Genomic DNA, 68,494 nt, shown 5'->3' on the forward strand with positions numbered 1-68,494 from the left:
AAGACACAACACAGACAGATAGGAAAAACAAAATTGATCCACCGCAATTCTCATAACTCCCTAATGAACAAGGACAAAATTATTCCTACAGTTGCAGGAGGCATCGAGGGAGTCACAATGATGGGGGCAGCGAGGAGAATTCTCTCGTGCCTAGACACTCAGAATCTCGCAGAATTAGGGATTTTGATAGCACGGTTGATTTAGAGGGCCTTTATTTGATCAAGATTTCGATTCTAAGGTAATTAATATAATTTTTTCTGATATTCGTTCCTCAACTAAGAGGGCTTACACATCGGGGTTTTAAACATTCTTATAAGTTTTATTTAGGGGAGGGTTTATCTCCCTTTAACGTGTCAGAGAATGTGGTAATTAATGACTTAGCATCACATTCCACGTCTTCCAATAGCGCCCTTGCAACAAGACAAGCGGCTTTAGTAAGGAATCAATAAAGGCCGGAGGTGTTATCACCAGACTAGTTGTTGACCAGATTCTTAAAAGGTTAATTCAGATTAAATCATCCTTTACTTAAATATCGAGATACGTGGAATGTTAAAATGATCTTTAATAAATACAGAGATTCAGGGTATCTGGATAGTTTTATCATATGAACCACTGGCACAAAAAAAAAAAACCCTTACTTTAAAGGATTTGGCAAGTATAGCTAGAACTATTTCTTTAACTTTATTAAGTTCGAGGTATAGAATAGATAGCGATTTTCTATTTTTCTTGCCTTTTTTGGTCTAGAAAAATTCAAGTATAGGCCATATTAGAAGTGGAATTAATTTAGCAAGTTTTTCTCAGACGAGAGACTGGATCCAGTCAGACATATGTAAATAAGACAAGAATTAAAAGATCAATTGTTTGTGGCTTTGAGGGAAATTGTCACCCCTTTGCAACTAGGACTGCTAATAAATGGTTAAGAGATCATGCAAATGACATTTATAAATATTGAAGTTTTTTAAAGCTCATAGCTTAAGAGGGGCTGTTGTAGGTTTAAAAAGAGCTAATGACAGTTCAGTTAAGGAAGTTATTAAACAAGGTTTTTGGGGTGAGGAATCACAAGCTTTTCATAAGTTTTATAATATTTCTATAAGGAAATAGTTAATTTATAACTGGTAAAATATTATTTTATTCGTTACAGGCCGGTATAAAATTCAAAGTTTATGAAGTATCGCAAATGGATATTTAGTAAATTATATGATAAATGATTTTGAATTTGTGTTCCTTCATTCCAACTGGTTTGGAGTAAAACAACTTTGTAGGATTACAAATGTATAGCTACGCTATGACATAAAGTAGTGGACATTAACTAAGTCTACTGTATTAATGTCATATTTTATTAAATGCGTATCTATACATTTGTTAATAGTCCCTCCCGTAATCCCTTTTACTTAGTTGAAGTTATGGATATCAGCCGAAAGAGGATGATGTAAGAGAAGTAACACATATCCCAGAGGGGTGAGGATTCATGGTGACTAGATTTTTATTATAAAGTTTCTAAAATAGCTAGGTTAGAACGGAATTACAAATGTAATAAAACGCTACGCTTTTAATAAAAATATGACATTAATACAGTAGACTTAGTTAATGTCTACTATTTACATCATAATATTTAATAGGGAATTATGAGTATGGTAATGACCGTTGGTGTACTTTGAACGATCCAGATTATCATGGTGATGTATTTATGTATTGTATGATGCATATTAATATATTAGGTTGCTGTAGGATTAATATCTAGGTGAGTATAGTTAAAAAAAATTCTTGGTATAGAAAGAGAGAGAGAAAAGAAGAGGAAGAATAATTAGAAGGAGAAAGTGGTGATGGAAGATTTTAGTAAACGTACCCTCAATTCTATCTTTTCTTCTCCTTTTTTTAATTTCTCCCTTTTACTTTATGTAGTTGCTCACGGGAGTCTTCCCTTCCTTATTGTTATTTATTGAATAGTTAAAACATTGGAATAATCATTTTTGGGATATATTAAATTTTAAATATAATTTAAGATCTTTAGTTTTAATTTAATCTTGTAGCATATTTCGTTTCATTTTTTAAAAATAAATAATATATATAAGTTTCAGGAAATTAATTGCAATCATAAAGAGTTTTTAAATTCAAATACTCCTATACGAGCAAAAAAAAAATGAGCGGAAGCGCGCTGATTGCTTTAAAAATCTAGCTGTTTTATAAATTTACTAGTAAAGTGTTACCTGGCGTTACTCGGCCTAAGGAGGAAGAGGGAATTCACGTTAAAAATGGTCAAATTATTCAGAAAATACTTCTATATACTAATAATTATAATATGAATACTTCGTTGTTGTCGAAAAAAATCTCTTGGATTCTTCAGACTATATCAATCCTGTTAAATAAGGTAATTTACAACGTCTCATCATTGCATATCCCCCCCGGGAAAAAAGAAAGAAATACTCTTATTATTGCCTCTTGTAACCTTTGTATTATTATTATGAATAAAAAAAAATAATGTGTTATAAACTCGAAATTACATACATTAGATACATATACGCATCTAAAAAATTGTCTAGATGAGAAGTACATTTTTTATATACTTCAAAAAATTCTCAAATCAAAATTCGCGAAGTAAATTGAAATCAAACGCATTTTTGCACTGATTTTGCAAAAAATAGTTAATAGCATTTATTGGAATTGTAAAAGAAACACAAACCTACCAATATTTTTTTCGTACTTGCAAAAACAAAAAAGTTATGAAGAATAATGTTTTCGAAAAAATAACACTCGATAACTGGTTCATGTTTGTATATATTGCAAAAATTATGTAATTAAATGTTCCCAAAATTGAAAATACTCCGGTTCTGATTTAAAGTCGGAATTTTTTGTTCAAAAAGCATCGTTTTTGTCATTTTCTCTTTAAAAACTGAAAATTGACGTTTGATGAAGAAATGGAAATAAAAAAAAGGAAAAATTATTCAGAAAGTGACTGATATTTCTTCCCCAAAAATCGACACCCAGTCTTATCTTGTCCATGCTCAAAGGAGGGACACATGCAAAACACACATACGCAATTGAAGAAAATATTAAGTGTAATGGGTAATGATTCCCAAATACTGTGTCTTAAGGCAAGTTCTAATGTGCCGTTCGATTTGTGACAGCCATACATTATTTGCGATAGCTCAAAATAATCTAAATAATTGGTTTAATTAAAATAGTTGTGTTAATAAATTTTTATTTGCCTTATGGTGTGCCTTGGGCACAAAAAGTTTGGGAACCACTGTCTAAGGGGACATATTGTTATTACATGGTTTCGTGCACAATCAATTATCATCTAGTTAAGCCTGATAATTAGTTTTAGCTTGAACACAGGGATCTTAAGTTTTTAAACTTACGCTTGAGTGAGATTTTGAGATCTTAAGTTAATTAAAATATAAGAAAATCGTATTTCAGTTTCGAAAGTTCGTTGACAAAAAAGAAAGATTTATCTTCCAACTTATTCTCTGCACACGAAGGAGGTGGCGGTGTCTCTGAGGGAACTGATGTCTGAGTCTTCTTAGAGTGACCAGCTACATGAGAGGCAAACTCGTAAACTGAAGAGAGCAGAGAGCCACAGATATAGCATATAAAAACATATTAAGCTTATTTGAAACCTTCTTTTCTTGCAATCTTTAAAATGATATCTCATAAGATGTAGAAACGGAAAAAGTAATAAAAATTCATAAAAATGAGGGAAAATTCGAGCGATTTAATCGCTCTTCTAAAATTGTGAGCACGCTCCCGCTCGTTATTCAAAACAATAAGCGTGCATTCGCTTAAGAATTTGGAGTGCTACACACTAATGCTTTCTATATTATAAGTTAATAATTGCAAGGCCTAGTGTAAGAAATAACAAAGAGATATAGATAACAAAAAGAGTGTGATTTTTGCTGGATATAAATAAATATACTATAATGTGTACTTGGTAAACCGCAAACCTCCGCCTACTATCATTTTTCCTAAATAAAATATCATATATATTCCAAGTATATTAAGTCCAAAAAGTGCAATGTTGAATTTAAAATCACTTTTTCGATCCTGGCCCCGAAGCTCTTGTAGGTATTCTCCACATCTGTAATTGATATCCTCGATATGATTTCCTTGAGCTGTCCAATTTGTTGTGGTGCTTTGAGCAGACCTTCCTCTCCAACTTTCCTTAGAAGGAGTAATCCAACAGATTGCAAACAGGAGAGTCGTAGGGGCATAAATCGTAAAAGTTGGCCTGGATGAACTCTTGGCTGGTCTTAGACGTGTGGCAGAGTCCTGTTACCACACGTAGGGCTCAGGGACGTTTGTTTGCACCCACGAAAGCACAGTGGACCTCAACCACTCCACATCCATAGTAGAATTGACGTTTTCTCCCTTCTTGAATAAGAACGGTGGCATGACCTTCCCTGTGCTGGTGATGACGCTCAGGACCATGATGGAGCTAGAATTGTTGGACTTGTAAGCATAGGGGGCATTGTCCTTGTACGTAGAGAGCCATTTGTCATTTCAAGAGTCCCTTTTGCGTTCAATAGTGAATATATTCTCATCTGATGGTGTGACCTGCATTGGATGACTTGAGCCTAGAGAACAGTCTTGAAGTGGGCCAACCTTACCTCTTTATCAGTCAACAGATAACGCACATGTAACAAGTAAAAGGCCATACTAAGCTCTTACAATCCCTTTTGGATGGTGCTGCTACGAGCAACACCCTTTCTCCTGGGAAGTGTTGTCTGATTCAAGCATGGATCAGCGGTCGCGGTCCTCTTCAGGCCTGCCATAAACTTAGGAGTGACTTTACGATCACTTCTGGCAATATGTGGCGATCTTTCCTCCTTTTTGAACCTGGTGTAGATGTCATGGACAGCGCTTCCTTGCATTTCCCGTGAGCTTGATGATAACTGCTCCATGGCTTGCACGAGCAAGTTCTATGACAGTGTATCTTTTTGTTTGCTCAGGGAGTACTGCAAAACCTATTTTAGGAGTAAATGAATGTTGTAGAGATATGCTTAAATCATCTAATATTTTAATCGATGAAAATGGTAGCCATGGTGGACTTGTGAGACGGAGTGATTTTATGTTTCTGACTCTATTTCCTATTTATAATTTACTGAAGTTCATATTTATTTGTGATGTTATAAAAAAATGTCCTTTTATATAAGGATCCTAGAAATGTATTTATATCTTGTCTTAAAGAAATGCTGATGTGTCAAGATCATGTGACATGTATTGTCTACAGAATGTTTGCCGATGGCCATTAATTTTTAAATTATTTGAGTTTTTTGATTTATTTTCAAAAAATTATATGAAAGATATGAATAGTCAGGTTCATTCGACAAAACGAAGACACCTAAAAACTATTGAGTCAGGGAAAAAAATTAAAAAAGTAAGTACATTGTTTTAATTTTTGTATGAGTTTCTATGTAATATATTGATAAATATAAAGTTATAATTACAACGATGTATTGTGTTTTTATTTCTATAGATTCAGGTGTTGGGGTACCAGAACAAATTTAATCATTCTTAGAATTCAAAACGATTTATATCGTAAATCTTAATCTCTAGTAAGTTACTACAACAGAAATGGTTCAAATGAGAATAACATTTGAAAATAATTTTATTTTGAGACATTGTGGAAAATTAAAGGATGTATATATTAAGTGAATTTATACTAGTTTATTTTAAAAAAACACGTAGAAAAGAGTGTGCTCTGCATCTTTATAGTACTTCCTGGTTTGCTCCATCCATGACTCTATTATTGTGTTTATTTTGATAAAAAATCGGAAGAATATTATTTACAAGACTACAACCTCTTAATTGAAATACTTTGATGTCAACTCAGTGCAAGGATACCAGTGTTATTATCAATTAAATTATGTCTGGATTTATCTAGGGAACCCTGTATTGAGTGTATATTGCATTCATTCTTTAATTTGAGTTAAATAATATGTATTTGTATTGTGTGCCACAAAGAGATGATTTCACCTCTGTTTTCTAATTTTTTTCAAAATTGTTTATGGATTACGCACTTCTAACCTTGGATTTTTACTATATCAAGCATCTTTATTAACCTACATAATGACACCGGTTTGAGCTGTGTACATCTGTATGTTTTAAAGTTATTTTCGGTTATATATTTGTAACTTGATCTTGGCCTCTCACTGTGACTATTTATAATCTTATTACCAAGTTAGATCAAAATCGATCTGCAACTTTATACACAATTATGGTGATTGAAAACAAACGGTCGCAAAAACATAAACTTAGTTGCCGGAGACAATATATCAACTGCTCTATTTTGTAAATATTATATTTAGTTGTCTTTTTAAAAAAATACACACTTGAGCGTGCATCTAATCCAATGCCTAGTGATTTATTCCTCAAAAAATATTATTATCTAATCTAATTTTCTTAATTTCCAACTAAAAATTACTTTTATTTGTACTTTTGCAACTGTCCTTAGGGACGAGGACAGTTGCGCCATTTAAGGGGTCCCAATCAAATGCAATCAGTGGACAAACTACTGAATGGTAAAATTGATAAATATTTTTTTTTTTTAAACAGTACATGTTGCAATGTTGTAGTAAATTTTGTTGGGTGTAAGCCAAACTAATTCTGAACAAAAAGTTTTGCAACAGTCCCCGATATTCCCCACATAAATTTCCTCGAATCATCTTCAGATTTGGAGATAATAAATATTGATAAAAATAAAATATGTATATTGTAAAATAAATATATATGTATATTCATGTGCTCAGAAGGAATATGTTTTAATTTAATAAGCATTCAATATACAATAGAGAGTTGCATCCTGAATCCAGGAACTAAATGAATAAACCTTTGGTTTATAAGTACATAATATTGTATATTTACTAATAATAATCATAATAAATTATTTCGTGATAATATTAAAATATGGAAGTCAGATCCATCACTCTCGAAGAAGTGGGTGGGAGGGGTACTGGTTAAACAGGGTAAAAAATTGGGTAACAAAGTTTTTATTCTAAGAATAATATTTATTAATATTTAATACGAGTTAAGTTTATAGATGGGTGAATGAATGAGTCACTTTAAAATTGGTTGTAACAAGACAAGACACAAATGAATCATTTTCTCTCTTTTTTTTTTTTTTTTTTTTGTAATCTTAAAAGATTATTTAAAGAATTTCTTTCAAGTCATGTTCATATAAAGCAATGAGGAGCATGATCCCAGCCCCTGTTGCCATTCCTAAGAATTGAAGGAGTAGCTCAGTGAAGTGAAATTCATTCTGAGTACTCTCTGAAAAGGGATGAGCATGTCCAGAATTTAATTCAGGTATCATATCGACCAAGGCAACATATAAAAATATCCCTGCTGTAACCATAAATATCCAAGGTGCAACGGCTTCAAGATTTCCTAAAAGGATCCCAGCAATCATACCAATAAAGGCCAATACAGAGCTAAAATGAAGGTAAATACAAATCATTATTGGGTTTATTATGCATGCTTGAGAGTCTTCACCTAATGAAGTTATAAAAGACAGCTTGTTTAAAGGACATCCCTGCTTTTAGAAGCATAGCAAAATCGCCGATTTCATGAGGCAACTCATGGCACAATACGGCAATGGTTGTTGATATACCAGACATATAGGACTCTGAAAAGGCAGCGCCTATAGCCATTCCATCTGCTAAGTTGTGAATGCCATCACCAAAAATGACCATCCAAGCTACATAGATGTAAAGGAAATAATAATCCCCACTAGCTCCTGATACAATTACGAAATAATATAGATATACTTTACCGACGGAAGATATGGAATTGGGTGCTGAATGGAAGTGAGAGTGAGCATGACTATGCCCATGGTGAACGTGTTCATGTTCTCGTATGAATACAGTTTCATATCCATCCTCCTCTGCTTTTGCTTTAAGAGCTCTTGATGAGGAAGTCTCTACACCATTAAGACTCTCTACATTATTTTTGTCCCAACAGGAAGAAGATGAAGATGAATTGAGACAAGAGTCTGATAAGGCTGGAAGTAAGGGCCTTTTATTTGGTGCAATGATTGGCCCTGTTCCTGCACTCAAGGGTTTGCCTTCCTCTTCATCTATGTGAGGAGGATGGTGATGATTATTAGTATCTACACCCTCCATGGATGAAGAAGGTTTAACTGCATCAAGATCAATATCATTCACACAGTACGAGCTATATTTGTGTTTGCAAATCCTTTCCCCCACGACTCGATCCGAGGTTTTGTGACCAGAGCGTACTATCCGCACTTTTTTCTCTCTATTGAATAAAAAGCATTTAATTCATTTAAATTATAGTAAATCAGAAATCCCTTGTACCCTTTGAATCGATTTCGTTTCTCTCTCCACTCTCCCAGAATATTGATCATTTTCTCAAAGACAAAGAATAACAACAGACTCAAGAGTGCCGTAAAGCCTTTCCAGACTGATAAACTATGAAAGGCCTCATGGTCATTATGATCTAAGGGGATTCCAAACATCAAGGCATGAGGAATGAGATGAAGGAGAGCATCTCCTGCCAGGGTGCCAATTGCAAGAGCAACCAGGAATTGAATCAAATGTTGATAAAATACCTAAAAAATATGTACATATATTATGCTAAGTTTTAGTTATTGTCTATTTTTTATACTTTTTGCATAAGAGGAATGATGAGAACTCCAAAAATACCACAAAGAGAAATAATGAGAATCGCTCCAGAGGCAGAGAGCCAGAGATTAGGATCACTCAAGAGCTTTGCATGCACTTCATGATGGTGGTGGTGATGCTGATGGTGATCATCATGCTCTCGATCCTTGATCACATCCTGAGATAGATTTCCCGCTTGATGCGAAAGGTGTACACAAGCGGAGAAGAAGACAAGAGCAACAAATTGACTTGAAAAGACTTTCGAACACATTTGATACTGAACTGACAATGTTGACGGGGCTCTTCTGAAAAAAAAAAAAAAAACAAATATATACATATATATATCATCATTCATTCATAAGGTAAACAATTATTATTACAGGCTTAAAAATACATATATGTGATGAATAATTTGTTTCATTGACGTGGATAATAAATGATTCTATTCACAATCCCATACGACATACACTTGTGTTCATTCGAAATGATCAATTCATGGAAATTTATTCAATTATTATTTAAAAATAATGATACAATCTCCATAATTATAGAACAATGAGGTCATCATGCTAAGTAATGAGACTACGACAGCCCTTTAGTTATCGGCAATTTCCAAGAAAATTCAAATAACATACGAGTTCTTTATGCATACATAAGTATATTTATATAAAGAAACGGTAATTGCAATTAAATACGGAAATTCGTGGTATACATATAACTTATTATGAAGGAATAAGCTATTTATAAGCAAAAAAGAAAAAATATCACTCAAGATGAAAGTGGCATGAGAAAGCAAAAAAGATTCTTACAACTCCCACACCCAAACATGCATTATTATGAAACAATGATATTATGGTTTAAACAAAATCATCACTATAATATTATGTAAAAAAATATTTACTGGCTACATAGAATACCTCCAATGCCATTAGCATATCATGAATTTGTAGTAACATGGATATGCATAACATGGAATAGATAATTACTTACATAGTAGAATGAGCATGCTATTAATGGGTTTCTAAGTAGAGTGAGTAAGGTATATAATAAATATGGACCTTAAAAGTATATTGATATAAAAAAAAGCTCCTTGTCTCTTGAAAAAGATTAGGAAACTATTACTAAAGACTTAAAAATTTGACATTTATATTTTTTGAATATAATTTTTTTTAATACAACATAGAATGTGTGCCGATGATGAACAAAGGCGTGCGTCGTGTTTCTGTTGAATTACATCCTTCTAATACTACACCTATTAAAGTGTATGAAACTAAAAATCATTATGTGTAATTACTTGTAGGATACAAGCAAAACCATGGGGCAACATGTTTATATGTCTTTATGAAGAAGTACCTCTCAAGTAGATCCAATTATAAAACACTTATTCACAACTCATTACCCTCGCTATCAAGAAAGTTTCAAATCGATTGTATGTACTACAAAATGATGCAATAGATTTACAATTTCGAAATAATGAGCCTAACTATACTCAAAAATATGCACTCTGCATAAAATAAAACAATTAGCATGGAAGGTACATTTTACAAAATCATTATGTGATAATGACATGAGATACATAACAAGACATTCCATATCGTTGTTGATAAACAGACCAATCACAAAGAGATGGGACAATTTAATCATATACGAAGTACATTTGATTAATACGTATGTATGTATGTGAGCTGAGGCATTCTTGGCAATGAGCCCGATCTTGAAGAAGCTGGACTAATTCAATGAATGTCTTCTTTCAATTCGTAAAATCCTCATAGGTACGTGCCTAAATTGGGCAGCACTAAAAATGAATATGGAACGCACACTTTTGTTGTGCTGGACGGAAGAGCAAAATAATTTTCTCTCATTTATAAAATAAATCCAGTAAATATAAACTTTCACAGTTATTTCAAAAAATAATTACATTTCTTTAATTGAAAGTTAAACCATTAAGAAATTATCATTTGAATGACAGAGAATATGGCATTATATATATTTCTAATTTAACCCAATTTAGTTAGAATTAAACACATATATTATGACCAATGTACTTGCAATATTACACAATATATATCCAAGCCAATTTCTGCAAATAGGCCAGAAAAAAATCAATTTTCTATCAAACTAACATAGTTTCAAAAATCATTATGCAGTAATAACCTCCTACTCAACACTTTTATTCTATCAATAATTTTTAAAATTATAATTTTCAATATATTTTGTGCTCCAGTTAAAATAAGTGCCCGACAAAAGAAGATATCGTTCTATATTCAAATTTATGTTCTCTGCATAAATATTTACCAATTTAGATATATTCAGTGCCGGTTTTATAGAGTGTAATTGCCCAGGACCCTAAATTTTAACGTACATAATAGGGGCCTGCTGCGAAATCATTTTCTTTCTAGTCTATTTATCATAATCTTATTACAACATGTTGGGAATTCTCCAGTTTATTCGTACATACGTCTCAAGTCAAGCCAAGGAAAGCCAAGTACGATTATTAAAATCTAAAGTCCCAAGACAATTAAGCTAAATTAAAGTCAAGTCTTGAGTTGCCAAGTAATATAGAAGGCCTTCCTAATTAAAAAGTTGAAAAATATACTTTGAGGAAGTCGTCAAAGATCACAAGCCTAATTGTAGAAGCATAAAACTTTAGCATGTCATGTTATAACTCCACATATTAAGAACCGCTGTCCTATACTACCAAACCCCTCGACAACAACAATAATTAATATAAACAGTCATTAATGTTCACTTTAGTACATGAAGCAATTATGCGTAAACATCAAAACAACAAGATTTCAAATACAAAAATGTTTACAGAAAAAAAATTTGTGTAATCGAATGTGTTCATAAAAAAGATAAAAACAATTCATAAATAACGTATATATATATATATATTACATAACTATTCTACTTCTTGGATTGAAATGATCATCCATGAGCTAGAAAAATAGAAAAAGAAGGGGGGAGGATGATTACATATTGGAATGAAGCGTAGTTTAGATATAAAGTAATAATACCTAGACGTAGCACACATTAAACAAATATTCAAATAACAATTACATATTTGAATACTAATTCTTGTTTCATTACGAATAGATATATGTATAAAAAGATTATTATTGAAAATATACAAAGAATTCTACATTAGTCTTGTACTATCGTTTTTACGATAAATAATAACGAATCAACAAATATATGCATAATGAAAAATAAATAAAAAACCCTGTAATTTGCAATACTTTATCAAAAGTAATTGTTATCAGGGGAATGATCGAATATCAATTTAGTATAAAAATTTACGTACATTAAACAAAATATAATGTGTAGATTAAAACATTCTAAATCAAATAAGTGATTTACGATGAGAGTATACTTATTAATTCGGTAAGAGATGAATGAAAGGAATATAAGATATTATAAACCATCTTTTTTGTTGTACAATCTTCTCCAGACCAAGAGATAAATACTAAAAGCACATCGTATCTCTCTGATCACAATTAATTTCGATTCATTAATCAGCAAATAAATAGAAATAGTACTGTCATCATTTCACGCCCTTATCTCTATGTTTATAATATATAAAACAAATGCAATTTGTAATAGATACTTTATTTCGTAATGGAATCATATATTAAAGATTATATCGATTGCAAGACTCATTAAATGAACCTCTGAACCCTTTCAAATGTTTTTTACAGCGTGTTCGAAGTAAAAACTTAGATAACATCCATAAGTAGGGGCAATCAATTTCCGATACAATATGAAACTCTCAATGGGTTATAAAACAAGTGAACATCGTAGTATTTCTTATGTTACGAAATAAAAATCAATTATAAATAATTGTTGGGAGGCCGTGGAAGGGTTTAAACTTAAAGAATGATAACAATTCATGTGAATTAGTAACTTACCTAACTACCAAGGATAATTATTTTTGGCAAACCCCACCTCTGAGAGACTGAGTGACGATGATACGAAATGCACTCATAAATTAAATATAATAATCAAGTGGTGTTTGCTATATTATTACCATTGGACGACGAGTGTCATGAGGAATAGGTGAAGGAGATGGAAATAATGAAGAATGTGGATTATTTGGATGTTGACGTTCTTAATAATTTTTATTAATGTATATACAATATTAATTATTTAATATTTACAATTTAATGCTGGTAGGTACCATGTAAATACTAATTTTAAGACAAAATTAGTTGTAGAAACGGGCAGCTTCGATGGTGCTGGTAATAACAATTTGTGTATTAGTAGTAGCTGCTGGTGCGGTAGTGCAGATATTGCGCATGCTTTCAAGAGTTCGGACCAATGCTAGGGTACAGCTTACAAAAACTTTCCTTTTTTTTTGGAAAAAAAAAAGAAAGAAAAAAAAGATTTTCTTACTTTTCGGCTACAAATTCATCATAATTCATATATAAGTAAGACTATATCCACATTTTAGCTCTAGCTACTCTTACTTCATTAATTGCATACACATGGACATGTTGCAAACCCACTGTGCAGCATTAAATTAAATACGTAATTTTAATATGAAAGTCGACGAACTCTCCAAAAATAAAAATACATTTCTGCTACTACATAATAATTAATAACATAGCCATCTGACATATAAGTTAACATATTAATACAGCAAAATCGAGATTGGCGATAGATTTGAATATTGATAATGTTAATGGTTTTAGTATGTATATTATATTTCAAAGTCTATATAATGATCCACTCCTAGATGCAACGAATAATGTAAGCCCAATGCATCCACCCGACCAAATAAGGGGTATAAGTGATACTGCAAATAAATATAACATGTTGTCAAGACATTGTCTATAGATTATTCTCCGAATTAATTGACCAGATAGGGTAACAGGCAGTGAATAACTAAGAGCTTTCAAGTAGAGGGGAAGTGAGGTCAGTGGCCATAGGAGTCCACATAATAAAAAGGTTGGGAAAATGATGGCTAATCCGTATTGGATAACTTGATCACGACCTGAGCAAATAGTGGAAAGTAGTATGCCAATGGTCATACCACTCAAGGATTGAAGTGAATACAGAAACCCAATAAGTAGGTAAAGGGATAGTGAACACTGCGGACAAACACTTATTTTCAAAAACAAGAGACAGGAAAAGATATGAATGAGTACTACAATAGATTGAACTAAAAGTTGTGATATAAGAATACTCTTAAATTTTACTCCTGTCAAACTGATCCTCACTAGTAATCCAGCCTCCTTTTCACCAGCAGTCAAGTCTGCTGTTAATGCAAAAGCCATAAAGTATAAAATAGCGTTCGCCATCACTGGCATCATTCCATTTGTAAGATCATAATCCTCTTTTTCATCCGTTGAAAAGTCAATGTTCATGAGAATACTCGAAGAATTTAAAGAAATTTCACACTCTTTAAAAAACTTGTCAATAGTTATTTCCAGAGCCTGATGCAATGAACTGTAGACTTGATCCACAACGAGTTTATTCGTTGTATCTAATATAATACCAATTGAATCAAGGTGTGAACTATTTTTATGAGTTTCTTTAATCGAATTTATACTATTCTTTAGCTTCAATGTCAGACTTTCAGAAAATCCTTTTGGAAAATGAATAATTGCAACAGATTCTCCATTCATAATTCTATTTTTAGCATTTGACATTGTTTTCTCATGAAACTGTATTTTGAGAGACTTTAGTGTTAAATTATCAATGATTTTGCAAGAGCTATATGCGAAAAAATCCAAATTTGGGCTAATTATAGAAGCTATATCTGGGCATATGAAATTTACATTCTGTTTTGAGCAGTCCGATTGATCTTCGTTCAATACTGTTATGTGTATGTCTTTCAGTGATCTCCCAATGGAAAAAGTGAAAATAAAAACGGTTAGGAGCGGTAGTATGGCTTGAAACATCATGAAAAGTTTATGTCGTTTTAGTACAATTAAGTTTTTGTAAAACATGGAGGAAAACGCTCTTCTGGAGTTACAGGGATTGCGATCCAAAAACTCTAGTTTCGGGCGAAGGATAACATTTTTAAGTTTTTCTATTTTATTGTTGAAAGGTTTAGGGTCATCTGATCTGAAACGCCTCTCATCCTCTAGACATTGTTCATAATAGTTTAATCCCATGTCCCCCAATTCATTCACATTGCCAGATTGAAGTATTCGCCCTTTTCGAAGAAAAGCAAATTTATGTGCCAGACTTGCTTCTTCTGCGTAATGAGTAGAAACAACGATAGCACTTCCATTTTTTGCTAAGTCGAGCAAAAAATCCCACATCCTCCTTCGTAGTAAAGGATCAACTCCAACGCTAGGTTCGTCCAGGATAATCAAATCTGGAGAATGCATAACTGCACAACAAAGAGATATCCTTCGCTTCATACCTCCACTACAATTTTGTATAATTCTGTCCGGAGGCAAATCCATAGTCCTTATGATTTTATTGATTATTGTATCTGGATTTATAATATCATACAGCATTGCGTAAAACTTGAATATTTCCCTCACAGTAAAATACTCATGAAGGCAATAACTCTGAGGCATAAACCCAAGTGAGTTGTAGTGTCTAATGACTTGGCCTGATGAAGGTTTAATTATTCCAACTATTGAAGAAAGGATGGTAGTTTTTCCAGAGGCTGATGGGCCTAACAATGCTGTTACACATCCCTTATCTATACGTAAGTCGACGTTGCGCAAGATTTCAAATCCATTTTCATATGAAAATCGGACCTTTTCGAGAACCACTATGGGCGAGTACTCCATATTGAAGAGATATAAAAGAAATATTCGATGTGAAAATTTGTACTTTTTACATATGTTTGTTTTATTTTAGTACTGGGAGATAAGATTTTAGTTGACAAGGTATGTTTTTTTTAAATGTCAATATTGGTATTAAAAAAGTTGTAATATAGAAAAAAAAGCGTAAACAATACATAAGTTTGATAAAAATAGTAACAAGGTCCATCCATATAGACACAAGGCATTGAATGTCAGGTCATATTAAGTCAATCTTAAATGTTCTATACCTTTAAATCTACCTCCTTCCTTCTCATTTTTATGTTTTGACCTATGTTTCACAAGAGACAACAACCGGCATGTCCTCCTCATCCATTTCTTCATTGGTAAAATCCCAATCGAACTTTTTACTCAAATGATTTTGAAATTTAGCAGACTTCCGCTTAACACTCTCGGGTATAGAGTTTCCTCCATGACGTACATTTGAAAACAAAGTTGTCAAAATAGAGACCAAAAAGTTGTTGGAGGATACAATGTCCACGAAAAAGTCGTCTGGTACTTCTTTAATCTGGAAATATATATATTGTTAATATGTACACTAAATGAATTTTTAAAGAGAATTAATTAATTATATTGAACTTGCTTGAAAATATATATCCGTGATGAGGGACGAAAAAAGTTCCGGATACTTAGAGAGAGCGTCGTCGCAAGAGCAAAGCATAACGAGTAAATTTTTCCAATGCTCAAAGGAATCATAGTGCTGCCCAACAAGGAAGCAAATGAAGGAGAACTGGACCTCTGCTAAAACTTCCTTAATACTGTAATAATGAGATGTTTTAATGATCCTAATAGTTATTAGGAACTAATATGTAATTACTAGTTGTTCGTAGTCATTGAACTCGAAACCTGATCTCCATATAACTTAGTGAAATCCTGAAGAAAAGACTCTAGTTGGAAGGACGTGTCTAAACAATTTCTTGTGATATCTGCTGGAGATGCGCCCTTCGTATACTTTGTTGGTATAGAGGTGTAGCGGATATTTGTTCCTGCTTTTGTTTTGAGATCCGGGACCTGAATCCAAAGATAAATATTTTATACTAGATGTAAATGACATGTGCACAGCTATGTTATACAGTATCAAATACCTCGTCAGTGTGTTCACCACCTTTGCTTTTCATGATGAACTCCTTTGGTACAAGATGAGTCACAGAGTATACAATGCCCTCAGAGGGTTCCAAACGACTCAGTGTTGCATCTGATATGCGATTTGTAAGAGAGATCCACTTCTTCCAATGATCATAAGGATATGGTCCGAAGTGAGGATCCAAATTTTTAAGGTTTTTCTCTAATTTGAAGGGTTGAGTGTCATGCACGGTATCTAACTGCTCACTCGTGTCATTCCAGCGTTTGACGAGAACTTCTCCCTTTGAGAACTTATGGAAGAAACCCGTTCGAGGTGCGACTTGGCCCTCTTTGCTCACAGGACTAAAGAAAGGGGAAATTGATTTAATTATTTACATTATCAATTACTCATTCACTTGTACTCACGAATAGTAAATGAAATGAAGACCAGGAGGAATCATTTTAACACCCATGAATTTAGTGCCTGTTCTCCAGGAATTGAGATCGATTCCAAACTCTGTTTTGGGAGGAACATCCAATAGAATTAAAAATGAACCCCCTTCAAATAAATTGAGGGCTAAATCTGGATCTATCTCGATTCCAGATTCTGAAGTCGAGCTTCCCCTTATTATGTCCATAGTCAATTTCTAAATCTAAATTAAACGACGATATTTATTATTTATTATTAGGATATTGCAGAAATGATGCTATTGGAGCAGTTGACCATATTTATTTATTAAAAATAATGATTGTGATTGGCCAAACGCATAGGATATGTTCTCAAAGTCCGCTGTTGAATACAACACAAATAAATAAACACTGTACAAAATTAAAGTTATGTACTATTTATTGTCAATTATGAATTAAATTAAATAACCTTTAATAAGAGTTAGACTATCAAGTTAAATTCGACTAGAAACCGCTCCTGGAGTTCATAAAATTTAATTATTTATATAAATATTCAATATTGGGATGTCCTCTGGTAACCTAGAAACAGGAAGAAGTAGTGGGCGAGGAACAAAGCGTAAGGCAGACAATAGTTCCTCGGGAGGGAACAAAAAGTCCCGAGGCGAACTCTATACTCCTTCATTATCCACCAACGGGTACGTTCATTCAATCTTCTATGTAATGATATGATATACTATCTTCCATTCCTTCATAGATATCCTAAAGAACATCCCTTCAATAAAGATGGCTACCGATATATTTTAGCGGAAGCAGATCCTCATGCACCTCACAAGCAAGAGTTTGATGAATCCACTGATCTTGCTGGGAAGCCTATCCCTGGGTTCTTATGTCGTGCTCTTGTACCGGAATTGATTTTACTGTCCTTCCAGGATCGTGCACAGCAAGTAACACTCTCGGAGGATCGTTTGTCATTAGGGGGCTACAAATTTTATTGCACGGTCCGCTCCAATCACTCTGTGAATCGAGGGATTTGGTACTTTGAAACAAAGATATTGGATATGCCTGAAGGGGCTGCCACACGTATAGGATGGGCGCAGAAATATGCAAATCTTCAAGCTCCTCTGGGATTTGACAAATTCGGCTATTCTGTTCGGTCCAAAAAAGGAACCAAGTTTCATCAATCCATTGGTAAACATTACAGCGATGGGTACAAGGAAGGAGACTATCTGGGCTGTCTTATTGTACTTCCGGAAGAGCCAGGAAGAGACTATCTCACCAAATCTTACAAGGACAAACCCTTGATAAAATTCAAGTCTCATCTTTACTTTGAAGAAAAGGATCGTCAGGCTGAAGCACTTAAAAATCTCAAGCCTCTGTCTGGCTCCAAAATCTATTATTTTAAGAATGGCGAACCTCTGGGAGAGGCCTATTCAGATATATATGCGGTAATTTTTTAACGCCGTTAATTATTATTATAATCATAATCATTATGCAATATTACAGGGGGATTACTTTCCCGCAGTAGCAACCTATAAATGCTCTAAAGTAAAAATCAATTTTGGTCCCAAATTTCGATTTCCTCCAAAAAATTGTGGACATAAATATCGTCCAATGTCGACGAGAAGTGAGGAAGCTATTGTGGAGCAATCTCTATCAGATATGAGATTTTTTGCTGAAAAGGATGCCAAGCTCAGGCTTGATAATTACATTGCTTCGCCTTAAAATTGAGAAAATACCTTTCTTACTTTATCAAAACATTTTAATAAAATATTAATTATGATTATTATTTTGTTAACAATTTCTTCTTTAATTAGTAAATATATTTTAATAATTGATAAATATCACTTTGGAGATCTTGTTCTTTATTTAATTAGCATCGTTGTAGTTCAATATAAAATATTAAATAGTCTATAATCTTTGTAATACATATATTCTTCATCTGACTATATTAATCTTTGTTATGGAATGAGTAATGACATCATGGAGCAGCTGATAAGTGACGTAATAGTTCAACAACAGTCACAAATATAATCAGGCCCATACAAAAAATGGCGATCTCTAACTTTGTCCTTCGTCAAACTGGACGAGCCTTGACGAATCAAGGAAGTAAGAGATGTTTGACTTCCACTCAAATCATGAGAGGATTGGATGACGAACCTGAGGGAAAGGGCCCATGGAACTACATTTGGAAGCCATCTCCATATCCCAAGACAGAGGAAGAGCGGATTAAGGGTACAACTATTAAATAATAATCCCATTATATATTTTTGGAAATTTCCATCTGATTGACTGATTAATACTTTCCAGCTGCCTATAAATACGGAATGATCCCTGATGACTATGTCCCCATAAAAGATGATGGAGATGGTATTGGAGACTATCCGGATCTTGGTAATTCATCCATGGACTCCAGATCAGGATATGTTGCTTGGGATTTCCCTAATTTAAAGCGTAACTATGGAGAACCCATACACATTGACTTTCTTCATACCATGGATTTTTGGGGATTAGATGATACGACACCAGCTCAAAGTAGTATGATCTATAAAATGAGTTGCTTTTTGGCATACATGATGGTATGCACCTTTCTTATGACTGCCTTCCCGGAATATCAGGTTTGCATTCCCATGGCTGAGCAGCAACTCGTTACTTCCAAAGAAACTCATTACACGTTTGAGCCTCTGGACTAAAAATATATCGTATCTCGTATTTTCTTCTGTTAGTTTTCTATCAATGAATAAATCAATATTCTGTAACTATTGCTACTTATATCCTTGAGGATAATTATGTTGCACAGAATGTCAGAACAATAATAGTGCGAGTATGACCGAATTTACCGTTCATTAGTTAAATAGTATACATTAGCTACTATATTTTGTCAGTAATTTTTGAAGGAAAAATATAAGTATGAGTTTTCAGTAGTAGTATGGTCACCACAAAGTATATTAGACTTGATCGATAAGGTGTTTTTTTTTTGGGGGGGGTAGTGCAACTTCTGATTTTATCGGCCTATTTTTTTAATATACAATAAAGTTTTATTCTCTTTAAATATAATAGTAATAATTATTAAATGCACAGCGTAATTCCTTTTTGATACATCTTATTCAAATAAACTCCCAGTAATTAAAATACCAAATTAAAGTATTAGAGCTGCCCTGCTCTTCTCTATTATATTTAAGGGGGGATATTTTTGACATTATTAAGTGATTTTTTTCTTTTTTAGGGGGGTTGTTTTTTCCATTTTTTGGAAAAAATGGAAAAAAGCAACAGTTATTCACAAAACATTAAATTTTTTGGAAGCAAAATTTCAAAAATCCAGTTATTCTGAAAAAAATATCAGAGTTTGCAGTTGTTTACAAAAAATTACTGGTATCTAATTTTTTTGGGAAAAAATTCCAAATAATAAATTTTTCGGGGAAAAATTTCAAAAATCTATATCCATTCACAGGAAATTAAATTTAAAAGAGCCTAAGGTGAATGTACATAGTCACCTTGACAGAGCCTGAGATAAAGACAAATGCGCGGATAGAGCTAGTTTTAGGGGGAGGCACTTGGAAAGAATATATAAATTTATACAATTAGAAAAAATTTAAAAATCACTTTTTTTTTTTTGATATATAAAGGTCGTTTTCAAAATAGAAGGAAATATTCAACAAGTGAAAGAGTTGTTGACCTTTGCTAAGAAAAGGTCATTTTTAAAATAAAATAAAACATTTTTTTTTCTATTAAAAAAGATCATTTGAAAAGAATTAAAGGAACCTGCATTTTTTTTTTCTTTTAAAGTGAAAATATTTTTAAAAATAATCAAATTTTACGAAAGGAAAGAAATAAGGACATCAACATTTATCTTCGATCAGTAGTCTTTATCCAGATCCCGCTCACGCTAAACCCGCCCCTTTGTGCAGGGCTCTTTAATTGGAATTCAATCTAAAAAATATACTATTTATAATTAAAAATGAGGAAACTCATATTTATCAATTATTCTTCTACGACTCAACAAAACTGATCAGGGGCGTTTGCAAGGGAACAGCTGTAGTCCCTCTCCCCCAAATTAAGGAATTTCTTATTCTTACTAGAAAATTTAATATTTGAAATTTTATTAAATTTTGAAATTTTTTTTCTAAAACATTTAATTTGTCTATGGATTTTTGAAATTTTTTCCTAAAAAATGTAATAATTTAATTTTATTTTGTAAAAAGTTTAATTTTGAAATTTTTTTCCAAAAAAAAAATCAAAAACCGACCCCCCTACAAAATATAATCCTGCGGAGACCCCTGCTGAGATACGTAAAAATGATGAATATGCATATTATTATTTACTCAAGGATGTCTTAATTCTGAAAACGAATCAGGGTATGTATAATTAAATAATATTTCATCGTATTAGCAAGGTAATAATTAGTACTCTATTTCCTCTCGATTCATACTCCATCCTCAGATAAAAGTTTAGAAAACAATTGAATAGTAAAAAATATTAATCATGAGAAACACATTTATTATGTTATATTACATTTCTAATCTACATCTAATCTAGTTCGTACGCGTATTATATATTTTATTTTCAATTGTTTTATTATTGCTTTTTTATAAATTTGTTCCTCCTTCAAACATAATGATTATGAAGATACATATTAAGACTAACTCTTGCTAATCCGTTTTCTTTATTCGTATGTAAAATACATTCTACCTTTTTCTGCTTGTACAGTAATTTGTTTTTGGATTTTTAATTCATTCATGGTTCATTTTTGGGAACAATCGTCCTTATAAGCCAAATCGATTTTTTAATTCTTTTAAAAATCGATTTATACTGCATAGGCTAGTGATGAATATAGAGGATCAGTTGATTATTATTTTCTGTGTGTTAGGTCAATAGCTCATAATTTCAATTTATATTGTGAGGTTTAATATAAATCTTTATATCGAGTTATTTAATATAAAGAAATTTTAACCGGGGAATAGATTTAGAAAAGTTTTTTACCCTTTCCTATGTAAAACCCATACCGTAAAAAAAACTTTGAAACACGGTGAATCGATCTTGTTTTATAAAGAAGAAAAAATTAACTTATTAGTGAAAAAACTAACTTGCCTTTCCAGAACCCAGGAATTTGGTCTCAACAGAATTAATACAGAATAGTTTTACGTACGTAACTCAAAATTTTGAACATTGTTTATTGTCTCCATTTTTGAAATAAATGCGTTTTTATCATTTTTTTTTTTTTTTTAAGGGGGACGTACATCTAACATCACACACAAACATACATAGAGTATTTTAATACTATCAGTGCATATTCTAAGACACTGAATACTATGTATACTATATATCAACAATATTTTGCCGATTAATGATCATTCTCAAACGTCAGTTTCTAGTTTTATTACTACCTAACTAATTATTAATGAATAATTGCGACATATAATAACTAATTACAAATGTATAGCTACGCTTTTATAAAATATGACATTAATCCAGTAGACATAGTTAATGTCCACTATTTAGTGATATAGTATATAGCTCGATTGGTAAAAAGAACTAAATACACCTCTAATAGTAAAAATTGGGTTGGCAGCTGTCTTGCCCTAGCTGCTACTATGACATTAAATACTTATTACGTTTTATGGAATTCTATATGATAATAAAAATATATATATTACGAAAGGAAACTATTTTTTATTTGATATATTAGATGGAGTGCCTATGTTTTCCTTTGATAGTAGACGGTCACACTTTCTACCTGCGGATGAAACCCAAAATCACATGACGTGATAAGTCTAATAAACCCCAATAAACTGACGTCACGACCGTACTCATAAAATGGCCTCTTTTTTGATCTTCAACATCGCTCCTCGAGCTCGATCCCTGAGCACCTACATAGTTGGAGCTAAAAGGACCCCCATGGGTTCCTTTCAAGGCTCCCTTTCCTCCCTGCCCGGACACAAATTAGGTTCTTTAGCCATTCAAGAAGCCCTTGCGCAGTCTGGAATTCCAAAAGATAAAGTGGATGAGGTCTACATGGGTTCCGTCATCTCTGCTGGAGCTGGACAGGCACCAGATCGGCAAGCAGCTTTGTTTGCCGGGATCCCAGACTCAGTGCCTTGTACACTCATTAATAAAGTATGTGCCTCAGGCATGAAGTCCATTATGGTAGCTTCAATGTCTTTAGAAGTTGGGAATGGATCTATTGCTGTTGCAGGGGGGTTTGAGTCCATGTCCAACATTCCATACTATCTCTCAAGAGGAACTCTGCCGTATGGAGGAGCCAAACTTAGAGATGGTCTTATTGAAGACGGTCTCACGGATGTTTATAACAAGTTTCACATGGGGAATTGTGGTGAGAATACGGCTAAGGTACATGGGATTTCAAGAGAAGAGCAAGATGAATATGCAATTAATAGGTTTGCCTCATTATTATCTTAGTTTTAATGCAGTATTAATTTATTAACATACTTTGACCTTCTCTTCAATACATTAATTAACATTTCCATATTTTTTAACAGCTACAAACGATCACTGGCGGCGTATGAGTCAAGGAATATTTGCGAGGAAATTTTCCCTGTTGAAATCACACACAAGAGAAAACCTACAGTTATTGTATCTGAAGACGAAGAATTTCGTAAAGCTAAATTTGATAAATTTTCCAAGTTACCCACTGCATTTCAAAGGGAAAACGGTACTGTTACGGCGGGAAATGCTTCTACTCTGAGTGATGGCGCAGCCGCTACCATTATCGCCTCTGAAAGTGCTGTTAGTGAGCATTCCTTGAAACCCTTGGCTAAGATTATTGGTTATGCAGATGGAGCTACAATGCCCATTGATTTCCCCATTGCTCCTATATTTGCAACAGAAAAACTACTTAAGCAAGTTGGATTAAAGGCAGCAGACATTGACTTGTGGGAAATCAACGAAGCTTTCAGTGTGGTGGTCCTTGCTAACATGAAGATTTTAGGTTTAGATCCTTCCAAGGTTAATATTCATGGTGGAGCTGTCAGTTTAGGACATCCTTTGGGTGCATCTGGTGCTAGAATTGTAAACCATTTAGTTTATGCACTAAAGCCAGGACAAAAAGGAATTGCTAGTATCTGTAATGGTGGAGGTGGTGCGAGTTCTATTTTAATTGAAAAATTGTAATAAAAAGTCCCAAGTATTATTCTCTCTATATCGAAACCTACTATAGGAGAGGATGCAAATCTACTATACAATTCAAGGCCACTGCTTTCCCTTACCAGCATTACTTTCTTTTTCTCTTCTATTATTTTTTATATAGAGTAAATATATATTACAATATGTCAAAGTAAGGCCCATTCCTGGAAAACGAAACTAAAATCGATTTGGTTTTTGTAGTGTGTTCGTAAAGTATGAGTTCTTAGTTAAATTCTAATCCATGGACAATGCCATTTTTTATCTCAGTGGAAAGGGGAGCAGCTCTTCTTATAATATGGATCATTCTCCTCCCAATTCGTTTTGCCTTACTAAATACAACCAAATCATCCTTTATATTTTCCTTTACGACTAGCACTCCCTTGGTTTTGAATGGAGTAGAAATATCTCGACAATCAGAATATGATAAAGATGTTTATTTACCTTATGACAAAACTTACCGGAAAATGTCACTAAATTTTCAATTTGCAGATACTCGTTGTGAAATAAATCAGTGGTATTGTAATGGTCTCTGTATTCATCGGAGAAAAAGATGTTCTATTCGTGGAGGATGTCATCCTCAATATCCTATGTCCTGCGAAAGGAAGGATGCATGCTTCCGTTCTGAAGATGATTGTTGGCAACGGGCATGCACTGGGGAAGAATGTCAATGGGACTCAAATTCTGCTCAATTAGGCATGAAACAAAGGAGGTATCTAGCGTCTTGTCCAGATGAAAAAAATCGCTTGAACCCATGTGATACAGACTCTAATCCTCATTTGCCAAGAGGAATAAGGCAACAATATCTTTGCTTTTATAATGACGAAGTATATTGTCCAATTGATAAAGCTTGTGCTCACATCTCCTCTAAGTGTTTTAAGAATCGTTATAATTCCTATAACAATAATCCCGTCTATCCTACCAAGAATGAACACATAAATAATCTACTTCAAAATCAGTTAGACGATCTTGCTCCTCCCTATAGCAACCCTGGCGTAATGGATCTTTATAACCGTGGAGTTAATAATATCCACCTTAGACCCGTTGATCCGGGATTAAGACAATCTAATAATTATCCATCAATGTATTCCAACTCGGATTTAAGACAACACCACCAAAATCCAAATAGCAATTGGAGAAATCCAAACTGCCCTAATAAATGGACACCTTGCTATGGTATGTGTATGGATTCCGATTACCCATTTAAATGTGGTGATGGACTATGCTTAAGTGTAAATGATATGCAGTTTTATCGTGAATGTGAAGGAGCTTGCATAAGAAACCATGTATCTTGTAATGGCGGTTGTCGTCTGGGATACTCTCCTTGTTTAACTCGTAGCCAGTGTTTTAAAGATCCGGAAGGACGATGCGATAATCGTAGGGACTGTTGGGATGCAACAGATGAAACGGGTTGTTTCAGAACTTTTTTAAAATGGGTTGCACTGCCAACTCTTGTTTTCTTATTCTTAGTGATCATTGCCGTATATTTTACTTTGGGATGGTTTATTCGACAAACTTTAACCTCAAAATAATGTAAAAGTCCTTGAATATGTATCTGTGGTAGAATTCTTTCTAGTAACGAGATTTTAGAGAAAATAAATGCATAAATATATACATCTATATCTATTTTAAATTAGTCTTGATTCTCCAAATTTTATTTTTATCTTTATTTATTAGTCATGAGTTCAAAAGGGCGAAGAGATTTAGGGCTTTTTAATGCCCCTGGAGATTTAGATGATCTGGGTGTAAGTGATGATGATGATTTAGAACAAGAGCTAAATCAACTATTGAGCAAAGGTGCGAATAAAAAACCAAAGGCGAAACCCAAAAAACCTACTGGTATGTGCTGGTAAACATATTTAATGTCATTCTATTATTCATCAATATGTGTATATTTTAATTTGATTAAAATTAGTATCCTCCAAAGAACTTGAAGCTATGGTTAACTTCTGTCTTGCTGATTCTTCTGATGATATTGATATTGATATAGAAGGAGATGATGCAGATCTTCTGGATGCACTTCATGAGTTGGAATCAGACGAAGAGGAAATACCTGAGGTGCCGACACCGACACAACCACCATCTCAAAACCAAGATGATAAAATCTATGGAAATAGTGACCTTGTTGCCATCGTTGAATCAAGGATAGAGATGTATACATCGGCAAAAAAAGTAGCAGAGTCCACTGGAGATTCTAGCCATGCACAGAGATATGGTAGAGCTCTAGGGCGGTTAAAAGAAATTAAGAGGCAGTTGAAATTAGGGAAACCAGTGGATGAAAATAATATTCCTCCTCCTCTATCTGAGAATCAAATTAAACAATTATCCAAAATAGAAGTCCCCACTACACCATCCCATTTACCCACACCAACACCGCCACTACCAAAGCCTCCAGTTTCGATCAATGCATCAAATCAAGACCAAGAATTAATGGAATTGAAAATTAAAAGAGAGAGTTTTAAAAAAGAAGCCCTTGCTGCAAAGGACAGACAGGATAAAGAGGCTGCTCTACAGGGATTAAGAAAAGTCAAAGAAATGGATCAACTTATAAAAAATTATGGATCGCCTTCATCTAAATCAGCTACTAAAGAACAGGAGAACCAAATAGATAAGGATAAACCAATTCAAATTCCATCTAATATGGATGAAGTTCCCACAACTGATTCTTCTGTATTTGTTGCTCCCTCTCCTCCTAAAACTGTCGTGGATTCCCTCAATCAAGGATTACTCTTTTATGAAAAAGAAGCGGAAACTGCAAAAAATGAAGGCAATGGATCAAAAGCCCGTAGAATCGGGCGCATATGTAAACAGTATCAAGGTGCCATCAAGACTCATAAAGCGGGAAAACCAATTATGGATAAATTACCCGTCCCTTTTGGTTATCCCCCTATACCTGTAGGTGATAATGATCCAGCACCAAATCCTACCGTTGAAAGCCACGAAAAGACTAATCAACCAGCCCCCAAAAGTCTTACTCCCTCCAAAACAGAGGCAAGTAATCATTCCATTCAAGGAAAGCAACTACGAATTCTCCTGGAGAGGCAATCATTGTTTAAGTCTGCTGCTTTAGATGCTAAGAAATCTGGGCAGTTTAATCAAGCCAAAGAGTACCTTCGTCAATATCACGGTTTTGATAATTTGATTGAGGCTAGTCGTGGAGGTTTGCCAGTGGACCTTAACACAACTCCCGTTCCTCCTCAACTTGACAAGAGCGATGATTCCTCTATGGACTTTGAAGTTATTTCTTGGCAAGACTCAACTGATGAAGGCATGAGTCGCCAAGAAATGTTTCAAAAGTTAGAAAAGGAACTTATTGATCAAGTAAAAATGTGTGACACAAACAAGAAACACTTTAAATCCACTGGCGATATTGGGTCATCCAACAAGTTTCACCAAATGGAAGTTCATACCAAAAAGGATTTGGAGGCACTCAGACATGCCTTCAAAAGGGCTGATCCAGTTCCCAAGTTTCATTATGAAGTAAGATCATTTTCTAGAGTCGTTTGCAATACAGACCTCTCTGATAATGATGTGGAGCTGTCCATTATTGAGGGAAATAATTTCCGGGGAGATAAGTCCATTGACACCTACGTTTGTTTCGAATTTCCCTACCCTAAAGAAGAACCCTTCAAAGGAGAAACATCTAAAGTAAAGGATTCAATATCTCCCAAGTTCGACCATACAACAACAATACCATTAAGTATCAAAGAAAAGTCATGTCAACGAATATTTAAGAGACATTCAGTAAAGTGTGATATCTGGATTGATCGAGGCTTTTTCAGGAAAGATATTTTACTAGGAAGTGTTCAAATCAAACTCCAACCCTTGGAGACTCAGTGCACTATCCATGAATGTTTCCCCATTATGGATGGTAGAAAAGCTGCTGGAGGAACATTGGAAGTTAGAGTCCGTCTTCGCAATCCTATTTTAGCAAAGCAAGTAGAAAAAGTTCAAGAAAAGTGGCTGGTTATATCATTTTAATCATTTAATATTTAAACATAACGATATGAGACGATTAATATTCACTTAGATATATCTGTGATGCTTACCAAAATTATTTAATTTCTAAATTTTGCATTTCGCCTTATTTTTATAAGAAATCCATAATAATAAATTTATACAAGATTTAAGTTACATTGTTACATTTGTATGCAAATAAACTATTATATAGTTTGACTTTTTGAAAGTATTTTTGACCTATCGCTTTGATCAGGAATGATATAAAAAATATCATTTTGCCATAACATCACTTATGACGATGATTTTACATAATTGATCCACAATTAATTCCTTTTTTAAGTAATGAACGTAACAAAACGCTAGCTAACAAAACATAAATGACGACTACTTCTTCATGAGTAGCCTACAGCTTCTCCCAGTTCTCAACTTCAGAGTCTCATACTCTTGTTCAAGACGAACAACTTCACCAGATAAATCAATTTTGTCTCTTTGAAGCTTCTTAACTTTTGTTTGACAACTTTCTGTGGTGGGTGATACTTTGACCTGTCCTATTTTGTTTTTAACAGATTTAATGTGCTCCTCAACTTTCAGGATTTGCTGCCGTAATTCAGAATACTCTTTACTAAGTTCTGCTTCTAATTCATCTATTTCCCTGTTTAATATATCTGAGCTTTCTTTTAATTTCGGACAATTCTCAGAAGGTAGTGAAGACTATTTCCCACGAAGGAAAAAAAACAACATAATTATCATATAGTTACACTGAATAGCCCACCTCATTCATGTTATTATTAATTTCTGTCGTATTTTTAAATTGTTGAAGAAAAGAATCAAAGCATTCTTGACCCATAGACATGATACGAGAACTTTCGTCGACTCTTATATTTGTAATTTCTCTGTTTAATGCCTCTAACTCGATATCCACTTCCCTACGAGATTCGAGTACTGAAAAAAGGACAAGATCCATGATAATGTAATAATTAACATTTGACTGGGAATAAATTAAAACATGTTATTTAATTATTACACAAATAGGAACATGAGTTAAAAAGTATCTTTTTGAGGGGGATAACCTTCACTTATATCCTGTTGAAGGGCACTATTCCGCGATTCCAATCCTTGGACTACGGATTTAATTCGGAATTCTTCTTCTTCGGCTATTTGACAATTTTCCACTTCTTTTTCCACCTCATTTTGTAAATGCCCAATTTTCCTTGTTAGATAATCCAATTCCTGCTTCGAGTCATGGATTCGTCTAGAAATGGATTCTTGGAGGTCGGATTGCAGTGCAAGTTGGGCTTGCATGAGTGATAAGTGGATGGAGAATGTCGGTTAAGATAGAAAAGAAAATGGCGGCTTACCCGTATCTGGTTCGAACACTTGATTCTGAGCGGTCCACTGGTGGTAGGCTAGGCTAGCTGCGCTGGTCAGTCTGGGTCCTTTTTAAGTCCTTTTGTCCTCTGATCTGATAACTCTTAGTGGATGGCCCTCCCTCAGTATCAATTGTGAATTGAGAATGGATCCTTCTTTCTCGCCCCTCTAGCTAAACAGGTTCCTTGTTTAGAGATCATCCGTTTCAAGTACTTCAAGCCTCCTTCCTTGTCTCTTGGTTAATGTCGAACAGCCACCGGAGTCCATCTTGGTCATCTCGAGATGATCATATCGAAGGGAATGCCTCTCTGGACGAAGACTGGGAAGTTACACCTCCTAGAAAGAGATCTCGAAGATATTCGTCCACTTCAAGCTCGTCCTCCTTGGAGTCATCTAGACAGAGTATACTCACATTCACATTCTCTTTTATTTTCAATCTCATTTTTATCATTATTATTCATTCTATCCCTTAGCCCTACGAAAAAGGTCCCTCTCTTGCTCTTCATATTCCTCAGACTCCTTAGAAGGAGAGCAATCCCGTTCCCGGCCCCTAGAACTAAGTGAAGATGCAGACACCGAGCTCATGTGCCATCGTAAAAGAGCTCTTGCCTTGGGTCATTTTAGACTTTTATATCGAATTGATGGAGGCGTGTCTCTTGAGGATACAAAGACGTTTAGAGATGCTATGAGGGATTTTGATGGGAAGATACGATATGTAAAGGTTCCTACTGGATTTGTAGGTTCTCATTATCCTAAGACTCGCTATTCGAAACTAAGAATCAGCCAACCTTGTCCTGGTATTGGCACTCGCTTTAATGTTGTCTGGTCTTTACCGAGTGGCGAAGTCCAGATTGATTATTCTGTAAAACTTTACGACTTTGATGCTATACAGAGTGTTGAAATTGAATGTGATGCCAAAAGGTATGATGATATTCAGTTAAGAGAGGTCAATTATGATTATTTATTTATTTTGTGGTAGTCCTAAGTCTCCATGGTTTGGCCTAGTGGATCCGCGGGTCATACCAACCTACGATGAAAAAGTTAATTTTGATGCAAATGTCTTTTGGACTGTTGGATTTCTTTTTAAGCATTTTAGGACATGTGGAATTGAGGAGTGGGATAAAGAAATCTCTGATCTTAGAAATAGTTTTTGGGATAATCGGGATAATGTTTCTAATAGGTTAGCTATCCCACCCTCCATACCCATCAACTTATCAAGTAACAGAAGGGAGAAAGAAGTTAAGTCAGGTGGGAATCCAAGCACTATCAGAGGAAATGACAATCTAGTTGTTTTAGCAGGGTATTTAAAAAAAAATCCATTTGATTAAATATATTTAATCATTTATTTTTTCCATTGGAACTAGGAGTCGTTTATCTTCTGATGATTATTCAGTCAGGTCTGAGGAACTCAATACACGATACACCGGCTGTGTCACGGAATGGAGGGGTAATTTCGGATTTTTGTCTTGTACTCATATCAATGGTAGAGTATTTCTTCATTCGTCTGATATCATTTGGTCATCAGACACTAGAGAACGCTTAATTGAATTACCAATTGGAGCATCTGTTAATTTTGAGTTGACTCTCGACGCACAAAAAAGGTATAAGGCCATTACAGCTAAGTTGTTTCTGTAAGTGTGAGTTTTTTCCATTTAATTTTCTATATTCTTAATACTTCTTAAAGTAATTTATCAATCAATGTTTTTTCTTCTAATCTTTTGTTTCAATCTGTCTTTATTTTCCTCGTCCCCACCATATTCAATAGGTCAATCCATATAGTCAATAATATTCTTTTGGCTTCCTTTTTGTTGCGTCGTGAATCATTTTCTTTCATACATTTATTTATATGAACGTTATTTGTTAATTATAATTATTTTCATTATTTGGTATGTAAAACTATAATAAAAGTCAGGAACTCGGGATGCGTGTTAAAATATTTATTTATGTAATTATAATGAGACACTTTGTTATCAAATAAATACTATATAGTTTTGAAATAAAATCCCCCTTGTGCCCTTACAGGATATAGATTAATTTTTTATCTAATGGATTGATGAAAATGTACGGCTTTAGGAACCGGGAGGTATAAAACAGCGCTGCAAATAATTATTTCATACACACCGATCTTAATGTTCATTAAAATTCCCAACCCAGCGATCAAGTTAAAATGTTCTTTAAATTACTCAAAGGAGAAATGTAAAGACATTATATTTATACAGGAAGAAAAAATGTGCATTAAAAAAATATATATTTGCCGGTTATGATGATCAAGGTATAAAGGATATGACCGATCACGATATTGATCGGTGATCAGCCATTATATTATATTTAACATATAATATGCTATTAATTATTAGTACACCCCTAAGCAGTGGCACCGGAACCATAGGGCCATAGAACCCCCTCCCCCCCTTTCAGAATTTTTATAAGTATGACAATAAAAAAAATTATTTTGTCTAAAAATAATAAATGTCATAATATTTGAGGGAAAAAAAATCAATTTCTAATCTTTTTTAAATTATTTGCTCAAATTTAGTATTTTCTCAAAAAAATTTTACTCTAAAATTTAAAAAAAAATAGTTTTTTGTCTCTTCTAAAAAAATTATTTGCCATTTATAAAAAAAGAATAACTTTTCGGTCTAAATTGTTAAATTAGTCCACCGGCCCAGCAAAACAAACTCCTACATAAAAAATAATCCTGGGGGTGCTCGTGATGAAATCACCATTATATAATCCCCCATCCGAAAATACATTCCGCAGACGTGGTCACAGGTCTGTAATGGTTGAAAATGTATGAATGTTAAGCACAATAATTTAAAATATGGTTACAGGGAATAAAAAAATTTTGGAATTTAAATTTCATAATTTTTTTTTGTTTATAAATTCAAAAATCCACAGCTATTCATAAAAAATTAAATATTTTGAAGAAAAAAAATTCTAAAATTAAATTTCATATATTGATTTTTTCAAAAAAAAAAATCAAAAATCCACAGCTATTCATAAAAAATTTAATTTTTTGAATAATATTTCAAATATTAAAATTTATGGATTTTTTTTCACACTTATTCACAAAAAAATACATTTTTTGGAGAAAACTTCAAAAATTAAATTTTACTTATTCAATTTTCTAGTAAAAAATAAACATTCCTTAATTTGGGGATGGCTGCAGGGCCTCTAGCCCACCCCTTAGGTTACAGTTAAGTAGTTTTAATAAAATAAAATTAATTTGTGGACATTATTCCCTAGTGTCTACACTCATGTCTACTCACGGCTAATATATTGAAACTACGAGAGAGAGCAAAGCTGCTCTCCTTCTAAATAATTTTCAAATTGTCAGGGTGAACACGTTAATTTTCGGTTTATTTTCTTAATAACATAACGGTGGATAGTATTATTTTATTTTCATATGTACATAATTCAAAAGAATCAGGACGCGCGGGCTCTAAAAGCCAATCTGAACTACCCGTACACTAGTAAGTACTACATACATAATATTTATTAAATCATTAATACTTGTATATGCCTCCCAAAAAAGATATCTTTGAACAATAGTTACAGAATATATTTAAAATATATATATATATATAGGTATGTATATGTAATATAATATGTATAATTTTTCTAGAAATACAGCTTTAAAAAAAGAGAATAATTAAATCACAGTAACGTACGGATATTACATAAATGCTTTCGAAGGATAGATTTCTATTAAATAATGATATTATGGTAGTTATGGTAATTGGTAGGGTAATGTGGAGAATACAAGGATTTCAACACTTAGAAAGAAGTCAGGAATTGACAGAGGATGAAATCACAGAAGACATGTTTCTAAGTACTCTCCTCACTCCAATACCGCTCTGGCCATCATAGGTAAACAAATCAGGGTCCTGAAATATACTAGGATCTGGATCATAATTGGCTCTTTGATAAAATGAATGAATCCTTCGAACAGGCCACCCATGCTTGTAATAGTCCTTAATGATGTCATAAGTATCCATAATTATGGCTATGAATAGAGAGAGGATGACATATATGAATAGACTGATGAAAATGTAGAGATATATTTTTGAGAAGGCCCAAACAATTGGACTCGCTTTATTGGGCATGGAATTGAAGGTTGCGAACATGTCGTCTCCTAAGGAGATAAAGATACAATTAAAAAATAACGCTCCTCTAATTATACACGAATCCCTTATTACCATTAATGAGAGAAAACAAACACTCTGAAGTGGAAAGGATAGAGTTGAATTTAAAATGATAAGGACCCAGAATGACCCAGCCACAAAATACAAATCCAAAATAAATAAGACTAGCGCAAAGCAAAAACCTCATCACATTTGGAACGCAGCCTTTGAGGGTTAAAATGAGAACATTGTAGGTTTTAAAAAATCCAAGATAACGGAGCATTCCAATCCATACAAGGAGATTCCCGCAGCCCAAACATAAGCTACAAATGTCCCAAGAGTAACTGATAGCATAGCGAGACTCGATTGCGTCTTTTATAATAGACCCAAAGATGATGAGAACGTCGTTTATACAAATTAAAATATACCTAAGTTGGCAAAATATTTGTTATAATTAATCGTTATAGGAAATAATGAGGTTATCCTTCTTACTTACCATATGTTTAGAAAGTCCAACATTTCTTTATATGATAGAGACCATCCGAAACGCCTTTTAAAAAACTTGACAGCCTCCATTTTTAAGAGGTGTGCTCTTACTAGGGCTCTAATGCATAAAATCAGAGAAGAAGTACATAGAAGCACGACCCAGTAATTAAGAATTCGAATTAAAATTGAAAACGTCGTGAGGGTTTTTTCAGAGTTGCTCTCACAATTTGTTTGCAGAGGAATACTAATTAATTCAACTGGGATTTGCCCATCATGATCTGAGTTCTCAAAGAGGATTTTTATAAAAAACTCAAAGCATTCTGGTCCATTTATAGGATCCAAATGTCGAGTTGTTTTTGTCATGATTGTAAAATTTAAATGCATCCGCTCGGCACGGGTCCAAGGGATTGTAAAATTATGGGTATTTAAATAATCAAGACTTGAGAAATTGGATGATATAGATTCCAACTCTATTTCCAGACATTGAATTTTTACAGTATTAGACGATAATTTTGGAGCACTCTCAACGCAAAATCCAATCGTTCCATTTCGAGAATGCTTTACTAGATTGATGGCTTCATCTGGAAGATTTTTAAAGGCTTTGAGAGCAAAGTCCAAGTAATTATAAAATGAGCTTCTTTTATAAATTGCGTATGTTCCAGTTGGAGGTGGATACGCATGGATCTCACGAACTTCATCCCAGTCTTTGAGGAAGAAATGCTGTAATGCAGTATGACTATCCTGGTTATAATTTGTATGAGCATAACGGAAATTGCAAAAAATGACCAATTGGAGTGTAACAAATACGAGTTTCAAAAATTGGAGAACGAGCTTCCATGGAATCTGTTTACGTGCTTTCCATTTCTGAATGGGGTCCATGAAGAAAAAAGCCATTTTCTTTTTCAAATTCTGTTCCTCATTCCTAGTCGGTTTCATTAAATATATTAATTAATTAAGTAATCAATCACAAACAAAACGCATCTCACAAATAAAGGTGCTCTTCCTCAGAATCATATGTCTCCACAGAGGATACAGGAAACAAAAAATCCAACCTCGAAGGAAAATCATTTTCATCGTCATCATCCACATAAATCCTGCGTCCTAATGGATCCGGGTCATTCATTGGATTCATTATGAAGGATCTTTGAAATTGATTATATTACACTTATTTCCTTGAAGATCACAGTCACAATGAAATAGATCATTTCTATTTAGCAGATCAACTTACAAGTAGCGTCACCTATCTTAAACGTCAAAAGACTATATTATTATTTAGTAATATCAGCTAATTTTCTATTAATGCCATATGTTAATAGTAGTGTTACTATAAATTTGTAATCCGAATTCCTATCTCCACCGACCTTGTTTTTACTCTGCTTAATGAGAAGATCATTTTTGAACTGCCTCATTATTTTGATTATATATATGTGCCACTCTCTTATAGTGCGTTTTCACTGACGTCATAAATTGCATCATAATTGAAAGATACGACAAATTGATATTTTTTAAAATGGACAAATTTCCATAAATCTTGATTAAACTCCACAAAATGACGTTAAGAATAATATAAAAAAAAGACTTGACACTTCAGGGGGTCCGCAGTGGAGGGGGGGGGGGTGAATTATCGCATTGTAAGACAAATTTTAATGGGAAAAAAGGCGACTTTTTTAAAGGATTCATTTGATCAAATTCAGGCCCTGGTGAATTTTTTTAGGTGGAATAGTACTTGATAACAATGAAAAACAGTGAAATTTGAATTAAATCCAAGTAATGTGCACTGAACATCCCTATAAAATTACTAGAATTTTACAATTATTTATATCGAATAGGGATGAGAAAAGTAGTATAATTAGAGAAAAATATATTGTTTTTTCCATCGTAACAGTTAATTTTTATGTACAATATGGAAATAAAAATATATAACGATGTAATAGCATGTTAATAAACATATTACTCAATTAGGATCTGATATATAATAAAACTAGAAAATAGAGTAAGGTGACCAGATTTCTAAAAGGAATATTGGAGACATTTTCAATGCAGAGGTGAAAAAACATTGAATATTAACTAAATTATTAGCTAGAACAGAACGGAATTACAAAGGTATAGCTACGCTTTTAATAAAATATGAAATTAATACAGTACTTAGTTGATGTCTACTATTATCATTGTTAAATAAAAACAGGGCAAGTACTTTTTAATTTATTTTAACTAGGTTTTATTACATAAATGTTGCAATCAACCGTCCTGTATCAAAATTAGGTACACATTTGACCAGTGATAGGTCACCCACAGAATGGAGAATATACACAGAAATCGGGGTCTTCTTGTCACCATACAATAGAGGTACATATTTTTGATGGACAGTAAGGTTTAAGTCATTTTATTTATTGTTCTCATTTTGCATCCAATAGTCCGCTATTTTCCTTAATTTAATATTATGAAACTTGGTTGTTTAGGCCCCCAAAACAGCCAACATCAACAGAGAAAAAGCTCGTTTATGATGGACATTTTTCCTCTTGAGCAATCATCATTATATTAAAGAACAAAATATAAATCGTAAAAATTTATAATGTATTAAAATAATAGTATCTTCTTTCGATATTTTATTAATCGTATGAAACAAAGTTATAAAGTACAAATTTTGCAAAAAGACTACCTACATTATTCATGAATCATAATTATAATAATATAAAAAATTGCAAATAAAAAATACTCAGGATCTAACACAAAAAAAAAAAAATATATATATATAAAAGAATTGTATATAAATTATTAGACTTGTAGAAATAATAAATTGGTATTAAAATTATAAAATGGATTCAGCGGTTTATCAATGCGTACATTCTTGAGTCGAAGTCTTTGAAGAGACTTCTCAGATATATTCGTGCAATCCGCAACTCTAAGATCCCAAATATGTTTACAATACTCAGCAACAGAATTGAGTCCTAGATCTGTAATTCTCCAACAACCACGAATATCTAGACTCTTCAAATTGGGGGAAAAATTTGCAAGTCCTCTCATGGTTTTATCCGTGAGTGAATATATGTTGGCGACTGAAATTATTTCAAGTCTACGACATCGTGAAAAGAGTCGTAGGAGAGTATCATCAACAAGTTCCCAACAACCTGTTAAGTTAATTTCAATCAAACTATGGAGATGATGAGCTAAAAACTCAATTGAACCTTTTGTAATCCAATGACAATCTTTGAATATAAGTCTGGAAAGTGGTACTTGTAGTTAAGGAAGTGATTAATTATGATATGAGTGTACATACCTCCGGATATTTTTGCAATTGAGGGAAAGAGAGTGAACTATTTTGGCAGTCAAGTGATGACAATTATTGATTTCTAGAGTGCAGAGTCCAGGATTAGAAGGAAACAACCTTCTTAGCATATCATCATTTAACCAACTTGCATTTCGAATTCGTACCACTCGAAAAGATGTCGTAAACTGAGTTAATACCTATTATAAGTAAAGTGTTATATAATTCTTAATAAGGAGATTGATGAATATGTACTAATAGGGATAAACCTTAAAAACTTCCTGATTTATGTTTCGAGCATCTAAGTTCAATGTCTTGGATTGAGAAAAGTAACAATTCATCAAATCTCGAAAGTAGTGGGATGTCTCCCAAAGTCGAAACTGATCTTGAGCATCAAGAAGGGGAAGGATCTTAGGAAAAATAATATCCTCCCAACTCAAGCGAGCCAAAAAACAATCAGAATCCGCCTCGTCTCCTTGGACCATGATTAATTATTCATTGCAATAACTATAACTAGGGAATCAATCATGTTCATAACAAAATCAGAAGAAATTGAGTCAACATAACATTTCTTATAATTATTTGTTATCAACTAGGCATAATGATAAAAATGTCACGCTTTTCACAATCCAAATAATATTTACTACAACTACTACTACTTATAATGTTAAATGTACGTATTTGTCGACAATCGTGTGTAGTTGGGAAGAATTAACACTTAATAGGGAGTGTGGAAGCTGAGCTGTGAGCGCGATCAAAGGAAAGGCAGCAGGAGAAAAAATAGATTTTAAAAAGAAAGACATCTAGTCCTATTAGGCTATTTTATATCAATGAATAGTTTTTATTATCCATATAAGTATAATTTATACTACAGAAAAGGGCACCTAGCATTATATATACTTAATCCTCGTGTCGTCTTACGGGTCAAATTGATCCATTTTCAACTTTAAACTAAGAAAAATACATCTTATTGATAATTTTCAGACTTGACATTTCTTTATTTTACCTTAAATAAACCTCGAGATTAGGGAAAGTAAAAAATATCATTTAATTTTTGCTAAAACTGACTTTAGTACAAAGTTTGTCTTACGGGACATTTTTATCCGGTTATTGTCAATGATATTTTAGGTTAAACAAAATAATGAAATATTGAAAGATATTCTCTCATCGACTAAATATGAATATTTTATGTAGATATAGATCCATATTAAGAGTACTGTAGTTTGAAAAACAATAACAGTAGAGTAAGAGCTACGAAGATATATTAAACGTAATATTTTTGTAAATGAACGTTATCCAAAACTTTTGATACTATATAACTTCAATATAACTAAAATTTTGGACAAAGAAAGGAAGACATGTTTTTGCTAATGGTAAAATACAAAAATGAGAAGTTACTGAAATTACAAATTGAATCCAAAAATAACTTATTAAAATATTTTTGATAAGTAATAATTCAAGAGCAAGAATTGGACAAAGATCTATCTGAAGAAAATTATATCGAAAAATGCAGCCCAGTATTTTATTCATCTTTAGAGGAAGAATACATTTTTCTTGATGAAAGTTACTCTTTTTGTCAAAAACTGCAAGATAGAATGGTCCTCATCGACACAAAATGAAGTGCCACTCAGAATTAAAACAATTACTCCTGGTCCCACAAAGTATACCATAGGCCATTCAGACATCCATTAAACGTTTTATTCATTCACTACTCCAAGGAATGAAAGAGACAAATTCAAAAGGTTTTCACTTGGATATGGCGAGAATTTGAAAACCCGAATATGAGTGACCTTTAATCTACATTGAGTTGTTAATACTGACAGCTGTCGATATATCTTGTAATGAGACAACATCTAATCTTAGGGAGGTAGAGAGTGGAAGGTATTTTTCATACTATTCATCGAATAAGTTGTATTACATCTTAGAGAAGAATATATTTTTTTTATGTGAACTTTGGGAGATAAAATGTATAATAATTGTACATTTAAAAAGTGAAAACCACATGAGGTTTAATCAATATGTACATATTCATTGATGAGAATAATTAATAAATTATAAGCAATCTATTCGTGTAAAAGAAGAAGGGATTCTGATTTATTAAGAGAGCTTTTTTTAATTAAAAAATAAAGTAATAATAATCATGTTAAATATAAATGAAATAAAAAATCCTTCCGATCCTACCAAAAGGCACACCAACCCACATAGCATTGGCATAAGTTTTCATTGCTCGTCGCCTGTTTAATAAGTAGATCCACTTGTTCTGCTACAACTAAATTATATTTGTCCTTAAAATCTCGTCCTTTCAATTTGTCTCTTACTCTTTGGATAGCTTCAAGTGCTTTAGGATCTAAAGCCTCGGGCTCAATTGTATCTGGATCCGTATGATCAATAGAATCCAATTTTCTCAAAACGGATGAGGATACTGATCCGGAAATATCTTCTCCACTGTTTGAAAGCACTTGTTCATGAGTCTTTGTTTTTTGTTTGTTGGGAGCGTTAGTCAGTCTCCAATTGAGAAGAGGATCATATACAAAGGCCTCTAAAACAGCCATTAAAGAGTCTTTGTTACGACGCAAAACAGTCATAACAGATTCACATGTTCTTCTATATGTTCCTTCGATCCCTGTCACTTCCATGGCATTTATAAGCATACGCGTGAGACGGAACGGAATTTTCTCTGGATATTTTTCTCGCGTCATTGCCACCTCGAAGCAATCTCCAAAGTCAATATGAAGTATTTTGCCACTCATTCGATCCAAGAGTAGATTGGAGGGATGCCTATCACCTAGTCCCAGAACATAGCCTACCATGGACATGACGGCTAATGATCTCGTTAAATTGGTCCTACGATCAAACCATATTTCCGAGGAAGGAGATTTTAATAAAAGCAGAGTTGCCAAGTCATCCCCGTTTGTATGTTCCAAAGAATGTTCAAAGACTTCTACTTTATTCATCAAAGGAAGATTATCGTAGTCATTCGTCATTTTCTGCATTATTCTATGTTCAATATTGAGGAGTATGCGTTTCTTTTCTCTATAATCCTTTATGAGTCCATGAAGTGTGTCTGAGTGTGGAACCCAACCAATGAGTCCAGAATTGGTCGACAAAGGTATAACAGCAAATCTTTGAATAGCCAAATTTCGACGATAGGTCTCAGGATCATTCAACAGCAGGGAATTTACCAAACTGAAGAACTGCATGACACGTTCATCCTGACGAAGATCCTCATGTCCTTTGAGTAAGAACATGAAAGTTTTACCATTGCTCCCTCTCAGACACAATTTCCTTGGTCTTTGTTTACTAGTTATGACTTGAAGAGAGGGTTGCACTGACATGATACGGATTAAGGGTTGATGAGGAACATAGCTTCCAGGAACTGCAAGTTCCAAATCTCTACACATAAGTAATTGTGGAGAAACGTATTGTAACTCTAGTTGTGTAAGTTGTGGTAATTGTCGAGTAATTCGACGAAACACTTGGTAATAGATATCCCAAGCATGATTCAAGTGTCTCATATCATTACATTGCTGATAGCGCTGGCAATATTTTTTAGCTTCTGTGATTTCTTGGCCGTACGTAGTTTGAAATGATATTTCTTTTAAGGTTTGAGGTCCTGCCTCCAGCATTTTATGTAGAGGCTCAAGCACTGCCATCATACCTTGAATATTTAGATCCCCAAAAAACATCCTACTCGCTTCCTCTAGACCTTCATGCCACTGCTCATGCCACAAAATAGCAACACGAATTAATTCATCAGATATAGTTACAGCATGATTAACAAGGGTTTCTGAGTGTTCTTTCATTTTATTTAAGATCTTAAGGGCTGCCTGACGTCGAGAAACGTTGTTGGATTTACATGCAACGGTTAAGGAGTAAACCAGTGCTTGAGGATGATGTTTGCCAACATCTGTAAGGAGTTGGTGAATGAGTCGACTGACAAGGGGTTTGGGAGTATCAATGCGAGCAATGAGTTGAGGAATAACCTGTAGCCAATTATCTATTTCAATTGTACGGATTCCCTCGTGAAGAGCCTCATACATTCCCACTTGATGCCCATAATCAAATAACAGAGTGAGAAGTCTTAGTGTATCCTGGAGTGAGCTTCCTTTTGAGAGATTAATAGATCGAACAAAACCCTTTAAAGCTGGAACACCATAGGTAGAAATGATGTATACTTCAAAATCCTTTGAATTTTTGTTGGAATTACTAACACCATTGATTTTATGATAAAGAACTGATTCAAAGCTCCAAACAGCGAGGGAATGCCAAGCTTTATACCAATCTGTATCGTATTCAGTAGATGATGCATAGTAATCAAATACCTTGGGAATAGATTTTTCGTTCAACCCTTGAAGATTTTCTTGCCATTGACCTAATTTTAAGTAGCATCGAGCCAGGAGTTGATTAAGTTCTCTTTTTTCTTTTCCTGATTCTTCGTCATTCTTAGGGTTTTGATTCATAGGGTAAATAAGAGGCTCCAAGTACTGAGAAACAAACTCCTCAAGGCGTAAAAGTGCTCTTTCTTTCAAATCTGAAGCCCATAGATGCTTGCAGTAGGCAAATGAAGCACGCGGATGAGTAGTTGGTAATCGTGAATTTGAATTCTCAGCTGGATCAGTACCTAAGATTGTTACAAGAGTTTTGTTAGATAACTGAAGTCGACCTGATTTTCGACACAACGATGCATATTTCAACCAGGTTCTTTGATCTTCCTGAGGTGAAAGGACCAAGGATCGAACCTGCATTATCCTTTGCCAGTCTTCAACAACTCTTTGGCATCCTTGCAGCCTATCCCACCACATTTCTTTAATAGTTGATCGACGTTCAGGAATTAATTTGTACTCTATCACCTCTTCCAACTCAACAAGCATTTGAACACTAACCATTGTAGGATAAACTCTTTGATAACTCTCCAAAGACAATGCCGTGACCTCTCTATCTAAAAGCTCTCTTGTCATATCAATAAGTTTTTCAGCATAATTCCAATTTTCATGATGGATGCTTAACACCGCTCTATAGAATCCTCCGTCTTGACTTTCTTTGGGAAGACAATTGACGAACTTTTCCATTGCTTCCCAATCTTGAAGACCCCATGCAGCCGTAGAAGCCATTCGGGCCATTTTATTTCTTGTGTCATTCGAGGCACCTTCCCATTTATCTTTGGAAATGGTATGGAGGTCACTCCAATCTCCCATGGCTTCTAAGCAACGCATTTTCCCTAATATTAATTCTGGGTCCTTGGAATCTTCAACAGCCTTCCTTTCATATTCTCCTAAAGCCCTATCCCAATCGTGCAATTTTTCATACCAACGTTCCTGAACTTTTAAATCCCCAGTTAAATTCTTTCTGCCCCAGTCGAGTAAACCAGCCGCAGCCTCTTTTTGACCAAGTTTATTGTTAATAGCAATAAGAGCTTCTAAAACAGGAACAGAGGAAGCTTTATGGAATTCATCTTCCTTATAATGTAGAGCCTTTGCAAACGCTCTACATCTCATAGCTTGCTCTCCTAAAAGAATAGGATCCAAAGGAAGAGGGCCCTTATCACAGCGTTCCATAAACTCGGCCAGATTGAGAATTGTTTGAGATATTTCTGGTAAATCAGGAACAGTTAGAGCTTGCTCTAAGCTAGACATTAGTTCATCTTGCTGCGTAGCATCCAACTCAGACCAACAAGAAACAAATGAAGCATTGAATAGATCCTTTGCTAATTGTGAATACTGCTGTGCGACAGCCGAACAGGCTCTGAGAGCAGGGGACGGAGAGGCTTTAAGGAGTTCAATACAAAGCTTAGAGTGCCATTCTAGCCAATCATCTTTGGATACGCGTCTATTGACTATCCAAGCCTTTTGCAGATTCATAGCAGAGAAGGGATGTTTTTTAACCATATTGATGTCAGAGGAAGGAGGTAAAAGTTCTGAAAAATCTTGCTTTCGATTTCGCATTCTTGAGCTCCTCACATCCTCCAGAGGTCCAATATGGCCTGTGGGATCCTTCAATCTTGCATAGAGAATATCGTAGCGTTGATGGTTTATTTTATGATTGATGAGTACTTTATGGACCATATGAATGAATATAGTGTACTTTTTGCCCAACTGCCAGGCTAGAGATGTTAGTGTTTCCATTGCTGAGGGGCGCAGCTCAGGACAACTATCCAAGCACCTTACCAAAGGATGAATTATACGAGATGCATATTCCGAGAAGTCAATGGTATCTGTAAGCTGATCAATACAATCAAGCGCTGCTTTCCTCGTAGGAATAGGGATTTCTGAGGAATCAAAAAGTTTAACTATAGGTGGGAGTATCAAATGAATATAATCATCAAGGGTATTTCCAAATTTCTGGAGGGCAGCAAGCAGTTTAACTGTCACGTCTCTATCCTCACTAGAGTCATGCATAAGAACTCGTAGAATTTGAGGAATCAATTGAGGCAAATAAACTTTAAACTCAGATCCCAAAGCAGCAGCTATGTTTTCAACTAAAAAAATAATGGTTGATTGCAATTGAGAACCAACGACCCAAAATTCCTTTATTAGAGTAAATATATCCTCTAGATCATTACGAATATGTTGGCGAACTATACTAATTAAGCTTCCTAATTGTTGAAACAAAAACTCCCTTCCTGCACTATCCGAAGTACGAATAACATTCATCATAGAGGGTATAACTTGAGGAATATAAGGAACAGACTTGACTCCAAGGGCTTTAAAAATAAAAGTTACAGCTTTAACAACATCGTTATGCTGTTGAGCTGTATCCCGAATGATTTTCATGAGGGAAGCAATAGCCACAGATGGATAAAATTCCTCCAAGTTCCCAGTCCCCATGTTCACCAACATCTCTGAAGTGGTCATTTCATAACTCTGTTCCATTTCACTCTGAGTGTCATTGATGGCTATGAGAGGTGCAGACTGAACTACGGCAGAATCGATTTGACCCATGTTCATTTTATGACGATATGGGTCTAGGGCTCCCAAAAGACCAAGGAGACGTAGAGTCCGCGTTCGTATAGGAGGGCGCTGATCTAAACGAAGGAAATTTAGGAGAGTATCTAGGAGGGAAGGATATCTATGATAAGGTGTAATAACCGAGCCTGTGCTTTCAACCAACTGAGCCAGAACCCAAAGACTCACCTAAAATTAAAAGAATTAGGGATAATTATAGCTATAAATAAATAAACATTGACAATGCCTTACTTCTCTTTTTTGATTAGAGGAGGAATCGTTAAGCATTTCCAAGAGTAGCATGAGTAATTCATCCACATAAGATTTCATTAAAGTACCACCAACATGTGCCAAATCTCCAATTGCTCTGAGTACACTAGTATTTACCATAGGATCCGAGTCATTCTCTTTTAATTTTGGAATCAAAACCTATTCAAAAATATTTATTATTTATTAAAGATAAAAAAAACCTTCTACCTTTAGGATTGGCTTAACATAAGGTATCACAAGTTTAGGAGCACTGGACACGAGTTGACCAAGAATCCTTGCACTTTGCTCTTTATTTCGACCTATTCCACTGTATTCCATTTCAGTAAGTAACTGAATTAATGTTTTTCGGAGCGACGGCATAATATATGCAGGATTTAAACTACTCAGTCTTCCAATGATGCAAATTGCAAGCTCTCTTATTTCAAACTGTTCATCATTTAAGGCCACAAAAAAGAGCAGAAAGATTTTCTGCCTGAGCTAAATGAAAATCAAAGCATTCATCCAAATACTCCATAACACAAGATCTAACATCAGGGTCTTGATCCGTTATACCAACCGTTAACAATTTAGCCAATACATCGTTAATTGTTGACATAACTGTGTGCGATTGACGACCTCCAAGATTTAAAAGCGTTCCTTTCAGCAAAGAGGAGCATGTCTTGACGGCTTCAAGTCGGACCACTTTCTCAACTTTATAGAGGTATGTATCAGCACAATGTCTGACAAATTGAAGTAATGAGTGACCTTCAAAATCAAAAGTTCCGAGAGTGCGTAGTCCAAGAACAACAGATGCAGTGGATGGAATTGGTTCGAGAGTCATAGGAGGAGTAGGAGAATTAGCTGCGGAAGCAATAGGAGTTCCTGGGTGTCTAAACGGTTGTTGCATTAATATAAGTGATAATATTTTGAGAAGTCCATCAGCAATTTCTTTCTTGAGAGACGGAATATGCCTCGCTAACTCATGAAGTGCCATAGTAAGAGATGGACTAAGTCCAACACTAAACATGGAGTCTAACATAGGAGCAACGTCGTTCTTAACAGAGCCTTTTACTGCTCGAGCCAACATGCTGATGTTTGCAAATATTGCTGGATCCAAGGCCGTTGATCTTTTCTTAATGGGAGCGTCTTTACCAGCTGGAAGACACTGCTTTATAACAAAAAGTGTATTTGAGATGTGTTTCTTAATATCACTCCCAGTTGCAACAGCCAGCAATCCAATGGCAATAAACGCATCGAATCTACTTTCTTTTCCCTGCAATAAATGATCCAAGTATCTCATTGTCTCACTCAAATATTTCATAACAAATTTAACTCTTTGAAAGGCTGCTAGTTTAGGTAATACCAAAAGCAGGGTATTTTGAATATGATTATTCTTGTAGGATCCAGCTGCAGTGGTTAGGACCAAAGAGCATATTTCATCATAGTGTTCAAGAAGGTACTGTCTACAGATTGCAGATTCGGCAACATTTTCTTTTCCAGGAGCAACAGATCCGAACCAATTAAAGGGTATTTGAGTCACAGAAGAACTACTAGAGATCAAATGATGGCTTCGGTGAATATACTTTCGTACAGAAGTTGCTACAACCCCTCCACTAAAGGGACGTGCTTCGTGTTTTTGATCTGGATCACAGATAATGCACTCAAGGTCCCTATTAATGCGCTCCCACTCTGCATTGGAACACCTGAGGAGCTCAGACAAAACAAGAAGAGAGCCATCAATTCTATCTTCTCTATTGATTGCGACTTTGCTCGAAGAGGAAGATGAACTCCCTGACTTCGAGTCACTGGATGAATTTTCTAATCCATTTACAACGGCACGATAACAATCATTGTACCAGGACTGGTCTTGGCGTCTGGATTGTTTGGTGGTTTCTCTTTGGGCAGTAACGATGAGACCAGCTCGTAGCGCATTAACGGCTGATTCTCTAAGAAATGGTTTTGAGTCTCTGACAGGAATGAAGATAAGATCAAAAAACGTTGGTACGTTCTGGAAAAAGAAAGTGGGCTCACAAATGGCTATTTCTCTTAGAATGAGAACAGCAGCGTACCACTTGAGATCATTGCGATCATTGGGGTTGGAAAGCCACTCAAATGATTTCTTGACGAGTGAATTAATGAAGTCGGAGCGTAAATTAGCCTTGTAGCTACCATATACTTGAGTAAGTCGGCCAATGGCTTTAGTAGCCAGGGCAATCACCACAGGATCCGTCACGGAGTTCCCTCCCGGTAAACAATTGTTTTGAAGATAATTTCCAAATCGATGAATTCGACTCCCCGTGTTACAAACATCCGCGTTGAGTAGAGCAACTATGGCCAGGATACCTCCCATCTTGGAGGCTGAGTCCCCAGACACCATCATCTCATACAGAGAATGGTTGAAATCATCTAAAATTGAATTCAACTCCTCTTGAGAGACTTCTCGTAAATCCCCGGATACATAATTGTACAAATCCTTCGCCCCTTTGATACGAGTCTCTTCATTCCGAGACTTTAAGTCTCCCAGAAAACGGTGCATTTTACCTTTTGCCTTTTGCGGAAGAACTCTTAATCAATCAGTAATCACCTTTCAAAATCAACACTTCATTCACCGCTTTTATATGCATATATATTTAATTAATCATTGATAATTGTTTCGGGTTATTTTTATCAAACTACGTCTCTTCTAATTATTTTCATATAATAATCTCATATAATTCGTCAATGAACTTCTTGACGCAGCAGTACGCTCATCTAGCTAATAACATCTTCTTTTTAGTTCTCTAGCTATCTCTCTCCCTCTCTCTCTCTCTGTATCTCTGTCTTCCTCTCTTACACTTGATCAAAATAATGAATTCATAAATCATAATATAACATAGAGTACAAGGTGTAACTTGTATAAGCAAATTTTACTCATTTTTAAAGAAGGATTGACTGTACTTGGGATGAAAATTATGCAATAATTGAATATTCCATGGAGGATCGACATAATATTTACGGTATAATTTTTCCCTATTTTAATACAAATTACTCAATAAGTATTAAATTACAAATAAGTATTCTATAGCACATTATATAGATCAAATGCGCAAATACATATATATAAATATGTTTAGTTGGTAATTAGAATCACCAATTTTGTAACTAAACAATAAATTTTAAGACGAAGTAATTGAAACTGGTACAATTTGCTTATATAAGTGTAATTTTTACAGACATAATGTTCAAAGTACACAACATATATACATATAGATTTAACCATATCTAGATAAATATGTACGTATACTAAAGCTGGGATACATCCCAGACCAAAGAAAGTGATTACTATTTTATTTTCTTAAAATTTATCAAATAAAATCCTATAATTTCGAGGAATAGTTATTTTTAGATGTCTTAGATTATATAACTTTTTTAAAATAATATATCAAAACCCTTATCCCCTTTCTAAAGATTTTAAAATTCCTCCCTTTTATAACATATCATATGTTATAAAAGGTAGGAATGTTACATATGTATTGGTACGATGACGGTGTGTGTATGAACTAAGTTACTTTACTTAGACATTTAATAAATAATGAAGTATGTATTTGAAAATATAATTATTTTTTGTACAAACTTTAATAAATGTCTAAGAATTCTTACATTCGTACATTGACCCAATCGTCAATTTGGAAGAAAAATCTTCCACCTTTTTCGAAGTCGAAAAGGGACTATGGTTCTTCGACTTTTAAATCTTGGTCAGATCACAACAAATCGTCAAATTTTTGGAAGCTAAATTTTTCTATTCAGTAGTGAAAAGCAACCACAGGATGGGATCAAAATTTTATTGCAGATAGAAAATTTCTTTACAATGAAATTCTGGATTTTCTTCTCTCCTATAACTATTGGAAATAAAACTTAATTATAATCTCAATTTTTATAAAATGGTGTCCCATTTCTTAAATTTTTTAAATAGAGGCAGTACTTATATTCAAGGCAACCTCCAATTTTTTTTAAACAGCCTGAAATAGATCATTTTGATAATAGCTGAACCGTCATACTTTTTCCGAGTTACCTTATTAATTGGAAAGGTTCACCCGTGACATTGACAATATAGGCAAATGCTAAGTTTATCGTTCATTCAGTGGTGGCATAATGGGAGTAAAGAAAAAAAAAAGGTGACCCCCGAATCTAACCCAACATTCAAGCCGGGCTCAATTTTTCCAACATTATAATTGGCCCAAGTTGCGACCATAAAACTAGGGGTTGGTTGGTCTTTAATTGTCAGGCACAGTTGGTTGGTTTTAATTGTTTTGTTAATTTTTTTCAAAAAGTTCTAAATTACTCCAAATCTATGCCTCTAATATACCCACTGTGGTCTTAGTTTGTTTATAGTGTTAAACTCTCCGCAAAGGTGGGTTCTGTTTTTATTATTATTATTTATTGTTAGAGACATTAACTCAAGACTTTGGGCTTCCTGTGTGAGATAATAAAATTAGTCCCGAATCATTTGTCTATATTTTTGTCTACAACCCGACCTGAATGCACTAATCAGACCAGTTTAACTAAATTTCTTAGTATGAAAATAATAAGTGCATACACATACATGTAAATCCGATCTGTTTTTAGCTGTCCCGTTAATTTGTAATTGGTAGTATAAAAAACGAATTTTATTTCCTTAGCAGTTGTCATTATTATTTAATTCCTTAGCAATGAACATCATTTCCTTAATAAATTCAATTATATTCAAAACTTTTTTGTACGTTCGTGTGTGCTCATAAAAGACGGCGCGTAACCCTGAGGATTTGTTGCAGAGATGTCATTATAAGTTAAGTTGGTAATCTTGTAGAGAAAAATGTGTGCAAGGAGAAGGGGGGAGTTGTTAAAATACTGATGTGATTATCAGCTGGCTCCTTTATTACGATTTTTGAGGGTATAACGAAAGTATTTATTAGCAAAATGTTTAATGAAGATATACTACGTATAATTGACTTGGGCGTTTTTTATCCGTTACAGTAGATTTGAAAACGTCACACTCCATGAAATTGTAATTCACTATGAACCTTATTCTCAGAATAATAGCTAATGAAACGACAAACTAGAGTGTTTCAAAATATATTTGAAGTTCCAAGTTTAAAAAAGAAGGCTTTAATTGAATATAATCTACATACTAAAAAATAAACCATCATACACTTATGTTAAATATACAAAATTAAACAATTAGAATCATATAACCAATAAATTATAAATACAGAATATTGAAATAATAGATTGATAATATTTTCTTATTCTGATATCGGAATCCAGTTAAATATGTCATAACTTTAATTTGCTAAGCACAGCCAAATGTGGAGTTTAATCAAAAAGATCATCACACTTTTGTCCTAATATGGAAATACAATTGTGCACAGGATAAATATCAATGAGATCTAAATAGTTAATAATAAATTAAATATCAAAATCATACAATTAGACAATAAATATACTAATATAAAAATATATTAAAGAATCAAATCCATCGTAAAGATTTAGTGCAAAAAATAATTACGTAGTAATGTACGGCGATATTGCTCCTTATTAAGGACATTAAAAAAAGATTTCCCCCGTTATTTATGCTTCTGTAACAACATACTATTATCATGAAGGATACGCACAATTTCTAATTATAATGCTACACCCAATGTAACTATCCCCGTTGTTGTGATCATTTAAGCAGTTGTTTTTGCCTTTTATGAGTTTTCTGAACACCTTTTCTTGGAGTTTATCAACTATAACTAATCCTTAAGTGATAAAAAAGTAATATTTATTGACGATGTAATATTGGAAAACCTAATTATCATATTCAAGTTTTTAAGTGAAGAAACTAATGCCAGACAAACTAGTTGCAAACCATCCAAAGCTACTACCCTCGTTGTTATTACCATTTAAGCAGTTGTTTTTGCCATTTAATGAGTTGTGTACCATAATTCTTGATATTTTTAGCCAAAATAGAATCATATTTTATGGTTAGATTAAAAAAAAATGAATACTTACTGTTAGATAGTACAAAATTCAGAGTTCCATTTCGAAATTAGTAAATATTTTATACTTTTTACTAATAACTTGATCGTAATTTGGTGTGGATGACTCTAAACATGCTGAAAATTTTCTCAACTTCACAATTTACAATGGGGGTATTTCTATAAATGACATCATTACCAACATCCTCCATTAATTGAATGATGGTTCCTCGGGGAAAGGATAGGTTCACCCGTGTATTTCTCCATAAATTTTTTGAACGTAGATGATTGGCAATGGATAAGGGTGTTGTATATATATGTATGTTACCCCTAGCAGAGTACTTTAGGTACAAGAAGATATATATGTATTAATGAGCAGTGAAAGATAGAACAGGGACACGGGAAGAAGTTCCAAAAATAAAGAACTATAAGAATATATCACATGGTACAAGAATTGGGATAAAGTATCTTGGATAATGAAGGAGGAAGCAGTGATGTATACCTTGACTCCAAATGGGGTTATGATCCCAATGATACCACCTCCAGCTCCTCTGGTAGTGAGAGGGGATACGGCCTATAATTGGGAACAGTTTAAAATGAAGTTTGATATCTATATGAACTGTTTTCAAGATAATAGAGATTCTGTTAAGGCATTGATATTCCTTTCAAGAGTAGGATAGGAGGCTTCAGAGATATACAGAGATTTTGAACTGTAAGACGCCAAGAGATTTGAGTACAAGGTGGTCAGGGGAAAGTTAGAGGAATATTTTAGTCCAAAAAACAATGTAATATTTGAGTCCTATATGTTCTGTTCCTTAGGAAAAGGAGAAGCAGAAGGATGGGAGGATTTCTATTCGTGGATTAAGGGAATGTCTGCCAATTTTGTTTGAATTTGCGTCTCAGCGGGAGAGAAACTTGAGAGACAAATTGGTGTTCTCTATACCGGACTCGCAAGAAAATTTAAAAAAGAAACTGCTGTCTAGGGCAGAACTGACCTTAGATCTATGCCTAAAGGAAATGAGACTATGAGAAAACAAAAAAACAATTAAGGTCAATGAGGTGCGTGTCCCAGGAGATGGACAGTCTAAAAATAGATAAGCCAATAAGTTACAGAGAGAAAAGAGAGCTTTGTAGATGATTTCGAGCTAAGGAACAGCACAAACAAACAGAATGCCCAGCTCAAAAATACAAGACAAAGTGTCGAAAGTATGAAAAGTTGGGACACTACGCAAGGATGTGCTGGACAAACCATGATAAAAACAGAAGAGTAGAGGAGGTGGTAGATGAAACACCAGATATTCAAGAGATAAACACTTCTCCGCAGTTTTTTCTAGATACCATTGAGGAGGAAGAGTATGGTACAGCATGGTACATTACCATGTTGACCAATGGGATACCTATCAAAGTAAAGGTGGATACAGGAGCTAATGTTACGGTGTTTCCCAAATCATATATTAAGACACTGAAAGTAAAAACAATGGAAAAGGTGGGACCAGCAAGAGGTGCAGATGGGAATCTAGTAGAAATGGAAGGTGGATCGTGGATTCAGTTTGAATGTGGAGAAAGAAAACTAAAGGGAGGAGTAATTTTTGGAAATGTAAAGATACCACTACTGGGATATAACGAAATTATGGGTTTAAAATTAATTAAAAAAACTATTGATAATTTGGAATTTCCGAGTATTCCGGTGGAATATAAAATAAAACTAAGGAAAGGAATTTTGGTACCATTGAAAAAGTTATTGACCCAATGGATTGATGTTCACCTATTGTAGTTGTAAAGAAGGCTGTGGGAATACGTTTATGTGTGGATTATCAAAAACTGAATAAATGTATTCAGATGCCTAGGTATCCAATAGGTTCGAAAATAGACTCGCTTGGAAGATACGACAGAAAGGAAGAGCATTGTGTGAATACAGATGCGTCTGCACATGGTTTAGGTGCAGTGCTGTACCAGAAGAAAGGAGAAGAATGGATCCCCATTTCGTACGCAAGTCGGCCTCTGACAGAAGTTGAGAACAGGTATGCTCCTATAGAAAAGTAAGCTCTGGCAGTGGTTTGGGCTTACGAATATTTTGCCAAATTGATTTAGGGGAAGAAATTTCAAATTGAGACAGATCCTAAGCCATTAGAGTGTCTGTTGGGAAGTAGACCATTACCTGATTTGCCTCTAAGAATGCAAAGATTTAAGCTACGTATGCAGAGGTACGATTATGATATTAGGTACATCCCGGGAGAAACGCAACATATACCGGATTTCTTGAGTAGAAGAGGGAAGGATTCCTCAAAGGATAGTCATCCGTCGTCAGACAAAAGGATTGAAGGATATTACTATAGGAATAATCGATGCCATACCAGCATCTGACAAGTATTTCGTTAAAATAGCCAGGTTGACTTTGGAATATCTGGTGCTGCGGAAAGTTTTAGAATATTTATAGAAAGGGTGGCTTGAAAATATTAACCAAATTCCATAGGAAATTAGACCGTTTTATCAATATCGTATTTTTCGTTGTGGTAATTTAGTTGTTTACGAAGAGAGAATAGTAATACCTTTGGAATTACGGTGTGATATACTACATCGGTTGCATGAAGGACATTTGGGCATAAGTAAAACAAAGTTAAGGGCGAAGGAGTCCGTATTCTGGCCGGGATTGAATCGACAAATAAAAGAGACGATCTATTCATGGGGAAAGTGCGCGGAGTTTGAAAGCAAGAGGAAGTTACCTTTGATACGTAGTGAGTGGCCATCAGGACCATGGAAACTTGTTGCTTGTGATTTGTTTATGTTTTAAAGAAAAGACTATCTTATAGTAGTGGACTATTACAGTGGATACATCGAAATGGAAGAGCTTAAGAGTCACAGGTCCACATCAATAGTAGGAGTACTGAAGTCAGTATTTGCTAGACATGGTATTCCTGAGACGTTGGTTTCAAACAATGGGCCATGTTTTATGAGTCGGGGGTTTTTGGATTTTGCAAAGGAGTGGGGGTTTAGTCAGACTTTCTTATGTCTAAAACAGCTACACCAGAATGGTTTAGCTGAAAGAGGCGTGCAAACCGTAAAGTACTTTTTGAAAAAAAAAAAATCGAGATGTAGAAGACGCGTTACTGGCGTACAGTTCGGCTCCATTGCAAAATGGAAAATCACCTGCTCAGCTTCTCTTTAATAGGGAGGTCAGAACAAAGGTGCCAAGGATTATAAGGAAGCCGGAGGATGAGGAACTGAGAAAAATTGAGGAACAACAACGAAAGGCTAGTGAAAATTATTATAATCAACATCATCGAGTGGTTCGAAAAATAAACTTGGAGTGAGGGAACATCGTAAAGGTACCAGACCTAAACAGAGAGGGATACATCGAAAAGAGAAATGGGAGAAGGGTGAGCGTTAGAATAGAAAAGCAAGCCTACGCCAGAACTCTGGCACAAGTACGAAAGGGGGAGTTTTGAAGGAAGAAATGATGGATTGTTTATATTTGTATTTAAAAAAAAATTGTTTATTTAAAAAAAAGGGGGATATGTTACCCCTAGTGGAGTAATTTAGTATTAGAGTACCGGAGATATACATGTATAGCTGAGCAGTGAAGGATAGAACAGGGACAAGGGAATAAATCCCAAAAATAAAGAACTATAAGAATATATTACAAAGGGTATATACATGCAATAAGCATCTTTGGGAGATCAAAGTTAAGTCTGACTTGATGTATTCATCATTAACTTGATTTTATAAATGAATATCCATGCTCTTGATATGATATAAGGATAATGAGGGGCGTTTAATTCTAGACAAGGGACTAAAGGCACATTTATATCCACAAATCCGACAAGCCATCTGCTTCTCGTCCGGTAAGTATTTCCAAATTCCTGGGCCTCCATTTCTAGAAATTCAGTCAGAAGGAGACGTTATTTTAGGCATTTTATTCAGTTCTAATAATAAAGGCGGTAATTGATAACGTTCTTGATAGAGGAAGATGTTTATTATTTTAGTCACTGGACAATGATACGATAAGTCTTTCTCCGCCCCACCCCCTTCTCCTGGCACGCGTTTTTCTCTGCAGGATTATCAACTTTGATTCCTTGTTGGACTCAAAGTAGAATAGGGACGAGCAAACTAAAAAATAAACGTTATCCGCCAGTGGTGTTACTCACTGTCACTTGGACTATTATCAGGCTGGATTGCTAATGGCCATTAGTATCTTTTAAGATTACGTCAACAGATGTCTGACGCTAGTGTACTTTGTAGCTATTTTAATAATATATTATCTTTTCAAATTGCGGTATTTGTAAGTTGTAATATAGTTCTTAATTAGGATTATAATATACCAATGAATTCTTAGATAAGGAAGGAAAGACTTTCGCAACCATTCCATCCAAGTCTACCAAGTAGGATTCATTTTCACTTCACGGAGGAAATTTGCTACTAGATGAAAGAAAAGGTCTCGTAGCCCATAATTTAGGGAGAGTTGTCGTAGTATAGAGTCCAGGATAAGTTATAACCTCAAGTCGAAGTGATATGTATCAGTCCTGAGCAGGGCCGTACGTCAGTATTGCGCTTTGTCCGCTTCAGCAGACCAAAAAAAAAAAAACCTTACTCAACCGTCCACCAATCATATAGGTATGTAAATATAGATGAATTAAGTCATAATTAATTATTAAAATCTATTATATATATGTAACTTATGACCAACTCATAATAGTACTGAGTCATTATAATAAAATTACATGTTTGTAGCACGTCCACCCAAAAGGAAGCTAGATAATTTTTCTCAAAATTGAACATGGAATACATTTTCCAACAAATTATAGTTCATTTAAATGAAAAATGATTCTAATTAATCCCTTGGAGGCACCACAAATTGTACTTAAAGTAGCCAAAATTCACCGGCACATTTATAGAATTAGTAAATTAATAAATTATATCTCTAAGACAATATTGGGGCCAAATTAAGTCAGATAGATAAAACGGAGGTTTTAAACTACAGTTAACACTCTCGGCTATCTCAATTCATCGCAGAAATTTAAATTCAAATCCTGTAATTTACCGTAATATCTCTTTCAAATATTGCCTGTCATTTTATAAATATAAATGATAAAACGCCTTTTCCTGCTTCACGTTATACATTTCTGATAATTAATAAATTACTGCAATTATTTCAAGAGTACTTTACAGTCAAAAATTAAAAAAAAAAGACGCATACAACATTTTTCGTATGGAGTACTCTTGAAATATTTAAGAGCGTGAGAATTTGTTTCATTGAATACAAGATAAATTAAATTATTACTGCTTAAAAGGGACATAAATAATAGTTATGTACTTTTTAGAGTGGATTGTTGCAGTAATTTATTAATTATCAGAAATGTATCACAGGAAGCGGAAAACGCATTTTAACAGAGAGTTGGTGATTTGTTCTATCTGTCTGAAGGAAATACAGAAGGACAACTTTAATGATCACAAAGTTAAACTCCATAAGAATAACCCCAGCTGCAAGTATCAAGTGAAAATTGATCATAAGAAGCAGAAAACATTGAACTTTGCTGTTAAGAAAACTTCCTCTGCTACATCCTCATCCTCAGTCACTGCCTCCTCCTGTCCCGATGACCCTGCTCCAGTTGAGGCCTTACTGCCTGAACCAAGATCTGAAAAGTCCGTTTCTGCTGAAGAGAAAGTTACTGCAGACACAGAAAATAATGGCGACTCATCAAATTACCCCAGCGGACGGATTTCTCATGGAATAAGACTTCCTAATCTCGATATCGGACCAATCTTCTCTCCCGAGCAGCTCTCTGTAGTCAACAACAACAATATTCCCTCTGCAGAGGACTCTGAGACTAGGGACAATGTCCAGGGAGGTGAGAAGAGCAAGACTGAGGAGATGGAGTTTGTGGACGGAGGCCCAGAGTACCCTGTCGTCTTCACGAGCCAGCTGGGTGACCCGATACTTACCGGGCGGTAGCCAAAGCGGAAGGACATCCAGACCAGAACCAGAGTGGAGACTGAGTGGGAAACTGTGCCTAAAGTCGAGAGAGATCATCCTCTACAGCCCAAGTTACAAACATACAGTCCTCAGATAGATGACAAATACTCCAAAGACTTTCAATATGATTGGTTCCGTAAGTTCCCGTGGCTAGAATATGACGAGGTTGAAAAGTCAGCCAAGTGTTTCGCCTGTTCCAAATTTTTCCATTTCCAACTTTGGGAAATTTGAGTTCAAAACATGGAAAAACAGTTCCTCGTTGAAAGTTCATTCTAACAACAAAAAACACAAACTGTCGATGGAAAAGTGGATCAATTTCCTCACATCAAAGAGAAAGAATACCTCGGTTCTCGGCCATGTTCAGTCTCAACATGCTGAGGAAGTCGTGCAGTGGCGAGCTTATTTGAGGTATCTTTTCTAAACTGTTGGGTTCCTTGCAAAGCAAGGATTGGCTTTTAGGGGCGATTCCGAAACAAGAGAAAAGTTGACGGAATCTAATGAAAACAATCGAGGAAACTTCTTGGAGCTTTTGTCCCTGCGTTCACACGACAATCATATTCTCAAAGATAAACTGGAGGGCGATGTCAAAAAATTTGGTTCAGCTGGGGCAGGTTTTGCCAAATAGACTTCACCTGACATCCAAAATGAGCTGATAGAGATTATAGCATCCAAAGTGACGGAAAATATAATTGAAGATGTCAAGACTTGTGCCGGCGATGATGACTACTGGTTCTCTGTGATTGTTGATGAGACATCAGATATGTCAAACACGGAGCAGTTCAGTCTGTCACTGGGATATCTGACGAGTGAAGGCATCAAGAAAGAGAACTTCCTCAAGTTTGTAAAAGTTACCCAGACTGACGGCAAATATTTGTTTGAGAAGCTTCACGAGGCTGTCAAGGATCTCGGCCTTAACCCCGCCCGCACTGTCTCCCTGGCCGCGGACGGTGCCTCCAACATATCCGGCATCAAGAAGGGTCTTGCCGCCAGGTGGAAGGAAGCAGCCCCACTGTGTGTCTACATCCACTGCTACGCCATGTCCTCAATCTTGTAGTCAAGGATCTTCTCTCAGATATAACCCTGTTGAGAAATACAATGAGGACAGTACAAATTTTATACAACTTCATTGAAGGGTCACCAAAGAGGTCAGCAATCTACAAGTCGGTGAAGATAACAAGTAAAGATGAGGAGCATGCCAAGGTGATGACCCTGAAGAACCAGTCTGCTACCCGCTGGAGTCTCCGCTACGATGCTGTACACGCTGTATCTCTAGGGATGGTCAGAATCATGAAAACCCTCATAATAATGAGAAAAGATAAAGATACATTGTCGAGTTCAACAGCAACTTCTCTGCTTAACATCATCTTTAATCACGAATTTGTTTTCGGCATTGAACTGTTGAAGACACTCCTCAGACACACATCTAGCTTGTCAGATGAACTTCAAGGCAGAAAGGTTGACCTAACAAAGGCCCGGAAACACGTCAACCTAGTGATTAGGACTCTTGAAGATCTTAAGAATGAGAAAATCTTTGAATCAATCTGGAAACTTGCTGAGTTGAAGTCGTCTGAGATGAAATCAGTATTTGACCAGGAGGACTCAATTGATTTGGAATTCAAGGAGGCGAAGATTCCAAGGAGAATAAAGTGGAAAGGAACAACTGAATCCTACTTCCGTGAAACACATTTCGATGTTGCAATCAATAAGATTGTATTAGAGCTTGAGGGCAAATTTGCCACCGACGATACAAACATCACAATGGATCTCATTGCAATCGTCAATGATAGTGAAGTGGAGACCTGTGTCATTGAGCGTGTCGCCAAGCACTACAGACTTGAACTCGAGCAGCTCCAGTCAGACCATGCAATCTTCCAGCAATTCAAGGTTAATATTATAATGTTTAAAATTTATGTTTCTCTAGGCAGATATTGACACAGAAGACATGGTTTCGTCACAAATTGCTGCGGAGTTAATAAGCTCGGGAGTGTTCCGCCTGATGCCGGAGCTATACAAAGTGATCGTTATCCTGGCCTCAATGTACATCAGCAGCTGTGAGGCGGAGCGGTCATTCTCCTGCCTCAGAAGGCTGAAGAACCACATGAGGACCACCATGGACCAGGAGAGGCTCTCCTCCCTCACCCTCTTGAACATGGACAGGGTGATGGTGGACAAGGTGCTCCATGAAGACATGGAGAGTTTGATTGACACCTTTGCGTCAAGGAAAGAGAGGAAAAACTTCTTTTTTTAATCATGATAAAGAACACATGCATTTTTTTCTTCATTTTTTCAAACACATCACCACGTATACTGTCGATGTAACCGTTTCATGGTATATTATAATCTCGTTCATTATCTTCATCCGTTATTATTTTAAAATATTTAAGGAGGTTTAAATTGTTTGACTTAATTGTATAGTTCAAAAATTTTCTCTCATTCTTGCACCGTACATTTTATACTCCATTATACTCCTTCCTTTATGAATAGGTCGGCATTGACTTTCCGTCTAGAGTTTTTCCTTTTCATTTTATTTTTCCCAATGTTTGCCTGAAGAAAATAATGGTCAGACAGTCCATTGGACGATATTCTTGCAAGATTTAATCTATGCTGTAGCATTTGCCCTGCTTAAATATCCCACGTTCACCACTGAAAATCAACCGTTCACCCTTGTAAAGCGGACCGAAAAATCTTCCTGACATACGACACTGGTCTTGAGTGTCTAATTCAAAAATACAAGAAAATCTACAACAAAATATTAAAACATAGTTATTTCTTTCCATTGCATAAGAGATCAGAGGGCTCCAATAAACATACTGGTATTTAGATTTATATAAATTGTATGAACATAAATTCTTTATAGATGTTAACTGTTGTTGTCTTTATTTAAAGGCGCAAGAAAGTAATCATTCTTCAATAAAAATTATCTTGACATTCATGAGAAGAAATGTTGGTCCCTTTCCTCAACTTCATAAGAATGAGTAATTCATGAATGAACTGTGTTTATTCGTATTATCTTGAAAGATTCTGATCCAAAAAGATGATAGCTCTTCGTTATCTTGGTGAGTCAGTCCTTGCTCACTAAAGAAACAGATTCCAAGGATTGAACTTATATGATATTAGCATCGAAATAAGGAAAGGCAGTCCATACTCATCTAGAAACTCTTTTAATTATTCATTATATTATTGGGGGTATTCAAATTTTCTCAGAATATAATAAATGTCTATGGCAATTAATATATTCAGCTTTGTGTAACTATATAATATTAAATATACATATTATTGTATAATATATTGCATAGGGGGCAAAATTGATTTGGATTAGCATTGTTCCATTGCATGGTTGATCACAATACCATATAAATGAAATTTAAATACAAGAAGCAAGAATAGGGAGAAACGTCTAAGGTTTATTTTTTAACTGGCTTTGTTTGAGGGCCTCAAATGAGTAACTAACTCGAAGATAAAACTATAAAATCGACTGAAATTATGTGGTCAATTTAATATTACAATAATAAATCATCCACGTTTTGCTAGGCCCATTCATCAAGCTGTGTATGCTATCGAAGCTTAAAAACATATGTCTATCTCTGAGTGTATTAAATAATTATTGGTGGTGCTATGTATTGTCTTTTATTTAATTTTAAATCATGACGTAGGGATTTGTTTTAAATAGATAGTAACCTTGTGTTTTTACGAGTTTGTATATTTTAATAGTCATAGTATGTACATCCTTTTAAATGTAATCCCTTACAGAATATATGTTTTAGTGTATGATTGTACCCCCAATCCAAAGGGGTTCTTATTGACTTTACTCCGGTCCGTTGCTTCCGTCTGTTGGTGGTGTTCGTAGAACATTACAGGTGGGTAACTTCCCAAATATATAACGAATATTTGATTTCATAGTGTTTTGGATTTTCAGTAAATTAATTACCTCAGATTGGAGTGCACGATGAAAATATATATGTAAGTGTAAATTATATATAATACCTTCCCCAAAAATAGAGCAAATAAAGTAGGTATGTTACAAAATTCCGAATTATAGAGAGAAAAAAACTTGCAGGAGGAGTGCACGGAAGTATAGAAGTGTTCTGGGGATCCCCCTAGAAATGCTGGAAATTTCCGCTTAAATAGAGAAAATTAAATTCATGTCAATCATAATTAATGTAGATAAATTCTTAATATTTCATCCAGTCTAATTTTTTTTTCTCACACTACATTGCTTTGTTTAATTGCACCATTTGTTTGAAAATAAGTAAACTCAAGATAGCCTTCAAAATTACAAATAACGTTTAATGGATCAAATAAAAGTTATAATGGACTTTAAAAAATTTATTTATCTAGTATCTTGGAAAATTCCCATGAAATCTGTTAATGAAACGTACATCAATTTTAACCCGACATTAGCACCATTAATTTTTATTATTCCACAATATCAAAGTACTTTGTCTTAATTTTTAACCTCTTTTTTTTTTTAATAATTATCATTTATTGTCTGGAGAGCGTAGGAAAATATTCGTCTACTCAAATTTCCTACACCAAAATCTGTGAATTAATAAAATATGATAATTCACTAAAACCACACACCTTTCTTAAACATCAAGCGAATTAAATGAAATTTTCAGGAATGACAGAGTACAGTATTTTGCAAAAGTTGATATTTTGAAAAACCTGTAATTGAATTCTATAATATGAAATTCGAGTATATGAATATCTTTCCACGCTCTTTAGACAATTAATGATAGATATCCTCTTTAACCTGCACCTAAACTATCGTTTTTTTTTATTCCATTGTCTAACCACATAGACATGTACGAATTATTTCATTCTAATACATTCAGTTAAGTTTTTTTATATTATCCAACATTTTATTTAAATCGGATTTTTTATTTATATTTAAATTAACACGGTTAGAATTAGTTTATATAATAAACATTTATACTTATAAATAGTCATTGGCATTTAAAATTTGCTGAATCTCAAAGTATTTATCCAACATTTTCCGTCTGCTTGGCCAAAACACTAAATTGGATTTGGAGAAGAGCCTCTCACTTGAGGCATTTGTCAGGAGGATAATATTTATCATAAGGAAGACTTTCTTAATTTTCCTGTACCGCGGTATTGAATAAATGTCATTCGATTCATCAGTTAAGTATCGGTTGAATTATTGTCTTGGGATATAAAGGCTACAGGAAGTTGTTTCCTTCTGTACTCTTTGGTTGGACAAAGATTATTAATCCACCATGGCTCTGAGTTCTTCATGCTTAAAATCAATTTATATATTTTTTTCGATAATGAATGTATATTAAATCAAGCTTCCTTAAATTAAAAAAAAAAACAACTATATTTATTAAAAGGGTCATTTTTGGCCCAAAACGTCGAAGCCAATTCGGAGGTCATTTAAGTTATTAAATGAAGCTGTATATTTCAACTTTTTCTTGAATTTTTGCATGTCGATGTATATTTCAACTTTTTCTTGAATTTTTGCATGTCGATATAGTTTAAACCCTCTAGAACATGATAGGGATAATTTTTTTGTAATGTCTTTAAGCAAAAGTCATCAAATTTATGATTAAAATATGTACATATTTTGGCGTTTTATGTGTCACCTTCTACTCATGACTTCCTTAGTAGGGTTCATGAGATTGATAAATGCCGGATGTTCTCCAGTTTGAAAAGCCTGTTCAGTTTCCACAATGAATTTCATTACTCCCTTGTCTACGCCGGACTGTGAAACCCAGGACGACTTAATAAAATCACTTCCATTTTTTAGATATCCAAGAACAGAGGGTTGAGCATTGTCTTTGCTCGAGTATTTTAAGATCCTACCTATCTTCATTGTATTCTTTTCCAGAAGATTTAAGAACTCCGCTATAAGTTCTGAATACTGTAATTTCACGTGACGGACAAGGTTTGCTCTAGGTCTTGTATTAGTCTGATATTTTCTCGGCTTGCACAGAATACAAGTGTACTTTAAATTGGAATAGCCCACTTCTTATTTGATCCTTTTGTCATATAAATAAATTCGGAGTAGTTCTTAAGATATGGTTCTTAAGATATGGCCGGGACTCTATTCCCGGGTCTAGATCCACGCACTTTCTTGTTGACAAGATGTTGGTACTTTCATAATTATTGGCTCCTAGTTGTATAACGGAAGAGAACGACACTATATGAAGAGAGGAGCACTCGGTGATATAATCCTGGACAACAATTATACCGGGATAAGTAAATCTTAAATGGGCAATATTAGTCATTCTCTTATTCATTGTATATACGTGCATTCAAACTTTCAGTAACCCCTAAAAATTCCGATTGCAAAAACGCTGAAATTCAAAAGCACTCTGAACTGGTGGGTACGGCCCACATAAAGCGGTTGATAATTGATCAAATTTTTAAGAATTCCATTCAGTGTTTTAAGTATTAATGTTTGAATTTTAAAGGACACTCAGCCATGGATTCAACCAAGGGCTCCAACCTGCAGAGAATGTGCAAATATTAATCTATTTATAAAATTAGCAGTAGTACCCAGCGTTGCTTAGAATTATTTGTCAGTAATTACTCAAATTTTTTCAACGCCTTTGTTATCCATATTCATCTTAATATTAATTTCAAATGTTCACTTTTTTTATATTTATTAATGATGATCCCCAATTTTAAATTTAAGGATGTATTTAAAATTATAATTATTTAACGAAGGACTTCTTTTTAAACAATATTTTTTGTACTTCCCCTTATTTATTACGGGGAGCAGGAAGTGGTTTTTTTTTAAATTCCAAAAATAATATAAGCATTCTTAAGCTACAGATAAAGGTTCCATGTTTGTAGGGGTTTCACATAAGTTAAAAAATTGAAATTACTCTAATGTAGACTCTACCAGAGGTGTCCGTAGGGATGGGGTATAGTCCCCCCCCCCTTCCCCACCCAAATTAAGGATTTTTTTTTTGAATAGTTTTTTTTTGGGTCAGAATGAAACATTTTAAGCGAAAATAGGGGTAGAATTTTTTAAAATGTTTATTTTCTTAGAAAAAAAGTCATTCGGGGAAATTATGGAGCAGAGCAAAAAAGATAATATTTGAAATTTTTTGCGAATATCTATGGATTTTTGATTTTTTTTCCAATAAAGGAAACATTTGTAGTTAAATTTTTGAATTTTTATTTTCAAAAAATTAAATATTTTATGCACAACTGTAGATTTTTAGATTTTTTTCAAAAAACTTAATTTTTGTTAATAACTATGAATTTTTGAGATTTTTTTCCAAAAAACTTAATATTTGAAATTTTTGTGAACAGCTGTAGAGATTTGGAATTCTTTTTCCAAGAAATTTAATATTTAAATATGTTTTCTAAAAAATTCCATAAACCAGGCCTCCCCCAAAAAAAAAAAAAAAAAATAATATATATATGTAGATATAATCCTGCGGACCCCTTCGTCTACACTTGATCGACAATGTATAAGTACTTTTTTTCTCTTTTAGTCGTCAATCCTCCCTTTTTCATTGGAGACTTAGACAATCTTTCACGTAGTCTTATTTCTAATTAATTACAATGATTTATGATCGAATAAATCATGATAAAAGGGTAGAGATTATTTTGAGTCTCTACTTATTCTTTTCCACTATATTGTTAACCACTTGCGGCAGTACTCGGCATTGTCCAGAGTAATTAGGCGTCGGCTAAAAAACAATGTTTGCTCTAATAATATAGAAGATTACTCTCTAATAAATCTTCATCGTTACTCTCCATTTCTCTTATATAAGAGGAAAATGCTAACAGCACAACGATCTTGAAACTAATAATAATAATAATATTAAAAAAAGAGCACAAAACGCAAAAACGGTTTTTTCTTTTCTAATTTTTAAAGGTAATTTTCCATAACAAAGTCCTCAACAATAAAGAAGGGATCGGTGTAATAAAAGACTAAGTATGCTGATTAGAAAAGGAAAAATGGTTGATTCATGTGCTCTTCTTACTCCTTTTTTTGCTCTTTATTTAATAAGTTGTGGGTGTGTTAACTTCTCGAATTCTCGCCTATCTTTGGTGTAAATTGATTTAAAAATGCATTATAAAATAAATATATGTGAATTTAAATATAAATATAATATTTTCCCTGCACGAATGCTATTTAAATGGAGAAGTTTATCCTCTTTATAGCAGTAATTTGTTTTCTTCCCCACAAATCATATTACAGCCAGCTCATATTAACAATGGTGTTAATACAATAATACCATATAACTCGCTCCCACCTTCTTCTCGCACTCTTACACAAATACTCACTCTACTAAAATTTAAGGTTGATAATTTTGTTAAGAATACAAAAGCTTGCGAGGAGAAGATAAGAAATACTTATGGCATCATTGATTAAATAATATACATCTTCTTCTATCAAGAACGTTATCATCCCCGCCTTTATTATTCAATATTAATATAATATTAGATGCTGATAGTCGATAGAGAACTGAATAAAATGCCTAAAATAACGTCGCCTTCTGTCTGGATTAATGAAAATGGAGGCACAGGAATTTGGAAAATACTTACCGGATGAGAAACAGATGGTTTGTCGGATTTGTCGATATAAATTTGCCTTTAGTCCCCTGTCTAGAATTGCACGCCACTCGTTATCCTCATCTCATAACAAGAGTATGGATATTCATCTATAAAATCAAGTATACATCAAGTCAGACTTTTAACTTTGATCTCACAAAGATGCTTATTGCATGTAATTTAACCTTATCCATTGCTAATCATCCTACGTTCAAAAAAAAATTATGGAGAAATAAACGGGTAAATTCTTTCCTTCCCGAGGATTAATTAATGGAGGATGTTGGTAATAATGTCATTTATAGAAATACCCCCCTTGTAAATTGTGATGTTAAGATAATTTTCAGCATATTTAGAGGCATCCACACCAAATTACGAAATGGAACTCTGAATTTTGTACCATCGTACGATAAGGATTCATTTTTTTAAGTTATAATAATGAAATATGATTCTATTTTGGCTAAAAATATCAAGAATTATAATACACAACTCATTAAATGGCAAAAACAAGTGCTTAAATGGTCACAACAACGGGGGTAGTAGCTTTGGATGGTTTGCAACTAGTTTGTCTGACACTAGTTTCTTCACTTAAAGACTTGGGCATGATCATTAGGTTTTCCTATATTACATAGTCAATAAATATTACTTTTTATCACTTAAGGCTTAGCTATGGTTGATGGGCTCCAAGAAATGGTGTTCAGAAAACTCATAAAAGGCAAAAACAACTGCTTAAATGATCACAACAACGGGGATAGTTACATTGGGTGTAGCATTATAATTAGTAATTCTGCGTATTTTTTATGACAATAGTATGTTGTTACACAAGTATAAATAACGGGGGGAAATCTTTTTTAATGCCCTTAATAAGGAGCAGTATCGCCGAACATCACTACATAATTAGCTTTTGCACTAAATCTTTACGATGGATTTAGTTCTAACATTTTTTTTTATTAGTATATTTATTGTCTAATTGTATGATTTTGACATTTACTTCATTATTAATAATTATTTAGATTTCATCCGTGTAGATATATCTATCATGTGCACAATTATATTTTAGCAACTTCCACATTAGGAAAAAAGGGTGATGATCTTGTTGATTAAACTCCCCATCTTGCTTGTGTTTAGCAACTTAAAGTTATTATATATTTAACTGGATTCCAATATCAGAACAAGAAAATATTATTTGCATCAATCTATTATTTCAATATTCTGCATTTATAATTCATTGTTATTATTAGTTATATGTATAGTTGATAATATTGTAGAGAAAACGCGTGCGAGGAGGAGGGGGAAAAATACATATGGTATCATTGTTTAAAATACTGATGTGATTATCATCTGCCTGCTTTATTATGATTTTTACCCTCAAAATCATAGTAGTATATCTTCATTAAACATTTTGCTAATAAACGAATGTATTTATTAGCAAAATGTTTAATGAAGATATACTACGTATAATTGACTTCGACGTTTTTTATCCGTTACAGTAGATTTGAAAACGTCACACTCCATGAAATTGTAATTCATTATGAACCTTATTCTCAGAATAATAGCTAATGAAACGACAAAGTAGAGTATTTGAAATATATTTGAAGCTCAAAGTTTAAAAAAGAAGGCTTTAATTAAATATAATCTACATACTAAAAATAAACCATTAAACATTTAAGTTAAATATACAAAATTAAACAATTAAAATCATATAACTATTAATAATAAAAAATTATAAATACAGAATATTGAAATAATAGATTGATCCAGAAATGTTTTTCTTGTTTTAACATCGGAATTCAGTTAAATATGTCATAACTTTAGGTTGCAATACACAAGCGAGACGTGGAGTTTAATCAAAAAGATAATCACCCTTCTTCTTCATGTGGAAGTTGCTATATACAATTGTGCACAGGATAGATATATCTCTACCGATGAGATCTAACTAATTATTAATAATAAAGTAAATGTCAAAATCATAAAATTAGACAATAAATATATTAATAAAAAAATGTTAGAAATAAATTAATCGTAAAGATTTAGAGCAAAAGCTAATTATGTAGTAATGTCCGGCGATATTACTCCCTATTAAGAGCATCAAAAAAGATTTTCCCCGTTTATTTAAGTATGCTTATATAACAACATACTGTTATCATGAAGGATATACACAATTGTTAATTATAATGCAACACCCAATGTAACTACCCTCGTTGTTGTGACCATTTAAGCAGTTGTTTTTGCCCTTTACTGAGTTGTGTTTCATAATTCTTGATATGTTTAGCTAAAATAGAATCATATTTTATGGTTAGATTAAAAAAAAAATTGAATACTTACTGAGAGATAGTACAAAATTCAAAGTTCCATTTCGATATTCGTAAATACTTTTTACTGATAACTTGATCATCATTTGGTGTGGATGACTTAAAACATTTTTATATGTATTTCTATATATGACATCAGTACCAACATCCTCCATTAATTTAATGATGGTTCCTCGGGAAGGGATATGTTTACCCTTGTATTTGTCCATAAATTTTTTGAACGTAGATGATTAGCAATGGATAAGGTTATATTACATGCAATAAGCATCGTTGTGAGATCAAAGTTAAAGTCTGACTTGATGTATTCATCGTCAAATTGATTTTATAGATGAATATCCATACTCTTGTTATGAGATGAGGATAATGAGTGGCGTGTAATTCTAGACAGGGGACTAAAGGCACATTTATATCGACAAATCCGACAAACCATCTGTTTCTCATCCGGTAAGTATTTTCCAAATTCCTGGGCCTCCATTTTCATAAATCCAGACAGAAGGCGACGTCATTTTGGGGATTTTATTCAGTTCTCTATCGACTATCACCATCTCATATTATATTAATATTGAATAATAAAGGCGGGAATGATAACGTTCATGATTGATAGAAGAAGATATATATTATTTAATCAATGATGCCATAAGTAATTCTTCTTTTCTCCTCGCACGCTTTTCCATTCTTACCAAAATTATCACCCTTAGTTATATGATTACAATTGTTTAATCTTGTATATTTAACATAAATGTATGATGGTTTATTTTTTAGTATGTAAATTATATTTAATTGAAGTCTTCTATTTTAAACTTAGAACTTCAAATATATTTCGAAATACTCTTACTTTGTCGTTTTATTAGTTATTATTCTGAGAATATGGTTCATAATAAATTACAATTTCATGGAGTGTAACGTTTTCAAATCTACACTAACGCATAAAAAACGTCTAGTCAATTATACGTAGTATATCTTCATTAAACATTTTGCTTATAAATACTTTCGTTATTGTAATGTATTCGTGTCTTCTTCCCTCTGATTCTCTTTATTGTATTTTCTTGTATGTATATATACATTTGTAAAGTACTGCATTACCTTCTTATAAGTATAAATAGTTTTATAATCAATGTATAGGCCGGAGTAGGTTTTTGTTTTACTCAGAATATTGATGTTCCTATAAATAAGCCTTGTTGTTATGTATTTAATATGTCCTTTCTGGTTTTTATCTTCTTGTATATTCGTCTATGTATTATAAGTACTGAGTTTTACGTATTATAAATAGTCTCGTCTTTTGTAAATATATTAGAGTATAATTA

At 33.9% G+C, this 68,494-nt stretch overlaps 13 protein-coding genes and 1 long non-coding RNA gene across 17 annotated transcripts; 6 read left to right on the plus strand and 8 right to left on the minus strand.

Annotated features, from left to right (window-relative positions):
* Positions 1-3,816: 3,816 nt before the first annotated feature.
* LOC139906289 (uncharacterized) lies at positions 3,817-4,923 on the minus strand. Its single transcript, XR_011781696.1, has 2 exons — positions 4,605-4,923; positions 3,817-4,551 (listed from the first exon to the last, which is right to left on the minus strand). It is a non-coding gene; the product is annotated as an uncharacterized lncRNA (long non-coding RNA).
* Positions 4,924-6,707: 1,784 nt separating this feature from the next.
* On the minus strand, positions 6,708-9,733 carry LOC121127523 (zinc transporter foi). The gene is made up of 6 exons (XM_040722949.2): positions 9,677-9,733; positions 8,623-8,923; positions 8,313-8,566; positions 7,769-8,253; positions 7,489-7,693; positions 6,708-7,427 (listed from the first exon to the last, which is right to left on the minus strand). The coding sequence occupies exons 2-6, from the start codon at positions 8,887-8,889 to the stop codon at positions 7,145-7,147; spliced, it is 1,494 nt and encodes a 497-aa protein (XP_040578883.1). The 5' UTR covers positions 8,890-8,923; positions 9,677-9,733; the 3' UTR covers positions 6,708-7,144.
* A 3,278-nt stretch (positions 9,734-13,011) lies between these two features.
* On the minus strand, positions 13,012-15,370 carry LOC121127500 (ABC transporter G family member 20). Its single transcript, XM_040722913.2, has one exon. The coding sequence runs from the start codon at positions 15,368-15,370 to the stop codon at positions 13,325-13,327; it is 2,046 nt and encodes a 681-aa protein (XP_040578847.1). The 3' UTR covers positions 13,012-13,324.
* A 36-nt stretch (positions 15,371-15,406) lies between these two features.
* On the minus strand, positions 15,407-22,181 carry LOC121127547 (protein AAR2 homolog). Of its 3 annotated transcripts, none has more exons than XM_040722968.2 (6): positions 21,959-22,181; positions 16,892-17,118; positions 16,489-16,828; positions 16,221-16,414; positions 15,987-16,161; positions 15,407-15,911 (listed from the first exon to the last, which is right to left on the minus strand). In XM_040722968.2, the coding sequence occupies exons 2-6, from the start codon at positions 17,101-17,103 to the stop codon at positions 15,675-15,677; spliced, it is 1,158 nt and encodes a 385-aa protein (XP_040578902.1). In that variant the 5' UTR covers positions 17,104-17,118; positions 21,959-22,181; the 3' UTR covers positions 15,407-15,674. The 3 variants fall into 3 exon arrangements, with proteins under 3 accessions (XP_040578902.1, XP_071746997.1, XP_040578894.1); XM_071890896.1 differs by having other exon boundaries at positions 22,017-22,176; XM_040722960.2 differs by having other exon boundaries at positions 21,955-22,172.
* Positions 17,235-18,717, plus strand: ash2 (Set1/Ash2 histone methyltransferase complex subunit ash2). Its single transcript, XM_040722976.2, has 3 exons — positions 17,235-17,568; positions 17,628-18,318; positions 18,377-18,717. The coding sequence occupies exons 1-3, from the start codon at positions 17,438-17,440 to the stop codon at positions 18,593-18,595; spliced, it is 1,041 nt and encodes a 346-aa protein (XP_040578910.1). The 5' UTR covers positions 17,235-17,437; the 3' UTR covers positions 18,596-18,717.
* Positions 18,870-19,629, plus strand: ND-ASHI (NADH:ubiquinone oxidoreductase subunit ASHI). Its single transcript, XM_040722988.2, has 2 exons — positions 18,870-19,105; positions 19,181-19,629. The coding sequence occupies exons 1-2, from the start codon at positions 18,922-18,924 to the stop codon at positions 19,561-19,563; spliced, it is 567 nt and encodes a 188-aa protein (XP_040578922.1). The 5' UTR covers positions 18,870-18,921; the 3' UTR covers positions 19,564-19,629.
* Positions 22,182-22,340: 159 nt separating the features above from the next.
* Positions 22,341-25,684, plus strand: Acat1 (Acetyl-CoA acetyltransferase 1). Its single transcript, XM_040722852.2, has 2 exons — positions 22,341-23,265; positions 23,368-25,684. Exons 1-2 carry the CDS (start codon positions 22,685-22,687, stop codon positions 23,996-23,998), a joined length of 1,212 nt encoding a protein of 403 aa, XP_040578786.1. The 5' UTR covers positions 22,341-22,684; the 3' UTR covers positions 23,999-25,684.
* Positions 25,685-25,686: 2 nt separating this feature from the next.
* On the plus strand, positions 25,687-28,183 carry l(2)gd1 (lethal (2) giant discs 1). Of its 2 annotated transcripts, none has more exons than XM_040722832.1 (2): positions 25,687-25,846; positions 25,923-28,183. In XM_040722832.1, the coding sequence occupies exons 1-2, from the start codon at positions 25,687-25,689 to the stop codon at positions 27,986-27,988; spliced, it is 2,226 nt and encodes a 741-aa protein (XP_040578766.1). In that variant the 3' UTR covers positions 27,989-28,183. The 2 variants fall into 2 exon arrangements, with proteins under 2 accessions (XP_040578766.1, XP_040578776.1); XM_040722842.2 differs by having other exon boundaries at positions 25,715-25,856.
* On the minus strand, positions 27,968-29,402 carry LOC121127489 (uncharacterized). Its single transcript, XM_040722877.2, has 4 exons — positions 29,326-29,402; positions 29,038-29,262; positions 28,740-28,909; positions 27,968-28,678 (listed from the first exon to the last, which is right to left on the minus strand). The coding sequence occupies exons 3-4, from the start codon at positions 28,818-28,820 to the stop codon at positions 28,352-28,354; spliced, it is 408 nt and encodes a 135-aa protein (XP_040578811.1). The 5' UTR covers positions 28,821-28,909; positions 29,038-29,262; positions 29,326-29,402; the 3' UTR covers positions 27,968-28,351.
* On the plus strand, positions 29,334-31,354 carry LOC121127482 (uncharacterized). Its single transcript, XM_040722865.2, has 4 exons — positions 29,334-29,737; positions 29,809-30,256; positions 30,315-30,635; positions 30,700-31,354. Exons 1-4 carry the CDS (start codon positions 29,578-29,580, stop codon positions 30,968-30,970), a joined length of 1,200 nt encoding a protein of 399 aa, XP_040578799.1. The 5' UTR covers positions 29,334-29,577; the 3' UTR covers positions 30,971-31,354.
* Positions 31,355-32,882: 1,528 nt separating this feature from the next.
* Positions 32,883-35,347, minus strand: LOC121127446 (mucolipin-3). The gene is made up of 4 exons (XM_040722816.2): positions 34,932-35,347; positions 33,956-34,867; positions 33,535-33,887; positions 32,883-33,470 (listed from the first exon to the last, which is right to left on the minus strand). Exons 1-4 carry the CDS (start codon positions 35,075-35,077, stop codon positions 33,124-33,126), a joined length of 1,758 nt encoding a protein of 585 aa, XP_040578750.1. The 5' UTR covers positions 35,078-35,347; the 3' UTR covers positions 32,883-33,123.
* Positions 35,348-36,538: 1,191 nt separating this feature from the next.
* On the minus strand, positions 36,539-37,983 carry LOC121127438 (uncharacterized). Its single transcript, XM_040722803.2, has 3 exons — positions 37,480-37,983; positions 37,223-37,410; positions 36,539-37,165 (listed from the first exon to the last, which is right to left on the minus strand). The coding sequence occupies exons 1-3, from the start codon at positions 37,693-37,695 to the stop codon at positions 36,721-36,723; spliced, it is 849 nt and encodes a 282-aa protein (XP_040578737.1). The 5' UTR covers positions 37,696-37,983; the 3' UTR covers positions 36,539-36,720.
* A 1,293-nt stretch (positions 37,984-39,276) lies between these two features.
* mTor (serine/threonine-protein kinase Tor) lies at positions 39,277-47,154 on the minus strand. The gene is given in 4 exon segments (XM_040722792.2): positions 39,277-44,340; positions 44,404-44,580; positions 44,629-44,871; positions 44,873-47,154. Coding segments are annotated over 4 exon segments (7,437 nt in total). The 5' UTR covers positions 46,937-47,154; the 3' UTR covers positions 39,277-39,387.
* An 8,431-nt stretch (positions 47,155-55,585) lies between these two features.
* Positions 55,586-58,577, plus strand: LOC139906282 (uncharacterized). Its single transcript, XM_071890859.1, has 2 exons — positions 55,586-58,230; positions 58,268-58,577. Exon 1 carries the CDS (start codon positions 55,729-55,731, stop codon positions 56,323-56,325), a length of 597 nt encoding a protein of 198 aa, XP_071746960.1. The 5' UTR covers positions 55,586-55,728; the 3' UTR covers positions 56,326-58,230; positions 58,268-58,577.
* Positions 58,578-68,494: the final 9,917 nt, after the last annotated feature.

Source organism: Lepeophtheirus salmonis, chromosome 1, assembly GCF_016086655.4.
Source record: "Lepeophtheirus salmonis chromosome 1, UVic_Lsal_1.4, whole genome shotgun sequence".
NCBI classification, from domain to species: Eukaryota; Metazoa; Arthropoda; class Copepoda; order Siphonostomatoida; family Caligidae; genus Lepeophtheirus; species Lepeophtheirus salmonis.

What these genes read in the sequence shown, in the direction of transcription:
- LOC121127500 (XM_040722913.2), bottom strand. Translation starts at nt 15,370, where the DNA reads ATGGAGTACTCGCCCATAGTGGTTCTCGAAAAGGTCCGATTTTCATAT.
- Acat1 (XM_040722852.2), top strand. Translation starts at nt 22,685, where the DNA reads ATGGCCTCTTTTTTGATCTTCAACATCGCTCCTCGAGCTCGATCCCTG. An exon ending in GATGAATATGCAATTAATAG is followed by an intron (nt 23,266 to 23,367) that starts GTTTGCCTCATT and finishes ATTTTTTAACAG; the next exon opens with CTACAAACGATCACTGGCGG.
- LOC121127489 (XM_040722877.2), bottom strand. Translation starts at nt 28,820, where the DNA reads ATGTCTATGGGTCAAGAATGCTTTGATTCTTTTCTTCAACAATTTAAA. An exon ending in TTAATAATAACATGAATGAG is followed by an intron (nt 28,679 to 28,739) that starts GTGGGCTATTCA and finishes CGTGGGAAATAG; the next exon opens with TCTTCACTACCTTCTGAGAA.
- LOC121127482 (XM_040722865.2), top strand. Translation starts at nt 29,578, where the DNA reads ATGTCGAACAGCCACCGGAGTCCATCTTGGTCATCTCGAGATGATCAT. An exon ending in CTTGGAGTCATCTAGACAGA is followed by an intron (nt 29,738 to 29,808) that starts GTATACTCACAT and finishes TCTATCCCTTAG; the next exon opens with CCCTACGAAAAAGGTCCCTC. An exon ending in ATTGAATGTGATGCCAAAAG is followed by an intron (nt 30,257 to 30,314) that starts GTATGATGATAT and finishes ATTTTGTGGTAG; the next exon opens with TCCTAAGTCTCCATGGTTTG.
- LOC121127446 (XM_040722816.2), bottom strand. Translation starts at nt 35,077, where the DNA reads ATGAATCCAATGAATGACCCGGATCCATTAGGACGCAGGATTTATGTG. An exon ending in TTGGACTTTCTAAACATATG is followed by an intron (nt 33,888 to 33,955) that starts GTAAGTAAGAAG and finishes TTGCCAACTTAG; the next exon opens with GTATATTTTAATTTGTATAA. An exon ending in TTTGTTTTCTCTCATTAATG is followed by an intron (nt 33,471 to 33,534) that starts GTAATAAGGGAT and finishes TTATCTCCTTAG; the next exon opens with GAGACGACATGTTCGCAACC.
- ND-ASHI (XM_040722988.2), top strand. Translation starts at nt 18,922, where the DNA reads ATGGCGATCTCTAACTTTGTCCTTCGTCAAACTGGACGAGCCTTGACG. An exon ending in AGAGGAAGAGCGGATTAAGG is followed by an intron (nt 19,106 to 19,180) that starts GTACAACTATTA and finishes AATACTTTCCAG; the next exon opens with CTGCCTATAAATACGGAATG.
- LOC121127438 (XM_040722803.2), bottom strand. Translation starts at nt 37,695, where the DNA reads ATGGTCCAAGGAGACGAGGCGGATTCTGATTGTTTTTTGGCTCGCTTG. An exon ending in TAAATCAGGAAGTTTTTAAG is followed by an intron (nt 37,411 to 37,479) that starts GTTTATCCCTAT and finishes TACTTATAATAG; the next exon opens with GTATTAACTCAGTTTACGAC. An exon ending in AATTGCAAAAATATCCGGAG is followed by an intron (nt 37,166 to 37,222) that starts GTATGTACACTC and finishes ACCACTTTCCAG; the next exon opens with ACTTATATTCAAAGATTGTC.
- LOC121127523 (XM_040722949.2), bottom strand. Translation starts at nt 8,889, where the DNA reads ATGTGTTCGAAAGTCTTTTCAAGTCAATTTGTTGCTCTTGTCTTCTTC. An exon ending in TCATTCCTCTTATGCAAAAA is followed by an intron (nt 8,567 to 8,622) that starts GTATAAAAAATA and finishes CATATTTTTTAG; the next exon opens with GTATTTTATCAACATTTGAT. An exon ending in AAACGAAATCGATTCAAAGG is followed by an intron (nt 8,254 to 8,312) that starts GTACAAGGGATT and finishes TTTATTCAATAG; the next exon opens with AGAGAAAAAAGTGCGGATAG.
- LOC139906282 (XM_071890859.1), top strand. Translation starts at nt 55,729, where the DNA reads ATGTATCACAGGAAGCGGAAAACGCATTTTAACAGAGAGTTGGTGATT.
- ash2 (XM_040722976.2), top strand. Translation starts at nt 17,438, where the DNA reads ATGTCCTCTGGTAACCTAGAAACAGGAAGAAGTAGTGGGCGAGGAACA. An exon ending in CCTTCATTATCCACCAACGG is followed by an intron (nt 17,569 to 17,627) that starts GTACGTTCATTC and finishes ATTCCTTCATAG; the next exon opens with ATATCCTAAAGAACATCCCT. An exon ending in CCTATTCAGATATATATGCG is followed by an intron (nt 18,319 to 18,376) that starts GTAATTTTTTAA and finishes GCAATATTACAG; the next exon opens with GGGGATTACTTTCCCGCAGT.
- LOC121127547 (XM_040722968.2), bottom strand. Translation starts at nt 17,103, where the DNA reads ATGGACATAATAAGGGGAAGCTCGACTTCAGAATCTGGAATCGAGATA. An exon ending in GTGGTGAACACACTGACGAG is followed by an intron (nt 16,415 to 16,488) that starts GTATTTGATACT and finishes CTTTGGATTCAG; the next exon opens with GTCCCGGATCTCAAAACAAA. An exon ending in TCAATGACTACGAACAACTA is followed by an intron (nt 16,162 to 16,220) that starts GTAATTACATAT and finishes TCATTATTACAG; the next exon opens with TATTAAGGAAGTTTTAGCAG.